The sequence below is a fragment of the Gorilla gorilla genome, chromosome 18 (assembly GCF_029281585.2).
Source record: "Gorilla gorilla gorilla isolate KB3781 chromosome 18, NHGRI_mGorGor1-v2.1_pri, whole genome shotgun sequence".
Lineage (NCBI taxonomy): Eukaryota > Metazoa > Chordata > Mammalia > Primates > Hominidae > Gorilla > Gorilla gorilla.
Genome location: NC_073242.2, coordinates 80,823,450 through 80,895,538, shown reverse-complemented (window position 1 = coordinate 80,895,538; position 72,089 = coordinate 80,823,450). Strand labels below are relative to the sequence as shown.

The following is a 72,089-nucleotide window of genomic DNA, read 5'->3' as shown; positions in this document are numbered from 1 at the left end:
GCTTCAAGTTTCAGCTAAAACTTGACTTCACCTTCGTTGACTCCCCTTTATAGGGCAGTGTTATTGAGGAATGGAGTTTCATGCTGTTTAGGATGTGAGCTCCCTGATGGCATCTGGACCATGTATTGTGTTCCCTCTAGAGCCAAGAACACTGCCTGGCGCAGAGGGGATGCTTGGTAAATATTCATTGTATCACTAAATGAACAATCTGTTGAAAAATCTGATTTGAAAGGACAGAGAAAAACTGGAAATGAATTCATTTCTGGTTCAGTTTGCATTCAATTACTGATTCAGTCAATCAATATTTACTGGGTATCTACTATAATCCAGGCACTGTTTAACTTCTTGGTTTGTATTAGAAATATAATTTCTAATCTACTAAGGTCTTAACCCTGCATATGCCTTAGAAAAGTAAAATGTTTGACTTTTCTAGAATTGGGCAGGTAAAAGCAATGGTTCAGTCTTACAGCATCTTGAAGAAGCCTTTTCAGCCAGGTTCGACCCAAGTTTGCTTACACATGTTACCCACTCAACCAAACGTGTAAAGCATGTTGTTCTCTGAGCTCTTCTATGTGATCCAACCCTATATATTATATTACACTTATAAAATACCACGAAGCCCTTATGAATTAAAAGATAATTAGTGGTTCAACACACACAAGACATTAGGCTCGAAGTGTCAAAAATGTCATGAAAGACCATAAATCATGGTCTGCTTGCATTGATCCCTTATAGAGTTAGTTTTTAAATCATCTCTTTAACACCTTGTAAATGTACAAACAACGATGGACCCAAGGGAAACTTTAATATGTTTTTCATACATATTTTAATTTCATCTCAAAGTGCTAGCTGCATAAAAATTAAGTCAGACTCACAAAAACTCATTGATTTCCTCAGGATAAAACCCATCTGTCCAAACTAATTTAGAGCCTTTTTGAAGCTGTAAAGTTAGTCCTGCAACACTGAGGTCATTATGGGCATCCTGAGCTGGAGGAACTCTTGTGTAATTTTAAGAAGGCAATTTTGTTATATTTACTGTATTTAAATACAGTGCTACTTTTCACGAACAAAAGCCTCACTGTGTAACTGTATTGAAAGTAAACCAGAAGCTGTGAAAAGCGAGATCTGTTCTTTTCCTTGTGATTAATGCACCTTTCTGCCAAAATTGAGACTTCTTAACTGAGCTCATTTAATACAAAGTAAACGAATTCTGCTCTTTGGATTTGATCCTCTGGTTAAACCCTATAGATAAGGCTTTAACAGTGAATAGCTTTTCATTCTAAACAAAGGATGTTTTGATAGAAAGGTCAATGCAAAGGTCTTTTATATTGTGATAACAGGAAAGGGAAATAACATATTAATGGAAACCCATGCCATGGTGGTCCAGGCTGGAAGGACACACAGAAGTAAAGACCATTCGGAAGCTAGAGAGGAGTTAGAGACCCATGGCCTCAAGAAGCCCTGGCCTTCTTCTTTTTTAAATCCACTTCCAAAGGGCATTGTCTTTTATTACACACCAAGCAAAGTAGACTGAAGAAGATCACAGTGCAATTTCAGGAAAACTGGAGAGTTACAGTTGCATTTTTCTCCACCCTGCCCTTAAGGACCAAGCCATGCAGAACATCACCCTTGAAACCATAGTGGTGCATAGCGGAATTTTAGGATGATGGAGATTTAGGCATTTGAATAGGACAAATTAGCTGAAATTTCTGCTGCATCAGGATGCACAAGATCAGGAGTTCCAAGCTGTGACAGCATCACCCTTACAAGCTAGGAGGCCTTTTCTTTGTCCAAGTGAGGCTTCTTAGTCAGCTCTGCCCAATTTCTTAACCTTGCCCAGCAGGCCAGGCATATTCCTTTCTTCTTACTTGCCACTTTAATTTTCTTTCTCCATTTCCCAAGGAAGGTTTCATCATTATATATATATATATATATATATATACATATATTTTTTTTTTTTTTTTTGAGACAGAGTCTTGCTCTGTCGCCCAGGCTGGAGTGCAATGGCACGATCTCGGCTCACTGCAACCTCTGCCTCCCGGGTTTAAGCAATTCTCCTACCTCAGCCTCCAGAGTAGCTAGGATTATAGGTGCACAATGCCACAATCACTGTTTGTTTGTTTGTTTGTTTTTTGTATTTTTAGTAGAGGCAGGGTTTCACCATATTGGCCAGGCTGGTCTCGAACTCCTGACCTCAAGTGATCCTCCTGCCTCAGCGTCCCAAATTGCTGAGATTACAGGCGTGAGCCACCGCACCAGGCCAGGTTTCATAATAATCTAACCTAGGAGCTGGAACCTTTTTGTGCTTACCTCAGAGGGAAACAGGTTGTATTTGTTTTTTGTTTTTAGTGAGAACATCCCTATTTCCTTAAGAAGTTTCTGCTGATTATGGGAAACAGCAGAATTGAAAGGAGTAAAGTGAATTAATGGACAAATTGGTGGTTAGCTTAACTCATTTCTCTCATTCATTTATTCAACAAATATTTATTGAGCAACAACTAGGTCCCAAGGATCCAGCTAGATGTTAGAGATACACATATGGATTAGTCAGTCCTTGCTCCCAGAGCCAGAGAAAGACAGACCTATAAAAGGAGAAATCAGGGCACAGTTGAATGGAAGGCAAAGCTTTAAACACCGCTGGCCTGGCTGATGGCTTCCAGCCACTGCACTGGCCTGCCAGGACACTAACCAACTGACCAGTACTGACAAGGGTAGGGTTGTTTTGAATTTTTCATCCCCAAATTCGTACAGAATGCTTTGAAAGTTTTCTTTATCGTGTCTTATAGAAGAAGGAGGAGAAGAGAAAGGAAAAAATACAGTAGTAGGTCAAGTATTTGCAATAAACAGAGTTCGATGTTTCCTAGAGAGACTGTCTGGTTCCACAGTGCCCCCTTCTGGTAGGTTGCCATGGAGCAACAACCAGTGAAAAGTCTATGGAAGCAGGAGCTTCTGTTTACCGGTACATCACATGCATCACTGAATCCTCTCATCAAGTCTTCGGGGAAAGATTGGTATCATCTTCATTTTACAGATGAGGTTCATTCAGGTGCAGTGACCTAAATAAGGCCATACATCTTACATGCACCTGGAGTCAGGAGACAGACCCAGCCTAACTGGGTCTAATGTGTGCTTAAACACTCCATCTTTCTCCTTTTATAATTTATTGGTCAATCAATCAGCAGGTGCCTACTCCCCATCAACACCATGCTAGGCACTGGGAATTAGGGCTTTCCCTTCTCCCGCTTCTTGGGTATTTTCAAAGACCATAGGATGCTGGCAGAAAAAGGAAAAATCACAAGCTAGAGGGATCTGGTTCAGCCAAAAATTCATGAAGGCAGAGCATGATACAAACTAATACAATCCTAATAGCTGGGTTTGGTACAGATGGATAATAAGAAATATTTTATTTTCCCCAAAATATTCTTCCTGACAGAGTCTCTCATGTTACTGCGCATCCTTCAACCTCACTTACGTGAAACAGCATTTATGTGCACTGACTTCCAAACATGGCGCTAATCATTTGCTGTTTTCCTATTGAAAAAATCAAGTATTATATAGAGTTAAAAAGCAGACTTACTTATTATTTCCTATTGTATAGGGCAAGATAATAACACATCTGTCTTTATCTGTATTGGCGTAATCTCATTAGACAAAGTTAATAAAAGACATCGAAGAAAAGAAAGAACTCAAAGCAGAATTACCATTCAGCCCAGCAATCCCACTACTGGGTATATACACAATAAAATATAAATCATGCTACCATAAAGATACATATATGTGTATGTTCATTGCCGCACTTTTCACAATAACAAAGACATGGAATCCACCTAAATACCCATCAATGGTATGCTGGATAAAGAAAATGTGGTACATATACACCATGGAATACTATGCAGCCATTAAAAAAGAATGAGATCATGTCCTCTGCAGGAACATGGATGAAGCTGGAGGTCATTCTCCTAAGTGAACAAACACAGGAAAAGAAAACCAAGTACTGTATGTTCTCATTTATAATTGGGAGCAAAACAGTGAGTCCATATGGACACAAAGAAGGGAACAACAGACTCTGGGGCCTACTCGAGGATGGAGGGAAGGAGGATGGCAAGGATCAAAAAACCACCCATTGGATACTATGCTTATTACCTGGGTAGTGAAATAATCTGTCCATATGTGGCCCTGAACCTAAAATAAAAGTTTTTTAAAAGGCAGTCTGCTTGAATGTTGAGCAAGATGTTTCCTAATTCTCTTCCAAGGAGAGAAGAGGCTGTGATAAGTACTCTTGTGGCTGCCATGCTCCTCCTTACTGATTAACTCTGCCCTAAGTCTGTCAGCTTCCAGGGCCAGCCAAGGCCTCTGTCCCTACATGACTAATCTTCACTGTTGTTATAAACAATGTCCTACATACCACACAAAAAGTCCTCAAGGACCATCTTTTCCTGCTGATTGTCCTCAGCAAGATTTCAGGGCTCAATGGGACCTTATCTCTTTTTAAAATGAGCCTTAGGATGAGGGTCTGCATAGTGTAGAAATTAAGTTCACAGACAGATCTGAGATTGAACCAGGTCAGGCTACATATGTATTGTGTGTTTGAAAAGTTATTCTTTCCCTTCTAATACTTTTAGTTTCCTCTTCTGTAAAATAGACGCAATAATACCTATCTCAGGAGGACTGAATGAGATAATGTGTGGAAAGTGCCTCTTAAATGACAGGCAGTATGTGATCTCAAAGTAACGATTTAATACTTATCTATCTCAGAGATTATGACATCTTCCTGGAAATACCCTGCAAAAGCTTCTAAAGGATAAACAATATAGGCACCTTACCCTAAGCATCATTTAAAATCAAGTTTGCATTAGAGAAATGCAAACCAAAACCACAATAAGACACCAGCTCACACCAGTCAGAATGCCTATTATTAAAAATGTCAAAAAAGAACAGGTGCTGGTGAGGTTGCTGAGAAAAAGGAATGCTTATACAGTATTGATGGGACTGTAAATTAGTTCAACCATTGTGGAAAACAGTGTTGTGATTCCTCAAAAACCTAAAAATAGAACTACCATTTGACCTAGCAATCCCATTACTGGATATATACCCAAAGGAATATAAAACCTTCTATCATAAAGACACATGCATGCGTTTGTTTACTGCAGCACTATTAACAATAGCAAAGACATTGGAACCAACCTAAATGCCCGCCAATGATAGACTGGATAAAGAATATGTTATCACATATTTAACACATACCATATAATATATATTATATATATAAAGTATAATGTTAACTTTATGAATATCACATGTGTTAATTTATTTTGTGGTCAAAAACAAATAATTCAGATATTTATGTTATTTTATTTTGCAGAGACATATGAATAGCCAGCAATTTTCATAATGCACATAATATCATACCACATATTATCATTATATTGCATATTATTCTTCAGTAATGTTAATTTTCTCTGAGAAGTGATATCTCTCTCTTTAGCTCCTCAAACTCTCAGATTTTAGTATTATCCCAGGATACAATTTTAAAAGATTTTCTATTTTTAGTAATATCTTCTCTTCTTTTTCAAAAAGAATTTTATGTTTTGAGAAGAAAGATAAGCCCTATAGAGTAAGATGAAATATAAACAGTCAGATCAGATAAGCTTCATGGACATCACAGGTCTTTATCTTGGTTTATGAGCACTTTCTGTAAAAGCCTCTGAAATATGACCTGGTTATGAATTGAGGTTAGAAGCAGGCAACTGCGAGACCTCTGTTTAGCTTTGGGTGATATCATGGCCACGGCCAGGATGCCGTAATGCCTAGTTAATATATTGCATCTAACAATTCTAATTTTTATGTATATATTTCATTTTGTAACTGCAGTAAAACACTCCAAGCATAGCATTTCTGGGTAATGACTGTATTTTTGAGCCCCTTGGGATCAGAGGGGTACTATGTGTAAATTAGAAAAGCCCTTGTAGTCATAAGATTTGCTCCTGCCAGTAAATCTCGGTTCAGATCTGTGATTAGGGTGAACAAGATTTAAATTGAATCTGAAATCATTCATGGTTCTCACAGAACCACACTAGAGGAAGGGAAAGGGGAGGATTTTGAGGATCCTTCAAAACTTCCTCCCAGCCTAAGCAGTTCGGAGAAAGAAGTGAATACAGAATTTAAAAGCATGGGCCAGGTGCAGTGGCTCACACCTGTAGTCCCAGCACTTTGGGAGGCCGAGGCAGGTGGATCACTTAAGGCCAGGAGTTCAAGACCAGCCTGGCCAACGTGGTGAAACCCCATCTCTAATAAAATACAAAAATTAGCAGGATATAGTGGCACATGCCTGTAATCCCAGCTACCTGGGAGACTGAGACAGGAGAACCGCCTCAACCCGGGAGGCAGAAGTTGCAATGAGCCGATATTGCACCACTGCACTCCAGCCTGGGTGACAGAGTGAAACCCTGTCCAAAAAAAAAAAAAGCATGAAGCTGCTTCAAGTGCCCATTTCATCCCTGTGTGGACAGATCTCAAACAATTGATTGTGAGCTTGAGATGAGGTGAATCGCATCTTCTGTGGACTGGAGAAGTTCGCTTTCTCCCAGCCAATTCAAAACGTCTGGATTCTGAGATAAAGTGAGTGGAAATTCCTTTGGCACTCTCTAAGCTGCCTCCAACTCAATCCAGTGAAAGTCAAACTCAGCATTACTATTTTTTTCCCCTCTGTGCTGTAAAGTCTGAATTCTCCAAGACAATTTCCTAAACTGTTTAGGTCTCAACCCTCACAATGGCTGCTCCCCATTTCTTCCAAAACTCTTACTCACTTGTTTGACGCATCTATGTGTTAAGTTGTTCAGGAAGAAGCATTTAACATCTAAAGCCCATTTCATTTCTTTCTTTTTCTTCAAAAAAATCTTGAAACATCATTTGTTTTTTCTTCATTAGAAAGAGGAAGTGGTGTTTTATCAAAGGTAAATAGTCTTGAACACTGATGGGTTGAAGTTCTGTTCACCACTCAAAGCCCATAAGTTTGATTAGGTACTAAACTTGGCACAGAGAGTCCTTCATTCACCCTGTCAGCCAAGTCACGCCACTGGTCTCAACTTTTGGAAAATTAATTACCTACATGTTGCTTGTGAAGCCTGTGGGTAGCTGACTTATTTGATCACAGCTTAAGCAAATAGGAATCTGCTCTTCATTCAAATTCAGCTAAAAGTAACTCAGATATAAAACCTACTGACTCTATTTTAAAACCAGATTTGAAAAAGATTTTGTTCAATATCTGTGGAGATGAAATCTTATGGCTAGAAAAGAATATAGGACATGTTTTATATTAGACATATGTATTTGTATCAATTAAATCATTGATCTTTGGTCGTTTTAGGAACTAAACTTGAGAGAAGAATTCAAATAAAATTCTGACCCACCCATCTGAAGCTTTACCAACTAATAATATTTCAATGTATAGGCCACCATAACAGAGATGCTATAGACAAGACATAGTCTCCAAGTTATGAGCACTTGATTTACAAAGGCACAAATGTGTTAATTTCTGGCCACACTCTACATCCATGGATCACTGGAAAATGGCTCGCGCTTTTCTTCATACCTCCCCACCCTCCCAAAAGCAGACTAGCAACTACGCTGTCCTGGGCCCATCCTGCCACCTGGTGACTGAGACAAAGCACTGCTTTGTGCATTGCTTTTCATTCTAGTTCCTTTTTATTTCCCTACCCCAGTCCCCAACACTTCCAACCAGGGATATCATGTTCATGTTCTCATGTTACTTTTCTTTTGCCTTCATTTCTCAGTTAATGCCAACCTCACAGTATATTTTTTTTATAACACATACACACTTTAGTTTTGTTTTACTCCATGTCTTCATTCCTGCTTCCTTTCAGTGTTTATCCATGATCAAATCACACTCTTCCTTTTTCTACCACTCTTCTCATTTTTGAGTCAAACAGTGATTCTCTTCAGGGCTTATAATGGCAAGAATGATTGCACAACTTATGTAACTGATGTTTAGAACAGCAAGGGAGAAGAGAGTCCTTTTTCTTCATGGAGCTTATGTTCTGGTGGGAGAAACAAACAACTTATATAAATATAATTAATATAATTTTAGTGAGTGACAAATGCTGTGAAAAAAATAAGACAGGCTCAGGGGATGTAAAGTGATGAGAAGCCCCAATGAGATACCATTCACCCTTCGGGTTGCAGAAAATGTCTGATAATGGTATGATATGTTACACTATGTGTTGACAAGAATATGGAGCAGAACTTCTTACCCACTGCCAACAGGAGTGTGAACTGGTACAAGCACTTCAGTAAACAGCTTGACATTATGGACCAAAATGGAACATGCACATGGCCTATGATGCTGCTATTCTAATCCTAGAGAAAAACTTGCCATGCCAATAACATGTCCAGAATACTCATAGGATCATTATTCATAACAAAGATCTGGAAAAATCCAAATGCTTACCTATAGCAGAATGGATAAAGTGTGATATTGTCCTATCACAGAACAATACATGCAGTGAAAATGAATAAACCGCAGCTCCACCCATCAATATGGATGGTTCTCAAACATGTTACATTAAATTAATAAGCAAATATAGTATGATTCCATTTATGTGAAGTTCAATATAAGCAGAACTAAACAATGAAATGTCGAAGGATGCATACACCTGTGGTGAAGAAGAGCAAGGTCACTACTAACATGAAACTCAGCAGTGTGGTTAATCTGAGAGGGAAAGAGGGAGAAGGTTGGTTACAGGCCCTTCGGAAATTCCAAGGTACAGCAATGTTCTGCCCATCAGCTGGATTTGGGATGCACTTAATTCATCCATTTTAATGTATTATTATTTAAAATGCATATATTAATTATGGATATATTCTTTTATATGAGTATGATGTACTTAGCAGAAAAAAGATTTTGTAGAAAGTTACCAGAGTACAGTTTAGCTAGGGATGTCAGAAAAGGTCTCCTGTGGAAGTTTCACTGAGCAGAGGCTTGAATGATACGGAGAGACATGTGTAAGGAAGGTCTGAGCAGAGGGTTTCCCAAGGAACGGGATATAGCAAATGTGAAGAACCTGAGGGGGCAAATGAGTTTGGTGGTTTCTAAAGCAGGGAGAAGGTCTGTAAGGCCTGAGAAAAAATTAGAGAGAGGGAGAAAAGAGTTAGGCAAAAGAAAAGGGACAAATTACATAGATTCTTCTAGGCCAGAGTTGAAGCGACTATCTGCCTAAAGAAGAGGAAAGTTATATGGCAAGAGATGTTAAGAATATGAAGAAAGCTCTGTATAATAGTCACAAAAGATTCTATGTGCTATACCTTAGCCTTCAAATAATATATATATATATGTACGTAATATGCATGTATGTATATATACACATGGAATAATGGTAGTGCCACCACCAACAGACAATAGAAAAAATCTTACAAGACACACAGAAAAAATCCAGTTCCGTGACGCTCCCTCATTTGTACTTCTCAAAGACAGCAATTTTAATATTTTTGTTTTTAGTTCACTTTTTACCCCTACAGCTCTGAAGACTGTGTTGTAATCAGTCTTTCTTGGTGAGTCAATGCTGGATATTATCCATTGGCTGATTTTTTTTTTTGGTACGGTCAATAAAAGTTCTATTCATTGACCACAGCAAAGTTGAAAGTTCTATTACTACTCTTAGTTCCCATGCAATATCAAACCGTATACTTAAATTTCTATTTCTTGTTCCAGCAGCTTTAGACAAAATCTTTCAAATATCTGAATGATAATATTATGTTATCATATATATATATGATATTTTGTTAATCATAGTTAAGTTTTCCAAGATTTGGCTATGATTTGATTTTAAAGCCAGAAACATGATATTCAGTGATATTAAAATAACTGTATTTGCTTCCTACAGAACAAGAATTATATATATTTTTGAGGGTTTAGTGTTATGACTCTTTTTGCCACTTAAAAGTGAATAGTCTTAGCCATCAAAGGCAAGTGGATTTTTGTTGTTGTTTTTGATTTTATTAATTGCACAATATCATTCCACATTTGAAGTTCCATATATCTGCTTTCTGGTATGGTTTTGTTGTTATTGTTTGTTTCTTTGTTACTTGAATTTTGAGTTACATTTATTTTAGGTGTTAGATTTTAAAGGCATTTTCCCCACAGTTAATCATTAGAAATTGTGTTTTTCATTTATTTATTTATTTTGAGGCAGGGTCGTGCTCTGTCACCCAGCCTGGAGTGGTGCAGTGGTACAATCATGACTCACTGCAGCCTTGAACTCCTGGACTCAAGCAGTCCTTCCACTGCAGCTTCCTGACTAGCTGAGACTACAGGCCCACACCACCACATTCAGCTAATTTTTATTTTTTTTTATTTTTTGTAGAGATAAGGTCTTGCTTTGTTGCCTAGGCTGGTCTCAAACTCCTGGACTCAAGCAGTCCTCCCACCTTGGCCTCCCAAAGTGCTGGGATTACAGGTGTGAGCCACAGCACCTGGCTGGGAATAGCGTTTTTTTCTTTTTTTTAGATAGAAAAACTGAGGCTTAGGTGAAAATGATGCTTTGAGGGTGACACATTATTTAATGTTTTGTTTGATTTCAAATATTTTTATTTTTAAAGTATCATTTTCCACTATGGCTCAGACAAATACCCTTTTCTCCTTGGGAAACAATTTGGTGCAAAAGATCTCTGAGGGCTAATATGTGAACTTACACACTATTTCTAACACTGACTTGTGGGCCAAATGCTTTCTCACATCATTCCTTAATTAATTTATGCATGAATCTTTGAAATATAACTTGTTTTTCTTTAAACTGAGATTATTTGTAGAGGAGAAGACAAGTTAAAAGCAGGTAATGTAATTTTAAAATAGTACATTTTTTTGAGATAGAAATATAAAATTCAGTTCTATTCAAAAGCACATTTTATATAATGTCAACTTTATGGTTTAAGGTTTTCGTCTTTTTGATACCGGAATGCATCCCTTATCTTCAATGTGTTCTTTGGTGGATTATGACAGCCTGCCTGCTGAAATGGGTTTTTCTTGGTATCCAGCTTCTTTTCTGTTTAACACATACAACACACACACACACACACACACACACACACACACACACACACACACAATTAAGGGAAGTATCCCAGAGTGCCAATCAATAAATGCAGATAAAATATCACTGAAAATGTCAGTAGATGGAGAAAACTGTGTTTATCCAGCTCTCATGGAGAAAATTGTAAACGGTCAAAAGAAGAGCATTGGAAAGCTCCTTGCAAGGAACAGAGTAGGATCTGGACCCCCCACAGGGTGGAGCAACTAGTGCCTTCCAAAGAGGCAAGATCTTGTTAAATTGAAGAGGTTTTGTGTTCTCGGGCAAGTATTCTGATGACCTCTTATTCACATCATTGGCAAAAGAGGGTTTGCTCACCCTAATGACATCCGGCACTGGACAGGTAAGCTTAAAAACATATTAGTAGTCATATATACTCACAGCTTGGGAAAGAGGTCACCACATGTGATGCAAAGCCATATGGCGGTTGCACCCTGGAAGAGTGAAGTGAAGCATCAGGAGCTGTGGGAGACAAGTTTTGTAGTAACAAAAGGGTGGAGTGCCTTGTGGTTCCTCCAGCAGAATGTGATTGACTTGTTTGAATAATTCTATAGGTTATCCGGGAAGCTAAACCCATTAGGGAGACCCAGTAGAGTAAAGCAAGTCCCACTGATGGAGAACTAGCTGGGTAGGGATGCTTTCTCATTGGATGGGAAGTATATCTAGCAAAAGTTGGGGGAAACTCATGATTATATCTTTGAGGCCTTATGTGTCTCAAAGACGTCAAGGCAGATGTTAAAATATTAGGTCTCACAATATAACAGGATATACAAGTTAATGCCAAAGCTTAGAACAACTGGAGGAACTGATCATAACAACAAAGTTCTTGTTGTCACAACCTCTTCAGTGAGTCCTGAGCTTCTCCTCAAAATAAATATTGAACATATTGTTATGGACTAAATTGTTTCCCTCCAAAATTCATTTGGTGAGGCCTTAACCCCTAATGTCATCGTATTCAGAGACAGAGCCTTGAAGTAGGTAATTAAACTTGAATGAGGTCATAAAGGTGGGCCCTAATTTGATAGGACTGGTATTCTTATAGGAAGAGGAAGAGACACCAGATATCTATCTATCTATCTATCTATCTATCTATCTATCTATCTATCTATCTATCTATCTATGCATCCATCCATCCATCCATCCATCTAGCTAGCTAGCTATCAATCATCTATTTATCTGTGTATATCTATTATCTATCTACGTAGCTATCTGTCTAGTTATCATCATCTATTATCTATCTATCATCTCTCTATATATCATCTATCATCTATTATCTATCATCTATCTGTCTATTTACATACCTACCTATCTCTCTATTCATCTATTGTTTATCTATCTAACTATCATCTCTCTACCTACATATCTATCTATCTATATAGATAGAGTATAGAAGTATCTCTATAGAAGTGCCTATCTATCTATCTATCTATCTATCTATCTATCTATCTATCTATCTACTATCTCTCCCTCCCTCCCTCTTCATGTGCACAGAGGAAAGCCCACGTGAGAATACAACAGGAAGATGTCATCTTTCTGAGAAGCAACAAAGAGAGGTCCCACCAGAAACAAACCTAGACAGTGCCTTGACCTTGGACTTGTAGATTACAGAACTGTGAGAAAAATTAATTTCTGTTGTTTAAGACACCCAGTCTGTGGTATTTTGCTGTGGCTGCCTGAAGGCACTAAAACGGATGTTGGTACTGATAAGTGGGGTGCTACTATAGCCAATACACAAAAATATGGAAATGGCTTTGGAATGGAGTCATGGGTAGAGGCTGCAAGAGTTTTGAGGTGCCTACTAGAAAAAAACTAGATTGTTCTGAGGAGACTTGATAGAAATATGAACAGTAAAGGTAGTTCTGGTGAAGTTGCAGATAGAAATGAGGAACATGGCTGGGTGTGGTGGCTCACGCCTGTAATCCCAGCACTTTGGGAGGCCAAGGTCAGCAGATCACGAGGTCAGGAGATTGAGACCATCCTGGCTAACACGGTGAAACCCCACCTCTACTAAAAATACAAAAAATTAGCCAGGAGTGGTGACGGGCACCTGTAGTCCCAGCTACTTGGGAGGCTGAGAATGGTGTGAACCCAGGAGGCGGAACTTGCAGTGAGCTGAGATCGCGCCACTGCACTCCAGCCTGGGTGACAGAGCGAGACTCCATCTCAAAAAAAAGAAAAAAGAAATGAGGAACATGTTATTGGAAACTGGAGAAAAGGCAATCATTATAAAGTGACAAATAACTTGACTGAGTTGTGTTCTAAAGTTTTGTGGAAAGCAGAACTTGTGAGCAATGAAATTGGATATTCAGCTGAGGAAATTTCTAAGCTAAGTGTTGAAGGTGCAACATGGCTTCACCTTACTATTTATAGCAAAATGTGAGAGGAGAGATATCAAGTTAAGGAATCATTAAGCAAAAGGAACCCAAACTTGAAGATGTGGAAATTTCTCAGACTATCCCTATTGCAAAAAAAAAAAAAAAAAAGAGAGAAAGCATTTTCTGGAGAACACCAAAGACGTAGCTGGACAACTACTCCATAAAGAGATTACTCATGTGTTTAATCAGCCATCTCAGCAGAAGCCAGAAATAGAAAAGGGATTATACCAGCAGAGACACTGCCAGTTTAAATGAATGAAGGCAGAGGAAGTGGGATGGAACAAAGTATGGCAGTGGACTGGGATTTTACAGGATGGGGCAATAGAGCTATCTGGCTTCAAACATGTGTTATCCTTCAAGAAAAAGAAAGAAAACCTCAAAGGTGATTCAGAGATCATCAAGGGTGCCACTCTCACAACAGTCCCAATGGGCAAGGCTGTTTTCTCTTCAGTTTCAGAGGAAGGGGCCACCTCCTCTGTTTCAGGGGGACAAACTGCCCCCACTGAGGGCTTCAGGAAAAAGACGGCAAAGCCAAGGGGGTGGAGTGGTGGCCTAGGGCCATAGAGGTGACGCTGCCTTCCAGTAAGAATGGAAGACAGAGTATTGAGCCAAAAAGGATTGTTCTTGAGGTTTAAGATCTGATGGCATTTGCCTTGCTGGAGACTCATCACCTCTTTTCTTTTCTCCGAATTCTCTCCTTTGGAATGGGAATGTCTATGCTATGCCTGTCTCATCATTGTATTTTGGAAGCATATAACTTCTCTGAGTTCACAGGTTCATAGCTGGAGATAAATTTTGCCTCAGGGTGAATCATACCTTGAGTTTCAGCCATACCTGATTTAGGTATTTAAATGAGACTTGGAACTTAGAGTTGATACTGGAATGGGTTAAAAATTGGAGGGGGCTGTTGGAAAGGAGTAGCAATATTTTGCATGCAAGAAGGGCATACATTTTGAGGAGCAAGTAGGTGAACTATATTGTGTCCCTCAAAATTCATATGTTGAAGCCCTAACTTCAATATTATATTTAGAAATACGGTCTTTTGAAAGTTAATTAAGGTTAAATGAGGTCATAAGGGTGGGACTCTTATCTGTTAGAATTAGTGCTGTTATAAAAAGAGGAAAAATGCAGCAGCTCTCTGTCTCCCTGTCCCTCTCTTCTTTCTCTCCCTCACACCCCCTGCCCTGCCCCACATCTTGTAAAATGGCACAGAGAAAAGGCCATATGAGGATATAGTGAGAAGATGGTCATTTATAAGCCAGGAAGAGAGGTCTCACCAGAAACCAATCCTGACAACACCTTGATCTTGGCTTCTAGCCCCTAGAAATGTGAAAAAAAATTAATTTTAGTTGTTCAAGCCACCCAGTCTGCTGTGGTATTTTGTTATGGCAGCCCCAGCAGACTAAGACCATATTAAATAAAAATCGGTTCACGTACAAAATTCTTAGCTGCTGACAGGGCAATCATGTCTCAGTCTGCCATATGTACATACTTTTAGAATTTAACCTTTGCACCACAATTCTCCCTCCCAATTTCAAGAGTGAAGAGCAGGTTAAAGTTAAACTTGAGAGCACTTTTTTAAAAACTACAAAATAACAATAATCAAATTGCACCCCTTTCCAGTGTACTAAAACAGAGACTCCCCCTTACTAATAGTGTAACTCTGGATGATTCAGAGTCCCTCACTCAGCCTCAGTTTCCCCAATTGTAAAGTAAGAGAGTAGGATTAATAGATATTCCATAAATTCTTTTTCAGCTATAACATTCCATGGGTTTAAGACAATAATTGTTTTGCTCCATAGATCTTACATAATTCCATCTGCTAATAGCCTAATTTATAATTTTGAATAATACAGCAATAGCAATTAGCACAAATTTAAGTTCACGGTGGCAGCTTCTCTATGAAATGCCCCTCTAGCTATAATTTCCATATGCACATTTGCCACAATTGCCTCTCTCTGTAATACTGATTTTAACAACCTTATTTAGCAGATCGTGCTTTTGAAATGCCAGGAGAGAACTAAATAAAGTCAAGGGTCAAAAGCATGACATGCTTCTGTATAAAATTAAAAGTTAATTACTAGCTGCATCCAGGGGCCAGGACTATTTTAATTTTGGAGTCATTTGCGTGACTATTTAGAATCTATGTTTTAACTATAGCATTAGGGAGTCCACTGACTTCCATTTGCTACAGAGAGAGCATCAGTCCTCCCTCTCCCAGCAGAAACTCTGTATGCCATGGCTTAGCTGACCTTTTTCCTTAACTGCTTGCTGCTCATATTAAAATCATGATCACTGACTTGTTTGTTAAAGTCGTCATAAAATTTAATGTGTTTTTTAAATGCCCTTTATCAAAACGCATTTAGGAGGAAGTATATAGAAACAAGGCTTCCTTAGTCACATTAAAGGGCCTGACATTGGTAACATGTATTTACTTTCGACAGTAATTTAGGATAACATTAGAAAACCCAGTTGTTCAGGTGGCACAAGGGGCAGCAGTGAGGAACCCCAGGAAACGCCTGGAAATAAGGAAATGGGGTTGCTCTCTAGGAGGCCAAGTTAAATAAAATAATAATAAACATTTGAATATGATGAGAAAGGATGAAAATCACCTTAAAGAGATGGCATGCCGCCTGGGGCAAGATTTGACTATAGTTCCTGATTAAATGTTTCCCGAAGTGATTTCTGTAGATCACTAATTCTGTGACAAGAGTCTTTGTTTAGCTAGGAAAAAAAAATTGCAACCAAATAGATTGGAGATAGCATATTAAAAACAATTTTAAGTAATTATAAGAAGGTTTCTTCCAAATAGGACTTCATAGAACTTATGATACATTAATTTAAGATTTCCAAAAGGGAGCAACAGTATGCCACATTTCCCACATTTAGTTTGTGTGTTGGTCATTTTTGTTGTGAATTTCATGTAGAAGTAATATTTTTAAAAGACAATCAACAACTGAACAAAGCAAAACTTTGGGCAACATGAACATAACTAAAGAAAGATTTTGTCAATTAAAACTAATAAAACAGCAAAAGAAATGTGAAAATCTTTTTATCAGCTATGCCCTTCCAACTATGGGGCATTGGACTGGTGGCCTGTCTCAAGTGCCTGAGTGACCAGCCACACAGCTGATCCCTCCTGCAGTGAGATGAAGATGATATATCCTGCCTTACCTGAGTGGGAAATGAATTACCATGACTCCAAGTCCCCATCTGCGCTGTTTATCAGAAAGTCCAATCTTATCTTGGTTTCCCCTCCGTAAATATTGCCAAGAATCACAGCAGAGTTCATTCTTCAGTTGCACCCCACCCTCACCGATTGTTTTCAGGAACCATGGGCAGTGCCTTGGCATTGGTTTGGAGGGGTATTCTGCTCGGTGGTCACACATGAGCTTGGTGGAATTCCATAAATCACGGAACCCCTTAAACAAACTTCTTTGCACAAGAGAATGTCATTGCACTTGTAATTGGGATAGAAGGATCTTCTTTGAAGCAGAATGTCACCTAAGGAAGCCCCAGTATACCTTAAATTGATTATTGTTTTAGGGGTAGGACTCATATTAACCAAACTCCCAGAGACTGATGAATAGATGCCTGACTGATGTTTATTAATTTGCAGTGAGAAAAGTAACTATTGAGCAAGCTAAACACCCATAAAGGTGCTTCTCAGCATGTCCCCTCTCTGCAGAAAAATATTCATTAAAAGCAAAATCAGGCTGGGCACAATGGTTTACGCCTGTAATCTCAACACTTTGAGAGGCCGAGGCCGGCGGATCACCTGAGGTCAGGAGTTTGAGACCAGCCTGGCCAATGTGGAGAAACCCCATCTCTAATAAAAATATAAAACTTAGCCAGGCATGGTGTCACATGCCTCTAATCCCAGCTACTCGGGAGACTCAGGCAGGAGAATCTCTTGAATCCAGGAGGTGGAGGTTGCAGTGAGCCAAGATTGTGCCATTGCACTCCAGCCTAGGTGACAAGAGATAAACTCCATCTCAAAAAAAAAAAAAGCAAAATTAGATGTGCCTTCATTGAATGTCCTTTAAGGCACAAGTCATACGAGTTAGATGAATCTGTTTGCAAAAAGTTTCGTGAATAAGATTGAATAACCCTAATGTGTTGCCCTGGGTTAAGCAGTGAGGAACTTCCAGGCATTGACAGGTAAGTATTTTTCTAGAAAGAGAAAAAAAGGCATTGTAAGAAAAGAGAACCACAGACGCAAAGTCAAGGAAGCATAAAAATAGTAAATGGGACAAGAGAGAAGTTCTCTGTTTCAGGGAGGTCTCCTACCTTTTTGTTTTGACATTTTCGGCTTTGGCCTCAGATACCCAGTGAGACCTTATTCAGAGGAATATATTCAGCCTTCTCTGGGTATTGCTATGTCATTCTTTGAAGATTGTAGAGTTTGCCAAGGTTTGATGACAGGTCTCAAAATCTCTTAGTCCCAGGCTATTTGCCAAAGAGAAACTTCTGGCTCTTAGACCTATACTTTGTCCACTATACCATTGATTCTAAGAAAACAAATAGAAATGCATCATGGAAAACAAATAGAAATGCATCACGGAAAATGTTGAAAATAACAAAGAGTCCTAAACAGACAGTTATGACGTGCTATGGAAGATCATACTACTGTAGCTCAGGAGATAGCCCAACTCCTGCTTAGATATGAGTTAATGAAGCATATATGGTGCTTTTTTCTACTGAAGGATAAAGTATTTCACTCACAGTGAAAATACTCATTGCTTTTATTCTGAAACTTTTCCCTAGCAGGTTTTATCACATCAATTAAGTTCTTACCTACAATTTTTTCACAACCAAATCTAGAGTTCCACAGTCATGGAGATGAGCTTCAAGAATTCATCTGAGTACCCCCTCTCACAGGAGAGTCAGACCGGGAGAAGCACTGATTCATGGACTACTATAAATACCACTGTTTGAATGAGTTAAGGAATGAATGCATGAACAGAGAGACATGAAAACATCTCCTCCAGACATGATTCTCGAAAGAACATGAGTGAAACAATTATGAAAATGTCAAAAATCTAACCAGTGTATTCTAAGCACGGGCTGCACATTCAGCCAATTTCAACCCAAACCTTAAGAAGTTAATTTTCCAGGCTGGACATGGTGGGTGGCTCATGCCTGTAATCCCGGCTGAGGCAGGTGGATCACAAGGTCAGGAGTTCAAGGCCAGCTTGGCCAAGATGGTGAAACCCCATCTCTACTAAAAATACAAAAAAATTCGCCATCTCTACTAAAAATGCAAAAAAATTAGTGGTGGCAGGTGCCTGTAATCCCAGTTACTTGGGAGGCTGAGGCAGAGAATTGCTTGAACCTGGGAGGTAGAGGTTGTGGTGAGCTGAGATCATGCCACTGCACTCCAGCCTGGGTGGCAGAGCGAGACTCTGTTTCAAAAAAAAAAAAAAGAAGAAGAAGTTAATTTTCCAAAAACATGCCCCAAATTGTATCATACTCATTGTGGACACAATTTTAAAGCCTAGCTAACTCTGCTCACTAACGAAGTGGGTGTTGTAATTGTCCCCTTGTTTAGGCTCCTAGATAAGGCAGCTCTCTTACAGCACCATGGAGTTAACTGGAGGTTATGAAATATTTCATCCTTTACCCCCAACAACTCCACTTTCCCAGCCCCAGCAATGGGAGTTCCCTATGGGTACTATGGTTTGAATATGGTCCCCAAAAGTTCATGTGTTGGAACTCAATCCCCAGTGCAACAGTGTTGGGAGGTGGGGCTTAACAAAAAGTGGTTAGGTCATGAGGACTCTTCTCTCATGAATGGATTAATGTCATTTTTATAGGAGGGGGTTAGTTATTACCAGACTGAGCTTGTCATCAAAGCCAGTTTGGGCCCCATTTGCTCTCTCACTCTCACCCTCTCTTGGCCTTCTGCCTTTCACCATGAGACAATGCAGCATGAAGGCCCCTGCCAGATGCTGGTGCCATGCTCTTGGACTTCTCAGGCTCCAGAACTATGAGCCAAATAAATTTCTGTTTATTTTTAATTACCCAATCTGTGGTATTCTGTTACAGCAGTATGAAATAGACTAAGGCATGGGATATGCTGAGGAGCTGTATAATCAAAAATCAATGATCCAAACTGAGGTCTGTTGTTCTACAGCTGAGCTGGTGTAATATTACAATGCCAATCCTAATGGAGTTACATAGAATCCATCAAAATATCAGGATGCAGGGGTCAATGAGAACTGCAATGCCTCACTTCCCAGCAATTACAACTTATTACTGAGGCAGTGCTTTTCCTTCTGCTATTCAGCTTACTTCAATAAATAATATTAGGCAACCCTGCAGGGCCAGTCAATAGAGCATTGTTTTATTGTTGCAGCTTAATAGTCAGATCAATACCTTGTTCTTCTGAGATGTAGGTGAGAACCCCTGAATATGGCACTAATGAAATGATGTATTTTGTGATTTTGAAATTATATATTTTATTCCCTTTTTATCTTTAGTGTCAGCAAGACTGCTAATGGGGCTTCTGTCCTCTAACCTTTTGTGACAGTTCCACTCACCAGGAGCATGAATCTGTTCCCCAAAAGGGAAAACAAAACGTTTCATGAAACTTAATTTCTCATGATTCTTTCTTAGTTGTTCCCATCTACTTTACTTATTTCCCTGGGTTGATGATACAGGTATTTCCCTCTTTGGTTTTAAAAGAAAATATAAGTAAATAACTGAGATTTCACAATTTTGTGAGCTGGCAGTAAAAGAATGTGAAGTGGAAGGGTACTCTGCTACTTCTAATCTGAATTTTATCATTATTTCTCTCCTTCAATGGGCCTTTACTTCTAACAATTACAGTGAAAATTGGATTCAAATAGCAGTTATAAACTGGTGGCTTATGAACCCCAAAACCCACAGGTATATTGTATGTGCCAGAGCTATTATTATTATTATCATTATTATTTTAGTAATTTTTGACAGAACATGCACTTTACATTTTACCAGTCACCAACAATCCCTGTTGCACCACATGGACTTGCTTTAATCACTATGTTTTATACCCAGCTCTTGTGGTTTATCTGTGTATTCAACCTCTAGAAAAGATGGTTATGCTAAATAATTTGTAATAATAATAATACCGTAGTTGCTATTTAATGAATTCTCACTCTGCATCAGGCATAATATTAACAATGTTGCACACATCACCTTCACCTTGCAGTTGAAGGTAATTTCTTACTTGCCACAACCTTAACGAGTGATATTACTATTTATCTTAATTTACCGAAGAGGAATCAAATACTCAGAGAGCCACTATGACTTGCTGAATGTTGACTCCTTGGTATAACTAGAAGATGAAGTCAGAGTTCAAACCTTCTGCTAAGCCCAGCAAACTCCAGGATCCAGGATCCCAGCAAACTCCAGGATCCATACTCCTGACCATGGGTCATGCTTCCGTTCAGTTTGAGTTTATTTGTTTCTAAGTTGGATCCCATAAGCTTAGGCCCAGTGGCCCAGTTATTATTTGATGCATTAAATGAAGAGATATTCACCTAACTGAGGAGCAAAAGTGCTGTAGTAGAAAGCTCAATTAATTTGGGGGCAGAAGTCTTGCATTCTGACTCCTCTCTGGCTCTGCCTGTGTGTGGGAGCAATTCTTGTAACCTACCCTTGTCCCCATTTCTTCATCTGCAAAATGAGAGCCCACCAGTGCTGTTGAATGGATTAAGTAGAAAAGCACATGTTCAGTCTACAATCAATGCTGTGGGTAAAGCTGCAGGTCTACTTCAAATTATACTGAATTTTGATCCTGTTCAACTATTGGTCATTACAGATTACTTGGATTTTTGATCTTGTTCAACTTTTACATATTGCTGGTGTTCTTGTTATATCATTTTTTTAGATTTGCCCTGGAATCATCCTCAGGATGATTCAGTCTTCATATCTGCATAACTGGCATCAGATAATAAATTTTACCAAAAATTCATCCTTAGATGGACACCCAGAGTAGAAACCCAAATACCTAAATTCCAATGATTTATTGGGAGACGCTTTGTGAGACTCAAGGAATGGGTGAAGGGTTAACTCCCTCTGCAGCCTCTGGCTGAGCTTCTTTTGGGCATGAGAAACAATTTATTGGGGTTGCATCATTTTCTTTCTTTTTTCTTTATTGAGGCACTTAATGCTTGTGACTGTAAAAACCCAGCGTATGTAGACACCTATTCATATACATAAATATGGAGCCTTCGTTGCACTCTTTTTTGTTCTAGACAAAGTTATTTTATTACTAGGAAGGCAATATATGACAGTCAGCAGCAAAATGGACTTTTCTGCCGATAAAACTGATTTGGAGCCAACACTTAGCAGCCGTATGATTTGGGGCTCTCACAGCAATCCCTGTGTCTCAGGTTCTTCATCTGTAAAATGGAGCAATAAATGTGACTGTGGTGAGGACTCAGTGTAAAGCACTCACCACAATTTCTGACTCAATACATATCGGTGCTTCCTATATATTAGCTGCTGTGTTATTAATATTATATTTATTGACGAGATGAACAACATGCACACACAAAAAATTTTTTTTAAACTTTTTTTTTTTTTTCGTTGGCCAAGTCCTGAGAAAATACTAATCTTCCTCTCCAATTCTACACTCAGGCCACTGCACTCTGTTGTCTGCTCCCTGTGCCCTCTGAAAATGGTCACTTAGAGCTCCCCAGAATTTTTCCAAACATGATACCAGGGGCCACCTCTCAGTCTCATCAGCCCTGATAAAATCACCCCAGCCTCCCTGTGATATTTCTTCTGCTCCTATGTCCTATAGCCTGTGTATTGCACTCCCTTCTGAAGTTATGATTGCCAGTACCTTTTGGCTTACACCAGCTCCACTAAAATCCAAGAATCTGAAAGATGAAAGCAGGCTGGGCAAAATGGCTCATGCCTATAATCCCAGCCCTTTGGGAGGCTGAGGTGTAAGGATTGCTTGAAGCCAGACATTTGACACCAGACTGGGCTACAAAGCAAAACCCCATCTTGACAAAAAATTAAAAACAAACAAACAAACAAACAAAAACTTAGATGAGTGTGGTGACGTGCCTAAAGTTCTGGCTACTTGGGATGCTGAGGCAGGAGGATTTCTTAAGCCCAGGAGGGTGAGGCTGCAGTGAGTTATAATCGTGTCACTACACTCTAGCCTGGGCCACAGAGCAAGACTGTATCTCAAAATAAAATAAAATAAATTATCGGATCATTATTTATTATTTTGCATCTTTTTCTAATGCTGTGTTTCTCAACCTCAGCACTATCTATATTTTAGATCAGCTCTTTCTCTGTGTGGCAGTGACTGTCCTGTGTATCACAAGATGTTTAATAACATCTCTGACCTCTAACCACGAGATGCTGGTAGCATCCCCCCTTTGTGACAATCAACTCCTGACATTTTCAAATGTCCTCCATATGCTGAAATCATCTGCTGTTGAGAGCCATTGCTCTAGCCAAACTCCTTCCTTCCAGCAAAGCTCTTTCCTCAGACAGAATAAAAACTTTTCAGTGAGCTAACGGCACTTTAGGGAATTTTCTTTCCAGTTTCTTTATGTAGAATTTGGTCTTCTGGTGTTTTCTAAAATTTTGTTTTATTTTGTAATAAACGAATTGGGTGTCAAGGGTTTGAGGCCTCATTTTAAATTTGGAATGCAGAGGATTTTGGTAATGAAATGGTAACTAGGCTCCATACCATGTATTGAAGGTGGTTCTGGAGGGAATCTTACACATGGCTGGAAACAATAGAAGTATGTGTGTCTTGTAAACCCCATGACTGTTAAAAAAAGGCTGTTTTGGGAGACTTGGTAGTGGGAGCCTTAGAGCTTATGTCCTTCCATTCCAATGTCTTCTCACCCTGAATGAGAATGCGCTGAGAAGAGAAAGGAGGGTGACACATGAAGAAGTAAGTGCAGGCTCCTCATCCTAATCCATGCACTTCCCACATCAGACAGGCTCTTCTCCAGCAAAATGAATTTTCTTCATAGGCAGAAGTGCCCAGAGAGAGGGTATATGTGAAATCATTCTGCTTTCTTCTGCGGTATGTCATCTCGTGACTGAGAGTGGTTTACAGATGTAAATACAAACCCGTTATCTAATTCTAGACTGAATAAGTGGCCAGATACAAAGATATAAATTACCCACTTTACCTTCCTGGTGGAGGGTGTTGAGAGGGAAACAGATTGCCCTTCTCTGTTCTCATTTTAAATGGGTCAGAGCATTGGTGGAACTAGATAATTCACTCCAATCCACTAGATGTAAGCACCTCATAAATTTCATAATCAGCACTAGCATTTTCCTTTTCATAAAGCAGTATGTCTTCAGCAGTGTTAATTACATGACTGGTAATGGTCTCCCATTTTGAATCCCCATTTTGGATGAAATATGGTTCGGCCTTAAGCAGGCCCCCATAGGCAGGGCCCTTGGCAGCCACACATCAAAGGGTTTCCTGAAGCCAAAATAAGGAGCAAATATAAGAAGAAACCCCAAATGGGGGAAGGGCTATGTATGCAACCCTATTTTGGCTTTTAAAATTAAGTCAGGAAAGAAAACGTACATATTGAGGGCCTTTAGAGCTGTTTTATTGGATTAGATTCAGCACAATCCCTTAGGTCTTATCTTAAATATCACTTCCCCTAGTCAGCTTTTCCTACCTATTCTCCCGTGCCCTTTCCCCCATATACACCTTCTTCACTCTTCTATATGCTCCTGAAGTATCTCATTGCTTTCCATTGTAAATGAGCATGCTGTGCCACTATTATTTAGGATTTGTCTTCCCCATATCTGCCTTGCTTTCATGTATGTGGTACATTTTGTTGACTGTTGACTGCGTGGCCAGCTAAGGCAAACTTGTAAGGTAAGTGGACTTTGACATGCTGACCCATCTATTTCCCCAGCAATGACGAAGTAGACACATTGGCTTTTGTTGTCCAAAAAGACCTACATACGAATCCTGACCCTGAGAACCTGGGCAATTCATTTTAGTTTCTCTGCTTCGATTTCCCCACTTGTAAAAGAGGGCAGATGTTACTGTTGTGTCTCAGAAACCCTGATACCCCAAAGTATGGCACTGAGGAAGCCCCAAGAGCTCAATGACCCCACACCCCTACTGTCCATCTATTACAAAAAAGACCAAGAGTATAATGGCAACTGAACAGAGCCTTTCACAAGATAATGTCTGTCCCTCAGGCTCATTAAAATTCCAAAGAGAACTTTCTACAGTTAATCTCTTCCTGATCCATTCATTCTCCCTAGTAATTATTTACTCTGCCCCTCAACAGAACTCCTCTTCTCCTTCTCACCCCCATAACCGGTTTGCCAGGATCCATGCCCCCATTCTTTCTGTAACCTCAAAATGGTGTGTAAGCTTCTGCACCCTGTTGGGAAGTGAGTAATCACCGTGTGGTTCTTCCTCCATGTACACGTTAATACATTTGTATGCCTTTTCTCCAATTAATCCGCCTGTTGTGAGTTGATTTTTTTAGTGAACCTTTAGAGGGTGAAGGAAAAGGTTTTCCCTCGGCCCCTGTGTTATCTAACCCATGACATTGTCATGAGGGGCATAAAAGGAATGGGAAGACCAAGACGACTGGGAAATCGAGGCCCAAAGACTCTTTAGAAGCACATCCTTGTACAGGGCTGGAAAGGATGGAGGAGAGGGGCTCTGGAACCAACTTTACCACCTCCTAGAGAAGTGACTTAGGAGGCTAGCTTGATCTCTCTGTGTCTATAAAATGGTGATGTGATTACCTCCTTCACAGGGTTAATACAAAATGTGGGTGTAAAAGTGTTACAGAAAAGGGGTTCTGATCGAGACCCCAAGAGAAGGTTCTTGGATCTCATGCAAGAGAGAACTTAGGGCGAGTCTACAGAGTAAAGTGAAAGCAAGTTTAATAGAGAAATAAGAAAGAAAGGATGGCTACTCCATAGACAGAGCAGCAACGTGGGCTGCTTGACTGAGTATACTTATGGTTGTGTCTTGATTATATGCTAAACAAGGAGTGGGTTACTCACGAGTTTTCTGGGTAAGGGGGCAGGAAGTTCCCAGAACTGAGGGTTTCTCTTCCTTTTAGACCATATAGGGTAACTTCCAGACATTGCCATGGCATTTGTAACTGTCATGGCATTGGTGGGAGTGTCTTTTAACATGCTATTGCATTATAATTAGCATATAATGAGCAGTGAGGATAACCAGAAGTCACTTTTGTTGCCATCTTGATTTAAGTGGCTTTGTGCAGCTTCTTTACTGCATCTTTTTTTTTTTATCAGCAGGGTCTTTGTGACCTGTATCTTGGGAAATCAGCCCTGCCAACCTCCTATCTCATCCTATAACCAAGAATGCCTAACCTCCTGGGAATGCAGCTCAGGAGGCCTCAACCTTATTTTACCCAGTCCCTATTCAAGATGGAGTTGCTCTGGTTCAAACACCTGACAAAAGGGTTTGGGGGGAATATACAAGTGGATATTTGTTTGTATAAAGTTCATTATAGTTGAGATAAAAGCTCTGAAAGACTAACTGATTTACTCATAATCAGTGTCTGAGCCAGGAAGAGTCTAGACAGAGACAGGAAGAAGATAGCTAGAAGTGGAACCTGAGCTATCTGCTGGGAGAGAGAAATCAACATTGACTTATTTTTCAGGGAGCATAACTGGAAAATGATCCAGGAATCTGGGGTGAGGGTGCAGAGGGAGGCATATGGAATGAGGCTTTTCTCATTTGATTAAACCCAAGGGACGTGGAAACCAGTTTTCCCTTCCTTTTTCCCACTGGCGAGCAGTGGGTTTGTTCTAACACCTTGCATGATAGCTGACACATGTTGATCAAACACAATTTTTTAAAAGTAAAAAATGGGATTTATTGGCTCCCAGAATGCCAAGACCAGGAGTTAAGGTCAGGTTCAGCACAACACAATCCTGATACTTAACAGGGTCCTTGGTGGTACATCTCTCAGCAATGTTCTCCTTCATTCTCAGGTGGTCTCCTGACACAAGCTACAGCTTCAGGCCTCCTTCCCAGAACTGTAACTACATCAGGTCAATCTGGTTCAATCTTACAGCTTCAGGCCTCCTTCCCAGAACTGTAACTACATCAGGTCAATCTGGTTCAATCTTTATGCCACAAAGTGGTGAGTTTTTCAGGTGCTGTGGACCTCCAGGTTGAAGATCACATAACCAGAGCACGCCCAGAGGAATCAAGCATGCAACCACAGGCAGAACCTAAGTGCATAGATTGAGGAGAGGGAACTAAATTTAGAAGTGGACTCCACATAGCAGGATCCAAGAACCAATCAGATTGAGCCTTGTCAACACCCCACAGCAGGGTCCAATCAGATCACACCTCTGACTGTAAAACCTGTTTCAACCCCCAACTCCAGGAGACAGATTTGAGTTCAATTCCTGTCTCCTTGTTTTGGTCACCTGACAATAGACCTTTCTCCCTGCAAAGACCTGGTTCTTTGGTGTCTGGCTTTCTGTTGCCTGCAGGCAAATGAACAAATTTTGGTTCAATTACAGAACCACAACCACAGTCTTTGAGTGCTTTTCCTGAACCAGCGTGGATTGCAAGTCTTTCCTGAACTGTTAGCCGGTGTGCTCAGGTCCCAGCACAGCCTCAGATCAGGGGTTAGGGGTGGCACTGGCCTGGCCTTAGCACATGGGCTTTGATAAGAGGTACAAGGTGAGGGGTGTTTCCTAAAGAAATTCTAGGCAAGAATCATACGTCTACCATTCAGAGACTTTGGAAGTTTATAACACAGATTATTTTGCATTCTTATGATAACTTAGGACTCTCATCGCTAGCTTAATGATACTTCCTAAATCTCCATTTTGCTAGGGAGGGCTTTTCTCATTGGTGGTTTTTCATGACAAGAAACCACACTCTCTGGACCATATTCTTCCCCAGTGCTCATCTTGGCAGCTCCTTTTGGGGCTTTGAGCTCTTCTAGGGACCAAGGGCACAAGAACTCCTATTGACAGAGCCCCAGAAGCCGCATGATAAAGTCTGATTCAGAGGCTCATAGCTTCTCTGGTTCTGGAATTAATTCACATGCTGCTTGTTTTATGCAGCCTTACCTATTGCGCCCAGTGTCACGAACTGTACTGAAAACTCTTAACACCTTTTAAAACTCGATTCACTTTTGATGCCATAAGAAAGATTGGGCCAATAAATAAGAACTAGAATCCAGTTGTGGTCCATTTTGCTAAAGTATATTAAATATCACCTGCAATTTGAACTTGCCTTATAAAATGTTTACATGCCATTAAATAGTCCTAACATCCTTTGTGTAAATGAAGCAGGCTGTGATGTTCCTTATTCCAAGGAGTAGCAGTACTTAAAGCTGTAAACTACTTTCATGCAATAAATCCAATACTTTGCTCCTAAAAGCAGGATTATAAATATAAAAGGCAACAATACTGACCTCAGTGTCTGCACTTGAATTGCTTTGGGAAAACTGGTATAGAAAGAAATATTCTAATTTGGACTCTCGGTCCATTTGTTGATTGTGTTTTGGGCATGTGGGTTCCTGGAAAATATTGTTGTCTACAGATCAGCTTTGTAAAACATACAACTATTCTTTATTAAAAGGACAGGTTCACAAAAATCTATTCAGTCTGCAACTAGCATCTTAAGCAGCAACTTTGAGTGCACCTAAGTAGGTCTCCTCGGTTGGAAGAATTCCATAAAGAGCTTCCTGGTTGGGAAGCACTCAGAAGTCCTGCCTGCACCCCGTGTGCCTTCCACACTGTTGCTTTTTATAAAGCCTCTTCCTTCTCCCTCAGCTGGGCCATCAATGGGCTGTTTTCTTGCAAGTGCTCGAAATTTAATGGAGCTTAAGTGAGACACAGACCATTAATGCAGTATCAATATTTATTTTTGGTTCCCATGGAAACAGATACCAGCCCATGGGTAACTTCTCTTCCAATCTGAACAACAGGATCTTTTGCATGAACTAATATTCTATTTAGTTTCTTGAGGGGAAGGCAGTGGCTTTGAGGTTAATAAACCATAATTTATTTAATAAACAAAACCACATAGAAGAGGAACTGCTTAACAGGGCCAGACCTAGTGTGTGTGTGTGTGTGTGTGTGTGTGTGTGTGCTAGGAAGGGCAGTTCAGTTTGTGCACCTTGCAAGCCTCGCTCTGCCCTCCCCATCCAGTCATCCTTTAACCTTGTTGCCAGGCACAAGCTTCCCAATATCATCTTGCTCCACAGGCCCTATTTTCTAACCTGTTAATCAGGTTTGAGGCTCCCTGGAAGATCATGCCCTGCATGCTAATTGCATTTGGCTTTGTGACAAAGTGAAGGACTTTGTAGATGGCTAGGGAGCAAAAGTCATCATATCTTGGCTTGGCTTAATCTCGCAAAGCTACGGTATCAACAGTCCAGTTGTTTTGTGCAGGCCTCTGCCCTCTTCCCAGTGACAATGTAAGCTATTCCTCTTCCTTAGGGAACTGGCCCTAGTGCCAAAGGAGTTTGGCAAAATAAAAGGAGCCATCAGGAGATGTGAACTGCGGTCTTGACTCAGAAATTAATTTGCCTATAACCATGATCAATCCACATATTCTTCCTTCATCTCTAAATATGTATCTTACAAAATAATTGAAGGATTAAATTATATTGTCTCAACAATGCCTTCAAATAATAAAATGTGCAAACATGCTTCTAAGTAATAATCTTGCCATGTAACCCCCTGTCACTTAGCAGCATGAACCTCTTCTGTGGCTTTCCATCATCCTCCATGGAATTGTCTATCCATCTTCCCTTTCATTTTTAATGTCTTCCGTGGTCTGTACTAATTATCTATTAGTCAGGTTTCTTCTTTCTTTCAATGAACTTTTTCTTCTTCACTGAGCTGAATCTTCCTCCAAAGCCTCTCTCCTCTCTCTCCTACATCAACTATTTTGTTCATTCCAAATGATTAGATCCCACGTAACTCCAGATACTCAAATTCCATATTCCAGCTGCCATATTCTCTTTCAAGTTATATTAGTTTCCTATTGCTGCATATAAATGGCTACAAATTTAACAGCTTGAAACAATACTCATTTATTAGTTCACAGTTCTGGAGGTCAGAAGTCTGGCATGGCATGGCTGAGTTCTCTGCTCAAAGTAAGGGAAGACTAAAATCAAGATATTGGCCAAGTTAAGTCCTCATCCACTGGCTCCAGAGAGAAATCCAGTTACAAACTTATTGACGTTGTTGCAAAAATTCATATCTTTTGGTTGTAGAACTGAGGTCCCACTTTTCTGGCTTCTAGAGTCTGCCTACAATCTTTCTCATGTGGTCCCTCCATCTTCAAAGTCAACATTGATACACTGAGTCTTTTTTAGGCTTCAGATCTTTCCCCTAGTCCTTCTTCCACCAACTGGAGAAAAATTTCTGCCTTTAAAGGGCTCACCTGACTGGACACAGCCCACCTGGATAACTTTCCCCACCTCAAGGTCAGCTGACTTGGAACTTTAATGACATGTGCAAGATTCCTTCACAGAAGTTTCTAGATTGGTGTCAGATTAAATAGTCATGAAATTGGGATTTGGGTGGAGGGAGTATCTTTAGAATTTTGCTCACCACACAAGTTATAGGTAAGACAGAAGCTGTGGCCAGGTGCGTTGGCTTACACCTGCAATCTCAGCACTTTGGAAGGCTGAGGTGGGAGAATTGCTTGAGAACAGTAGTTCAAGACCAACCTGGGCAACATAGCGAGAACCTGTCTCTGCAAAAAAAATTAAAAACTAGTCTTGTGTGGTGCCATGTGCCTGTGGTTCCAACTACTGGGGAGGGTAAGGCAAGAAGATTGCTTGACTCCAGGAGTTTGAGGCTGCGGTGAGCCATGATCATACCACTGCACTCCAGCCTAGGCAGCAGAGTGAGACCCCATCTCTAAAAAACAAAAATAAGAAGCTGAAAATGGAATAGTCCTGCATCACTCCGAGCGCCACTGGTTCTATGACTACAGAGGACTCTTCAAAACAGAAGCAGCCGGGCCCAGTGGCTCATGCCTGTAATCCCAGCATTTTGGGAGGCCGAGGTGGGCAGATCATTTGAGGTCAGGAGTTGGAGTCTGGTCTGGCCAACATGGCAAAATCCCGTCTCTAATAGAAACACAAAAAAATTAACTGGGGGTGATGGTGCACACCTGTAGTCCCAGCTACTCAGGAGGCTGAGGTGAGAGAATCGCTTGATCCCAGGAGGCAGAAGTTTTCAGTGACCTGAGATCACTGCACTCCAGCCTAGGTGACAGAGTGAGACCCCCATCTCAAAAACAAAAACAAACAAGCCAAAAAAAAAACAAAACAACAACAACAAAAAAAACACCACACACACAGAAAGACCAGAAAGGCCTAGAGGGCTGCAAATCTGTGCCTCCATCTCCAGGATAGGTTCATACCAGTGACAGTCTTTCTGTCAAGACTTCCAAAAGAGGAGGTTGATAAACATTCTCTTAAATGTTGCACAAACACACAGATGTCCATCGACATATTCGTGTATATTTTACTGCAGTGGTCCTCACACTCTAGCAGGCGTTGGAATCACCTTGGAAGGCTTGTTAGAACCCAGACTGCTGGTTCTCCCACCCGAGAGGGTCTGATTCAGTAGATCTGGGGTGGGCCCTAAGAATGTCCCAGGTGATGCTGATGCTGCTGGTCCAGAGACCGCACGTTGAGAACCACCCCCTTAATACACAAATTCTCCCCATCTGGATCATCACTCCATGAATGCTCTAGTCAGAGATTTGATGCACACACACTGTATTTGAATATTAAGGAATACTTTTTCACATTTTGCCATATTGTATGTAATTATAAGATAATTACAAGAAATACTTGCAGTGATTTTTCTTCCAGACAATGTGTATTCCACTATTGCTAAACTCCATTCTAATTTTGAATACTGTTTCTTTAGTAAAACCCAACTGTAGTTATCTGCCCACCTCTTACACATTTGTAAACTTCAGCATTTCTGCTCTCCCAAAGGTCCCGTAATGCCATAAGCATGGCTCTGTTCTTTCTCGTTTCACTTTCCTTTTAATGAGACCCTTAAACATTATTTGTAGTTACGGCCTGCCATCCCTTTCCTTCCCACCCTCCCTGACAACGGGCTTCAAAAAGACCTTGGAAATTCCATATTCAGAGACACTGGAATGGCCCAAATTGTGTTTTTAATGATTGCTGTGCTGATTGTCAATTTTCTAGCCTGAAAAAGGAGTTATTAGTCTCTCTCTGCTAGCTTCAATAGCCAGATCTTTTTGCCAGTAACAGAAACTCAACTCAACCTGGCTCTATCTGAAACCTCCAGACCGAGCCCTGCCTTAGGCAGATCCAAATAGGAGGGGTTAGAAACACAACCTGAGGACCCAGGCTTCTTGCTCTCCAGCTTTTGGCTCCGTCCTCAGGGTCAGTTTTATTATCAGACCACCTATCCCCAAGCCAAGGCCTGAGGAGCTTCAGGCTTCATCCTCTAAGCTTAGGGATCTCACTGGGAAAAGGTTTATTTTTCCTCATAGGCTCAATTAGAGACCCAGGATTGGGTTTTGCTGGACAGACTTGGATCATGTTTTTGTCCTTCAGCAGGAACTGAGGTCGGGGGATATCATCTACTGATGAGTCAGGGCCTCAGGAGTATACTCAAACTTGGATCCGGGATACGGTCAACACCCTTAAAAGATATAGACCACCGTTAAGAGAAAGGCAGTTTTTTACAGTAAATTGAGAGTAAGGGTGAGTAAACCTGAGCAGAGAAAGTGGATGTCATAGCAGTCCACTGTGCCTTCCGTGTGGGTTATCACAGTGATCAAATGTGTGTGTGTATGTGAAAGTGCTCTCAGACCTGCAAGTCCAATATCAATGAAAGGTTTGATGGCGATGATGATGATGAAGGTGATGAAGACCCATTCGTATACAATCAAGAAAATCATACCAGCTTTGCCTGGCTATATAGAATCCTTATCGCTTGACTCTTAAAATTAAAGGAAATTTTCAGTCATTCTTCCATGGTGCCTCCCAGCTCTTAGCTTCATTTCCTCCCCCAGAAATCTTCCCTTCACTATATCTCTCCCTACATCCACTTAGTAAGCTCAATTACCCTCTTCTAGACAATGATACTCATGAAGAAAAAAACTGAAGACCTCTTTCTTGCCTTTCAGATGGACCTTTTCAAATATAGATAAGATGGAGAAATAAGGCATGTATTTTCAAGAAAATGTGTAAGGTAAAGGAATGTAAATCCCCAATATAGCAGAGTCTCTATTGTTTTCTTAATAATAGGAGAGAGGTCAAGAAATGCCACTTCCCTGTTGATGTTCCCAAGGACAAGCCAGCCACCAGTGTTTCCTCTGTATAAGTCACCACCAACTTAGCCTCTTCATATAATTCTCTGTAGATGCTGCCTGGGTCTCATACAAGTTGTAAAATTATTAATTGCTTGTAATTTTAAACCCACTGAAAATACTAAGACACTAATTTTCTAAAGTCCACAACATCAAGACAGGAGATAATCTAAATAGAGCTTGATCCATTCCCATTTTTCTAATTCTAGCAACAGGAAATAACTAGAATGACACATGAATTTTTTAAGAAAAAAAACCCTCAAAGTAATTTAAATAAGAATGTGAGGGTTTGTTCTACTTAGTGAAGCTCAAGATATCAAATTAAGTGCTTTATGACTTACAGTTCATCTTTTATAAAATATTTAATAATTTTTAGGTGCTTTGGTATTCATTATCTTATACAGCACTTAGTAAATAGGACAGATTTCACTTTCTTTGTTTAACAGAAGAGGAAACTGGGGCTTGGAAAACTTATTTGTCTTCAGTTTAGAGCTTGGGTGTCCACATGGTAGCACCAAGACACGGGGGCCACTGAGCACTTGAAATATGGGTGGTGTAACTCCAAACTGAATTTGTAATTGTATTTAATTATAACTAACTTAAATTTAAATTTTAAAAGGACCCTGTGACTAGTGACTGCCATATTGGACAGCACTGGTCAATATGTACAAGGCAACAGTGATGGATTTGAACCAAGGTCTGTTGACTTCAAATTCAGTGCTTTGGGGGTATTCCTAGATTGCTCAAGATAAACTGAATCTAGGTGCTTCAAATTTTTTAATTGCCAATGTTTTCTCATAGATGAAGAACTCAGCTGTGCAGTTTTTTAGTAGTGCATGAATTACTCTTGATAAAAATCTAACGTCCATAACTCCATCAGTGAAGCAGAGCAAAAGCGCTAAAGCTGCAACCCAAACCATTCACCATAAAAGTCCTCATTGCCCGTGAATCCCCTCAGCCTCTCAAATTTCCTCTGCCAGAGTTGATTCTAATTCCTTTCTCAATAATCCGTGTCCTGACAATCATAACAGAGAACTCTCTGGGGCTTATTTCTTACTAACTTGGCACAGAAAAAGCTGTCCTGGGAGACATTCTTGATGAGAGAATGAAAATGCCATTGCCTTAACTTCCCTTAGTCCAAGATGTAAAGGCCTCTGCCTGGATACATTTATTATTGGCAATTATTTCAGGACCAGCCTCAAGTGATTGTTGCAAAGAAGAGAAATCACACATGAATCCTGATAACAGCTGACTTTCAACAGCCAAGAGGATGGTTGGAGAGGATGATCATGTTGTCAGGTGTAAGTAGGCATAAACAGACCAGATCCTCCGTTTCACCTGAAGAAACGTGAGTAAGGAAAGAGAGAGGAGACAAATCATCTCAGGGTAGTGACCTCTCTCAGCACCTTCCTGGTGAAGCATGGGGTCTCATTACACATAGTGTCTGAGAAAAAGCAGTGAAGCCAATTAACGACCATGGTTTACTGAGATCCATGTAGTGAGAGGGGTTTAGGATAATGCCAGCTTCTGGTTGACTGCAACCTGGTCTGAAATCTTTTCTTGACTTCCACCAACATGCTAAAAAAAAGGTCCCCCAAAATGAATTATGATGAGACAGTATGTTTGATGTGGACTAGAGTCTAAAGACGGCAGTTAGGTATGACCAAAATTACACTTGCAGATCTCCTAAATGACCCCTAGGGAACAGTTTTATAATGTTGAATTTGTAACCCTGTACAATATTGTATGTGTACAAATAATTACCATATATATTCATATAAAAAAGATTGCCCATGCAAAATCTATGTTTACAATATTTTAAATTACTGTGTTTCTGTGTTCTTCTCTTTCTGTTTTTGCATTTTTGGTCAAGGACCTCAAGTTGATTTCATAAAAGTTAAACATATTTGCAATGAAATGCTAATCTGTTTTCTGGACTCTGAGTGGTATTTGATTTTTATAACGGGATGTTAATGATTCTGGACAGTGACCACCAATGCTATCCTTCTGAAAATATGTCCTCTGCCAGGCACGGTGGCTCACGCCTGTAATCCCAGCACTTTGGGAGGCCGAGGCGGACAGATTACAAGGTCAGGAGATCGAGACCATCCTGGCTAACATGGTGAAACCCCGTCTCTACTAAAAATACAAAAAAAAGAAAAAAAAATTAGCTGGGTGTGGTGGCAGGCGCCTGTAGTCCCAGCTGCTCAGAAGGCTGAGGCAGGAGAATGGTGTGAACCCGGGAGGCAGAGATTGCGGTGAGCGGAGATTGCACCTGGGGGACAAAGCGAGACTCCGTCTCAAAAAAAAAAGAAAAGAAAATACGCCCTCAGCTTCCAGGACAGTAGACAAATGTTGTCCCCAAGAACCTCCTCTGGAAGCTGTGTGTCAACAAGTTTCTAGTGGACATGATAGCTATTAGACTAAATAACAAAAAGCTGGAGGGAAGGGTGTGCAGCTGACAGTATTGAGTGCTTGCTATGCATCAGGCACATTCTTTGTAGCTTATATACATTATCTCATTTAATGATGACCAGGGTAGTTGGCCAGTAGTTGGCCTTGTGGCTTGTGGTTGACATTCATTGGAATCAAGGCATAATGAGGCCAGATAAAGAAGAAAGTCAGCTAAGTAGGTGCATATTGGAATTGTGAGCAATGATGAGAGGATGGAGAGGCAGAAAAAACTTTGCAGCAGGTTCTAAAAACATCACTGTTGGTATGGGTTTTGGAGATTGTCACACAATCCATTTGGGGACTGTGGAAATTTGGGAATGGGGAAAGGTGGAGTGTGTAAAGTTAAAATGGGAAATATTATATGTAAGTGGCAAAGAGTGTTATATAAGTGGCCACACAGCACATGGGCAAGTGAAGGGAGACACAGACTCTTTTGGAGAAGGTATTAGAGAAAATGGCATTGTATGAGGAGTTTCAGACTTCAGTCAATGCAAAGAGGGATTTGGAAGGCGTTGATAATAAATTATAGTTACTGTAGACTCTTCTTATCTTGCTAATAGGCAATTATCTCTAATAAAGCTGGAGCCATACTTGATCCATATGAACATTTCCTGCCTTAGTAGGTGTAATAAGTATTTGGGGAGTAAATAGTAAGCCCATTAAATGAGTGTGAGTTACTCAAGAGATTTTAGATGGTTAGAGGAAGGATGGATATAAATGGAAGCCAAACCATGAGGCAATGTAGCATCACAGGCAGGGATTAGTGATGAGGATGGATAGATGTGTGGATGGGAGAAGTTATGTGGGAAGATCCTTAACCAACCTTCTTCCACATGAGAATCCTCTTTGCAAGTGGACTGTTGATGCAGCTAGTTGCAACACCTCAGATTTACTGGTGGGAAGGGACTTTAGAGATTATCTATTTAACTCTTGTAAAATAACAAGAGAAAAGCAAGTAGACCCATGGAGTCAAATGAGCATTATTACTCCTCCGCCTGCTACTAGCTACTTTATTGAACATTTACTATGACCCAAACATGGCGCAATCTTCATTTTATTCTCCGTGAAGTACAGAATTTTATTACCATCCTGTTTTACAAATTAGGAAAGTGAGGTTCCAAGTGTTAAGGCAACTACACCTCTAGGGAATGTGAGAATCATGATTATCTTAGACCTATCTTTCAGCATGGCTCCAAGTTGTACATCTAGAGCTGAAATTCTATCTGCCATCTTAGTCTTCTTTCCTTTCTACAGCCACGGCTTGCTAAAGTGCAAGGCTGACGCTGGAACTCTTCAGTTTGCCAGAGGATGACACATTCTACTATAAACTTTATATTTAGGGCTACAAAAGAGAATGGCCTAAGTCTTTAGAAGGAAACAAATAGAGGTAAACTCTGAGTGGGTGAGGGGAGTCCGTTCAATGCAGTTGTGGGAACATACATTTCTATAACTTATGCAAACACCTGACTGGACAAGAACTGTCTAAGAATTTCAAGACCTATCATAGAATAATGAGATTTCTTCTATGGGAGGTAGAAAACCTGTATGCATACACACCTGCCAAGGTGGTGAGATGCCTCTACCCCCATGACCATATCTTGGACTACTTGCAGGGTCACAGACCTAGGGAGAACCACTCTGCAAAAGCTATGGTAACCCCTCTTAACCACTGGGTTCATGCTAACTGATTTTCTTCTGCTGAATGATCTGGTAAATTGTATTAGGGTAGACTTCGCCCAAGGAAGCCATTACCATGAGGCACTGGCATAACCCCTAGAAGGCTGATCTGTGACACCATCTTTGAAATCATGAATGGCAAGTTTTTATTTAACAGAGGAAGGGGAAGAAGTGGAGAAGGGAAGTCATGGAAATGATGTTATCAAAGTCAGAGTGAAGCAGGATGGTTTGGCTGTGATATTAGTATTTTTCCTATAGCTCCAGAAAGTGGGAAGATCATGTTCTTATTATTTGATGGAGTTAGTGGGTGCCCCTTGAAGCGGCGGTGACATCCATTTTTTAATTCCATAACCTTATCTGTAACTGACATGTGATTATAACACCGCAATTCTCTTTAATGCAGTCTGTAAAAACACATTGATTTTATAGCTCCCCAAACCGATTACATTAATATCTGTTCATAATTAGTTTACACATTACTAAATTACTGACAGATTAAAAGTGAAATAGTGCAGTTCATACTCAGCCGCATAACTGCCAGAAAGGAAATTAATATGGATTCAAATGGTCCTTGGAGACCTACATTGAAATAGCAGAAATCTATAAAGACTGCTTGCATTAGGAAATTTCTATCAGCAACATGTTTGTGGTTGATGCTTTCCTAAGTCTGCTAATATGAGCTGAGTGGTGCAGGAAATGATATGTGAATGATGCTTTGGCTTTTACCAACTCATGACTGTGTTTATTAAAAAGCAAGTTTTTAATTGCGGCATTTGATGTTCAGGAAAGGCTAGCTTTTAAGTTGTAAATGAAAACTTTCTGCCTTTTCTTGCTTTTCCTAATGACCTAAGTTCCAGGATTGGAACTGAGTTCCCTGACAATGCCGTCTCAGAGCAATGGCACCTGTTTTGTGACCTTTTCTCCAGCCCCAATTAGACACACACATAGGATTTGTCTCCAGAGCAATGTTTTCATTCTCCATGTCCACAGTGGCCAGGAATGTGTGTGTATTTGTGAGGTGGGGAATTGGGAATAGGAAGGGTGAGGCAGTTTCGTATCGATCCATAGAGTAAACTTGTTTTCTGATGAACTGGTAGGTAGACTGAACCTTTTTTTCTGTTTTTTAATTCCTCATATGCATTAAAGAAGTTTGCTGCCCTTTGAACACTATAAATTATTTGTCCAACTAAGAGTTCAAAAACGAATAATTTTTTTCTATCTGATAAGACACCACATTTGAACTCTTTCTATAGGAAAGACACTTGCACTCTGTTGAATTCTGAAAAATGTTAACGCTGAGGACGGTGTTGGTTATAAATGAGGTTAAAAATGGTGGAATACTTAGTACACTTTTGGTGGGAGTGCAGATCAGTTCAGCCCCTATGGAAAGCAGTTTAGAGATTTCTCAAAGAACTAAAAATAGAATTATTTGACCCAGCAATCCAATTACTAGGTGTATACTCAAAGGAAAAGAAATCATTCTACCAAAGAAACACCTGTTCTCATGTGTTTATCACAGCGCTATTGACAGTATCATGGAATCAACCTAGGTGCCCATCAATAATGGATTTGATAAAGAAAATGTGGTACGTATACACCATGGAATACTATGCAGCCATAAAGAAGAATGAAATTATGTCCTTTGCAGCAACATGGATGCAGCTGGAGGCCATTATCCTAAATGAATTAAGTCAGAAACAGAAAATCAAGTACCACATGTTTTTACTTATAAGCAGGAGCTAAGCATCGGTAGACATGGACATGAAGAGGGAAACAACAGACACTGGGGATTCCAGAGTTGAAAAACTAGTAAACTATTGGGTACTATGTTCACTATTTGAGTGATGGGCTCAATAGAAGCCCATACTTCAGGATCATGCAATATACCCATGCAACACACCTGCACATGTACTCCCTGAATCTAAAGCTTTTTTTAAAAAAAGAAAAAATGTAAAGCAGTCACTAGTAGTTATTAGGGACAAGATCCAACATTAATTGAATACCAGCTGTGTTCCAGATACTCTGTGGGGTATTTTATTCATGTACAGGTTCTCACCACCATCACCCTCACAGTAGTCTCATCATCTCCATTTTATTAATGATGAAAGTTGCTCAGAGCGACTTGACCAGAATATAGTAACTTAACCAACTTCACATGGTTAGTAAAATAAGAGATTCAGGTTTTCAATTATTTTCTATTTGCCTCCAAAACTCAAGTAGGAAGTGGGGAGACAGGCAAAAAGGGAAGAGGAAGATTCTGGAGGTGCCAGTGATTTTCCATGAGCCCAAGGAAGTGGCTCCTCTATCTGAAGCTTGGGTTTAAAAAAAAAAATCTCTTCCTGAGTACTCAAAGCATGCTATCATATCTTGTCATCTTTATCATTTTATTAGTTATCAATTGCTAATTGCTGTGTAACAAATAGCTCCAAAATTTAGTAGCTTAAAACAATATTTACTATCTCAATTTCCATAGGTCAGGGGTCTAGATGCAGCTTAGCTGGGTCCTCTGGCTCAAGGATTCTCACAAGGCTGCAATCAAGGTGTCAGCCAGGGCTGCTGTTGTTTCCAGGCCAGACTGGAGAAGGACCACTACCAAATTCACTTTGTGATTGTTGACAAGATTCAGTTCCTTGGGGGCTGTTGGACTGAGGGTTGCCCTTCGTTCCTTATCAAATGAGCTTCTTTATAGGCAGCTCATAACATGACAGCTCACTTCATCAGAATAAGCAAGCAAGAAAGAGAGAGAGCAAGATGCAAGAGATTCAAGGGGAAAGTCACAGTCCTTCATAACCTAATCTCAGAAGTGACATCCCATCACTTTTGCTATATTCTATTCTTCAGAGAAAGTCATTAGGTTCAGCCCAACTCAAGAATATAAAAACTAAAAGGCAGAGATCACTGGCAGCCAGATTAGAAGCTGCCCATCACAACCATGAATTCATTTCTTCATTATCTAGGTTTATTTATTATATCAACAACTAATTATTGATTCCTTACTATGTGTCACATTTTATATTTGGAACTAGAGATATACTGGCAAGAAAACAATAATACTATTACAAAAACTTCCATTAATAATAGAAATAACAGACACATACAGTGCCTAGTATGTGCCAGGGAACATTATAAGTGGTTTGTATGTATCAGACCAATCCTCGTATGAGTCCTATTAAGTAAATACTATTATTATCCCAATTTACAGATGAAGATAACTAACGTGCAGAAATGTTAGGTAATTCTGCAAGGTCATGAAGCTGGCAAGTGGCAGAGCAGAAATGCAATCCCAGGTTGTACATATTCAGATCCTGTTCTTTTCTTAACCCATAAGCTATATTCCTTCCATCATTTTAATATTATTCATGAAGGATTTACAGGAAAGTAGATAGGAGCTGATTGGCTATTGCAGCAGAGAAATTAGCTACAGGTTATTGCAGAAGCTCAGGTAGAGAATATGGGAGACTGGAATGAGGTGGTGGCACAGGATAGGGAGAGATGTGACTTTGTTGAAATAAATGTGAAATGAGAAACAACAGGATTCTTTAAAGACTTGGAAGTTGGGTTGTGGGAGAAAATAGAATGAAGTATGGCACATGGGCATCTGGTGTGAATAAAAGCACACAGGAAGAGAACGGCCTTTGAGAGTAGGGTGGCCATTTCCACCGCAGCAACAGGAGAGCAGAAGGAGAAGGGATGCTATCTTCTGCTCCCACTGTTAAACAGATGGGGAAACTGATGCCCAGGTGTGCTAAGTCACTTTCTAAAAATCACAAAATCAATAGGATCAAAGAGATCGCTTTGACTTCTTGGTTCACATTTCCTAACCAGTGGAACACATCAGTGGAACAAAAGGCGTCACTCATGTCTACCCATGATTGGTAGTCATTAGGCTGTTCACCAAATATTTCTGTATTTCCTTCTTCTAAGCACTGGGCAAGACTGCACCTTCTTGCCTCCTTTGAAGTTAGGATAGCCATGAGATTTGCTCTGACCAATGAAATGCAAGTGAAAGTAGGAGGCATCACTTCTGGATGGAAGCTTTAGGAGCCACTGTGTGATTTACCATGACCCTCTCCCCCTGCTACTGTGATCATGGGAGAACAGGTTGAGGTGAAGCTTCCTTTAGCTCTGACCCCTGAGTGATTAATTGATTAATATGACTGGAATATAGATATAGATATAGATATAGATATAGATAGAGAGAAACAGATTTATTTTGAGGACTTGACCCATGCAAATATGGGAGTTGACAAGTCTGAAATTGTAGGACAGGCCAGCAGGCTAGAAATTCCAGCAGAAGTCAATGCTTCAGTCTTAAGTCTGAAGGCAATCTAGATGCAAAACTCTTTCCTTATCATGAGACGTCTGTCTTTTCTCTTAAGGCCTTCAATTGTTTGGCTGAAGCCCATCCACATATGGACCTTGAGTTTGACCAGAACCATAGTCTACCCATAAAATTAACCGTCAGAGGGACTGTTTGCTACCATGGCACTAGCCTGTCACTTTTGACTAATACTTGCTCCTTTGCCTCCTCCCCTCCAAAGGGAATGGAGTTTAGCCTCAGTCGAACTGTCATTATGAGGATTCTGCTTTTTAAAGTATTAATTTAGTTCTTCCTTAAAAGTATGAGTTTTCATTTGTCCTCACCCAAGGAACTCTGGAAGGATGCTGGAGAATCACAGGACACACTCTCAGCAGGAGACAGATATATAGATGTCAGTTGATTCTGGTCACAAAATCCAAGTGCCCTCTAAAAACAGTAAACCGACATCCCAAATGATAAATAATCAGCCCGAGAGCCTTCTGCAAAAGAACACTTGGTCCATAAATGGGTTAACGATGATTCAGGTTCTCAGGAGAGTGCTAATTAAATAGTCATGGAAAGGATGTTCAAAATGATCTCACTGGGCTGTGGTTGCCATGGAAACCCATTTCACTTATTTGTGTTTCTCTTACCCCTCCCCAAATTACTAATAGTAATAATTTGGTCAGTTATTTAAAAAGACAAGGTATGGGCCATGTGAACCCAGGCAAGAAATGAAAAGTGAAAGTGAGAGAAAGGAGTGTTAAATAGAAAAATGGATGCATCACTGAAACAGTTTCAATTAGGTAGTAGGTTAATTCCTTCTCTTGGATGGGAATGTTTGGTTGTTTGATGTTGCAGAGAAAGTGCAGGAAATGCTCACAATTCAAGAAGGGAGGTCTTATTTTTTTTAAGGCTAAGGTCTCAGCTGGGTGTGCTGGCTCATGCCTGTAATCCCAGCACCTTGGGAGGCTGAGGGCAGATTGCTTGAGCCCAGGAGTTCGAGAACAGCCTGGGCAACATGGCAAAACCCCATCTCTACAGAAATTAGCTGGACATGGTGGTGTGCACCTGCAGTCCCAGCTACTCGAGAAGTTGAGACAGGAGGTTCACTTGGGCCCAGGAGATCGAGGCTGGAGTGAGCCATGATTTCACCACAGCACTCCAGCCTGGGCAACAGAGCGAGACCTTGTCTCAAGAGGAAAAAAAAAAAAAGACGACTAACCCTTCAAAATAAACCTTCCTTATGAAAGATTCATACATCTATTTGAATGCATAAAACTCACTTATGCCCACAAATCATACACACAACCTTATCCATGACCATGCCCTCCTGAATTTCATATCAACACACCACTATCTAATTGTGTCTTTCTTGATGTCAGCATGTATGATTTGGATAGTAAGCTTCTAGCCTAATGGGTCTTAGATATTTGAGGCAAACAGACTCCCTTGAGAATTTCAGAAAATCAGCCATCTCCTCAAAAAATGCACATGGGCACATGCATATAGAAGTCTATCTCATGGGGTTCATGGGCCTCCTGAAATCGATTCAGTGACTCCAAGTTGAAAATCAGTGTCTTAAAGGAAGTAAATTGTGTAGATATACAGATGTTAGACTGATGTGGGATTGGAGATAATTGTATTTTCTGGTGAATGGCTTTCACCTTGTTCTGAAACAACTTTCCTACCTTAATAAACACATGAGTTATTTTTCTTGGGTGATGGTGGTGGTAATGAGTTCAGACTCTAAATGCACTTAGTAGGAACATTAGTGGGAGTATTTTTACTAAGGTTCCAAATGACAGTAGATGATGTAGGTGTATACGGTTGGGCTGTAGATGATCTCAGCCTGGTAGAGATGACCTCCAGGAGCTGTAACCAAAAAATTCCCTAATCTTTCTCTCCTCTACTCCCCACAATGTATCTTTTTCTCCTTAGGGTACATTACAGAGACAAACTTTGCTTAATTGAGTTGCGTATTTTCATAGATCTCTTACGACAATGTTAGAGTGACATAAACAATGTGTAATAACGTTTCCTCAGGGGAAGAGAAATGACTAGTATTTATTAAGCCTCCACTTTGCAGGAGGCACCTATCTCATCCTCAACCTCAGAATTACGTTGCATTTTTCCCATTTTATAGATTAAGAAACTGGACTTCTGAAAAGTGAAGTAACTCATTCTAACTCACTTGACTGATTAGAGCGAGGAGTGGTATTTGAACGGAGGTGTTCCTGGGTGCCATTCTGAGGTGCCATCACACCACACTCCCTTCGGAAAATGAGGTGTAATATCAGCATGGAAGGTGCTTTCATAGGGGAAGGCAGGCTTCTTTAGACCCCTTCTGGAAAAAGTTGCAGACATGAAGATAAAGAATGAGTGGAAAGGCATTGGGTAGAACATAAGATTTGTAGTCCAACAAAAAGAAGTTCTTACTACCATATACATTACTTACCATCTATAAGCCTCAGTTTCTGTAACTATAAAGTAGCAATTATAATAGTACCTAGGTATAGGATTTTTATAAGGTTTACGGAAAATAATGTATTACAGAAAATAAGGTGCCCAGCACCATGCTTGGCTCATGATAAGGATTCAAATATTGATTCATGTTTTTGTTTCATATAGAAGCTTCCTCTGCCAAAGCCATCTCATTAGGATACACTAAAGTCTTGAGGTGAGACAGATATAGAGAAGGGTGATCTTTGTCTTGCTGAGTTCTGCCATGGGCAGCAATTGAGGTCCCCTGGCCATGTGGATTAAACTCTAAAGTTCTCCCCAGATGGGGCGTGGTGGCTTACACCTGTAATCTCAGCACTTTAGGAGGCCAAGGCGGAGGATTACTTGAAGCCAGGAGTTCAAGACCAGCCTGGGCAACATAGCAAAACCCGTCTCTAAAAAAAAAAAAAAATTAGCCAGGCATGGTGGCATGTGCCTGTAGTCCTAGCTATTCCGGAGGTTGGGGTGGGAGGAACGCTTGAGCCCAGGAGTTTGAGCTATGATTGCGCCACTGCAAGTTAGCCTGGGCAACAGAGCAAGACCTTCTCTCAAAACAAAACAAAACATAAAAGGAATTTCCAGCTAATTGGTAGTAACATTATCCACAACCGCTCAGAATACGTTTGGAGATTTTCTATATTTTAAAGAGCTATAACTTAATTTATTTAACACATATTTTAAACATAATTTCCCCTTATCATAAAAGTTATATTTGTTCAATTTTTAAATTAGCTGTCAACATATAAAATTGAGTATTTTATAGAACATAGTCAAATTTCAGGTTTCTGTCTAAAACTTAGAATTCTAGAACTAACCCAGACTTCATTCCCTCAACAAATACATGACCCAGAGCTAGTGCCATCACTCCCTACTACCTCTTAGATGTAGTCCACATCTCTCATTCATATTGTCTGCTGGAAATTACAAGAATTTGAATCCTTACAGTTTGAGGGTCACAATTCTTGATTATCAGCCTGATCTTTTTAAAAAATAAATATTCAAGTTACTTGATCAGTAAAAAGAGACATTTGGAAATTTCAGCTATATGCAGGAAAAGAAAAAAACAGTTATTTTATACTTATCCATCCCTGATTTTCTCTCTTGTTTAGCCCAGAAGAAAGTAAAGAAGGCTGCTCCTAGTATTCATAAAGTTAAATGTCAGCAATTATATTTTGCCTTACAAAATATACCTAATACATTGTAATGGATTGAATCATTAAAATATGTATAAAGTCATAGAAAAAAGACCAGAAAATAGACACACATCCCACTTTTGCTTTAAGTTAGGTCATTCCTAAAAGATGCTGCAGGGCTGAGGACAAGTTTCTGCTTTAGGCAACTCTGTATCACCTGAGTTGGGAGGATCACTTGAAGCCAAGAGTTCAAGACCAGCCTAGGTAACATAGCAAGATCCTGTCTCCAAAAAAATTAAAATAAATCAACTTAAAAAATTAAAAATTAGCCATGCATGGTGTTTTTTGGGAGGCTGAGGTGGGAGGATCACTTGAGCCCAGGAGTTCATGGCTGCAGTGAGCCATGATCAAAGAACTTTAGCAATTTCTTAAAATATTAATGAAAAAAAGTTAAAAGAGGGCAAAAGAGAAGTATCTAGACACTGTGTCATCTCTGAAATCAACCAAGAACAACAACAAAGAAAAACAAAAGAAGAATCTGCTTCTGTGAAATTATAACTCAGATGACGGTCACCAGGTACTTGGAAGAGAAGGAGGAGGTGGGAGGAGGGATACCACTAGAAAAATCAATCCTCTACAAATCTTGAACGGAATAAAGAGAATCCAGGCCTTGCCAGGGTAGGGGACACACACACACACACACACACACACATGAATTTTTTTTAATATAGAAAATGTTGGATAGAGAGAAGCAAAAAGAATAGAATAAATTACAATTATTATCTTTAGTAAGATTTTTATTTTGCTTTCTTTTTTTTCATTTGGCAAAATATTATGACAATACTTATTAAATATTATTTACTACAGAAACATTTTAAATAATTGCTTAATCTTCTTGTATACATACAGGATTATTTTTTAATGTTTTGAATATTGCAAACAACAGTTTGCAGACATCTTTATAGCTAAATCTTATTTATATCCAGGGTTATTTCCTTAGCAAAAACTTCTAGAAGTGGCATTGCTGGACTAATAATCATGCCCGTATCTAAGCTATTATCTGTAAAAAGTTGTACCTATTTACATTGTAATCAGCAGTGTGTGAGAATTCCCATTCTTCCACATCCTAACTATTACTGAGTATTAAACATTTTTAAATGCTGTTTGGTTAGTATGATGGTTAATACTGAATGTCAACTTGATTGGATTGAAGGATACAAAGTATTGATCTTGGGTGTGTCTGTGAGGGTGTTGCAAAAGAGATTAACATTTGAGCCAGTGGGCTAGGGAAGGCAGATCCACCCTTAATCTGGTGGGCACAATTTAATCAGCTGCCAGCGAATATAAAGCAGGCAGAAAAGGAGAGACAGGCCTAGCTTCCCAGCCTACATTTTTCTCCCATGCTGGGTGCTTCCTGCCCTCAAACATCGGACTCCAAGTTCTTTAGTTTTGTAACTTGGATTGCCTCTCCTTGCTCCTCAGCTTGCAGACAGCCTATTTTGGGACCTTGTAATCACGTAAGTTAATACTTAATAAGCTCCCCTTTACATACATATCTCCTATTTTTTCCCTCGAAGAGAACCCTAATGCAGGTAGGTAAATTATTTGTCATTGCATTATTTTTCTTTTGTAAATTATCCGTGTTAATCTTTTTCTTACAAAGTTGTTAAAACTTTTTATATGTTGAGCATATTGTATATATGTGTGTATATATATATGTGTGTGTGTGTGTATATATATATATGTATGTATATGTATATTTAAATATGTTACCCAATTTGTCCTTTCTTCTTAGTCATAATTTTTGGTATGTTTTGATGGGCAGACAATTTTAGTATTTTCGTAGTAAACTTAATTCATTTATTTTATGATTATTGCCTCAGGACTGATGCTTTCCCAATTCAATATTGTATAAATATTCACCAGCATATTCTTAGAAAATAATCATTTCCTTTTTTATATGTATAAATATATTACATCTAAAATTTATTCTTGGTTTTTCATACTTATAAATATATTACACCTATATAATTGTTTCCTTTTAATACTTATTATTAAACCTCAAATTTATACTTTCACTTGTATGACTCAGAGACTACCTTTTGTCTCCTCCCCTAAACGAATAGGCAGTTGCCACAATACCAAAATATTGAATAATATATACTACATCTTCCTTTTATTTTAAATGCCACTTTTATCATACACAAACTTCTTATATTTACTTGGGAATATTTCTAGGACTTCTATTCCGTTTCATTAATCCTATGCCACCATTACCATAAGATAGTCTTGCTCTGTTGCCCAGGCTAGAGTGCAATGGTGCGATCTCACTACAACCTCTGCCTCCTAGGTTCAAACAATTCTCCTGCCTCAGCCTCCAGAGTAGCTGGGATTGCAGGCATGCACCACCATGTCTAGCTCATTTTTATATTTTTAGTACAGATGGGTTTTCGCCATGTTGAGCAGGCTGACCTTGAACTCCTGGCCTCAGGCGATCCGCCGGCCTCAGCCTCCAGAAGTGCTGGGATTACAGGCGTGAGCCACCATGCCTAGCCGACTTTGTAAGATATTCTAATGGCGGTAGTGAAACTGTAAAGTTTCCTTTGTCCCCCCTGCAGGGCATGCGCTGGGGGTGTGGCTAGCTTTTTCAGCCACCCGCTCCTCAAACCTCCTAGGGGAACATAGACATCAGACTGTGGGCCTCCGACCCAATGGCAGTGCCTAGGGATGAATGTTTACAGCCGAAACCCAAGTGGGCGTGTGTTACAGGGTGCTCTTTTGGTTTGCTGTCTATAGGCAGCTTGTGTTAACCAGTTCAATTAGACCCCCTTCTTTATCACAAGGACAGAGGGCTTTCTGTATCCCGGGAATGGATCACACATGGGCTTGGAGAATGAGTGCAAGGTTTTATTGAGTAGAAGTAGCTCTCAGCAGACGGGGGAGCAAGAAGGGAGATGGTTTTCCGCTGGAGTCGGGTCCTTTGGCGGCCTGCTCCAGCAAAACTCTGCGTCATTCCGCCGTGTGCTCTCCACTACCAGCTGCTTGTGTCTTCTGCCCATGTGTTCTTCATGACGTCCAGCCGCTTTTGTGTCTGCCTGCTAGGGTCTTGGGTTTTTATAGGCCCAGAATGGGGGTGTGGCAGACCAGGGTGGTCTTGGAAAATGCAACATTTGGGCTTGAAGGCAGAAGTGCCTGTCCTCACCTAGGTCCCTGGGGGTGGAGCCCTAGACAGAGACCCCGCCTTTCTCTACCCAGCACTTCCCTGCCCCACTTCCCTATCATTTAAAGGGACCACGCTCTTCCCTTCCCAGCACTGCCGGATCAGTAGGAGAAATTTCCCTTTTTCTTCCTCTTTTCCAAGCATTCTTGATTATTCTTAAGCATCTTTTCTTCCTCCTAAACTTTAAGATTATTTTGTAAAGTGAAAAAATCATGAGAAATCAAGATTCATTTGTAGTCTAATTTGGGGAGGGTGTAATGATTAGTGTAATTAAATTATCTTTCTATGGCTCTGGACAAAGGGGAGTGCTCTTCTTCAAAATCATCCATGTTGGACAGATGTTTCTTTAAATTTTTTAAAAAATATTCTTCTCCTGAGTACTTTTTAACGTCAGAGAAACTGTGAATATAGAATTGTTCCAGTTTTAGATTTCTTCCTTTTTACGAGCTTTCTTATAGCAAGGCATGAGGAAGCGGCAGACACCCACTGGAAAGATTAGCGAGGGAAAATTAAGTTTTATTTAGGAAAGAAAAACTTTAACAAAAAGACCTGGAAAGAGATCCCATTTGGGGTGACAGCTACCTGGACAATACTCTGTTCTTAGGATGTGGCCGTCTGGTCCTCTCCCTTTCTTCTTGCTATGCTCCAAAGAGCAAATGTTTGGCATTTAGGAGTCTTTTTTTTTCTTTTTCTTGAAAAGACGTACATCAATGATTTTACCATCGCTTTGAAAACTAATCTTCTAAGGCCAGAGAAGAAATACTTCTGAAAAAAAACAAACAAATTAAATTGTACTTTTTTTTAGATTTTATTATTTAGGCTGTTATTTAAGAATGGTGAGAAAGTTTTACAGCCTCGTGGAAAAGAGATGTAGCATTTCTTCCACAAACTATCAAAAGTAGTGAATCTATTTAAATCATAACATGATACTTTCATAATTGCGTGGATGTGTGTGGAAAGGAGAGTGGGTAAGGCCGTTTTGAATTTGTAAAAGGAGTGGAAACCTTCTAAGGCATAGATAAAGATGTATCACATGTGATAACGTTATATCCTGTGGTAAAAATCTATTATGAAAAAAATTACAAATAGTGCTTCTGGGAATAAAATGATTGAGAATACAACCTTTAGGTTTAAAATCAATTTTCCACTGTTATTTTAGAATAGATCCAATTAAAATGCAAAATTCTTCAGCCAAGAGAGATGGTTTAGCATTAAACCAAATGCTAAAAGCTCTTACAATGCATTTTATTTATCCAGTTTAAGAAAACTCAGAAATGTCCAGAAGGTTGCATTCTTGATCCTATCATCATAATGGAAGTCTGATGCATTCTTTTTCAAATCATTTTTTACATATCAACAGGAAGACAGATGCCTTCTTGGTCCTCCCCTGGAATTTCTAGCCCTACTATGGATGTTTCTGTTTGCTCTGTTTCTCTGAGTGAGGGTGAGTGTCTGATGGTGAAATGTACCTAAACAAAATGCCAGGCATGTCCATCAAGTGATCCTTTTTTCAGTCCAGTAATGATGTCTGATACAGTGTTCACAGGATCATCTTTTGTTTTCTTAAATTAAAATGGCCTATGTAAGAGCAAGAGAGAGATTGTGTTTAAAACATTTTGGCAACCATAGTGATGGGTTTGCAATACAAGTAACACTGTACCGATTAGGTTTCTCCACTAAGAGCTGGTTGTGTTAGCATATCGGATTTCCTGGAGTGGGACTGGCCACATTAGAAAGAAACAGTCTCTACAAGGTTTTGACATCAGATTTTCTTTGATAAATATATGGGAGAAAAGGACGCTTCTGTAATTTTTCTCTGATGTTTACAGGTATCGCTGGTTTTGAAAGTAGAATAGATATGCAAATAGGAAACACCATCACTGAATTTGTTTCAGATGTCACCTGTTTATGGAAATACAGCATTCATTTGTTGTACCTGGTGGCTATTAACTGCTCTAATTGTGCTGTAGGCTCATTAACAAGTTTGTTGAAGTTGCACATTATAATTTTAAAGGAGTTAATTGAATACTAATCCAATGCGCAGCACAAAAATTATTTGAACCATTCCAAGGAAAGCCGAAAATCCCACCAGCTGCCTTGGTCCTAGTAAATCCCTACCCCTGTGAAACTGAGAAAATGAATATTCAATATTTTTTCCATTTGAGTCTCTTGACATTCTATTGATTCACTTTATTTTCCCAACAATGTTCTGACAGGTTTCCCAATGTGCATTGTGCACATTCTTTGATATTCATCTTGTGATTGCCTTTGAAAATGAGCACCGTGGCCAACTTTGGTCTAGGGCTTAGAACACAGGAGCTCCAAGCCCCTTGCATCCCAGAAGCCAGCATATTCATAGAATTTTACTGTATTACCATGCAATCCTCACATCTGAGACACAGTCAAACATCAGAAGAGGAAGGAAGTTCGAGAGTGCATAAAACCTAAAATATGTTTGTGAACCAGGTTACTGCTCTGGGGGACTTAGAGGAGGGGACCAAGAGAAGTGGGAAATGTCTGAACCTAAAGATTGTGCTAGTGGACTGGGCAAGGTGGCTCAAACCTGTCATCCCAGCACTTTGGGAGGCCAAGGTAGGAGGATTGTTTGAACCCAGGAGTTCAAGACAAGCCTGGGCAACATAATGAGACCCCATTTCTACAAAAAATATACAAAAATTAGCCCGGCATGTTGGCAGGCACCTGTGATCCCAGCTACTTGGGAAGCTGAAGTGAGAGGATCACCTGAGCCTAGGAAGGTCAAGGCTTCAGTGAGCCATAATCACGCCACTGCACTCCAACCTAGGTGACAGAGCAAGACCTTCTCTCAAAAAAAAAGAGAGAAAAGAAAAGATTGTGCTAGGAAAGGAAAGTGAAAGAAAAGCAAATCACTTAGAGATGAAAAAGCAGGAAGTAAAAGTAAATAGATGTGGCAGGAAGGTAGCACCCATTTCAACAATTTTTGTGAAAGGAATAGTCCATTGGTTGTCAGAGAAGCGGCCTGACTCATATAGAAGAAAGAGAGCACAGGAACAGGTGAATCTCCTGTTGTTGCAGGATCTAAAAGCCAGTTGGTCGATATCATCAGTCTGGGGGTGCCATTACCACACAACTAGGTGATGCAGGCTCTTTCTTTGCATTAAAATGGTGTCCTTTGTTAGAAGAGGGACCTTGCTTCTGTAAAAACTAAATGTTGACCAAGGTTCTTCAGAGTAATGAATGGGGTGTGCGGATTTTTCCCAGAGCCTCCTGATCAGCAATATGGTCTTCTCCATATGCTCTGTCTAAGCATTTTGTAGCAGGAGCTTAAGTTCATTCATGTTTGTATTTCTTATCCCCTAGCTATAAGCAATGCATGTAGTATACTCTCAATAATATTTGTAAAATGAGTGAATGAATGAATGAAAAGTACATGGTCTATAATGTAGAAAATGTCAGTTTGGCTTATCTCTCAAACAGGATTCATTTCTTTTCAGATGACAAGTAGCTAAGTTAAGCAACTGCCTCTCTATCTGTGTATAATTGATCTTATTGACTTTAAAGATGAAGTTGCAGATAGATAGATAGATAAATAGATAGATAGATAGATAGTAGATAGATAGATGATAGATAGATAGATAGATAGATAGATAGATAGATAGATAGATAGAGTGCTAGATAGATACACATTCTTTGACATATCTGATAAACCCAAGATGTGTTTAAATGATATCTTTGGAATTGCATCTTAAAGGTAGGATATTCTATCCATTTATTTCCTAACCATTTTAGCAGCTAAGATCTCAGACTTCTCCACAATTTAGGTCCCTGGTTAAATTAAGGAGACTGTTCAATCAAAAAATATCAAGCTGACTGTTTTGACTGCTTGAGTATTGACTTCGGCAAACGGGCTGTGAGCTGAAACAAAACCTATCCTATGGCTTTCCTTTCTGCTGAATGTACTTAAAGCAATGCATGCCATGTTTAGAGTGTGATGCGATGATGTTCATGCACATTTCATTTTTATTATTTTTCTTGAAAAAAATCTGTAAAGGTAACGTAATTTTAATGCAGTGCAACTGAATTAAAATTAAGATTTTAATGAAAAATCTTCCTGATTTGTTTTCATGGGGTGGCAGTTGCATTTTATAAAATGAAAATTAAACATTTCGAAGGTATGTATTGCTTTAGTCTTTTTATAAGAGCTTTTAATCTGTGTGTCACCTTCTTTGATACAGTAGACTCTCATTTAATATTTGTGAATTAATACCTCCCCTCCCCTAATACTCACTATAAGTTACAGGAGGGCAGGCTGGGTGCGGTGGCTCACAGCTGTAATCCCAGCACTTTGGGAGGCTGAGGCGGGTGGATCACAAGGTCAGGAGATCAAGACCATCCTGGCTAACATGGTGAAACCCCGTCTCCACTAAAAATACGAAAAGTTAGCCGGGAGTGGCGGCAGACGCCTGTAGTACCAGCTACTTGGGAGGCTGAGGAAGGAGAATTGCGTGAACCTGGGAGGCAGAATTTTCAGTGAGTTGAGACCGCACCACTGCACTCCAGCCTGGGCAACAGAGCAAGACTCCATCTCAAAAAAAAAAAAAAAAGTTACAAAAGGGCTGAGATTACATCTTCTTAATTTACTCACAATTCTTTGTATACAATAGCTGGTCAGTCTGCTAATGTTACATGTTTTAACTGCTACTGACATTTATTCATTATTTAAATTAAGAAGGTTCTGCAAACTATGACCCAAGGGCCAAATCAGGCCCTCTACCTGTTCTTGTAAATAAAGTTTTATTGGAACACAGCCACATTTGTTCCTTTACATGTGGTCTACGGCTGCTTCTAGCATGCAGTGGCAGAGTTAACTCTAACTAGTTGTGACACAGACCATATGGTCCACAAAGCCTAAATTATTTTCTATCTAGCATTTTCCAAAAATGTTCGCAGACCCCTAATTTGCAATGTGCTAGGCATTGTTCAGGCTTGTCATGGATCATCCCTTTCAACTTTCACAACAGTATGTACTACTACATGGTATGTACTGTTGTTATCCCCATTTTATGGATGAGGAAACTGGGCCACAAGGAGGATTTGCAAGGGATTAGGAGAGCAGGAAGCAGAACCCAGTTAGGCATGACTCCAGAGTCCAGGAATTCTTGAGTCTGACTGGAGATGGGTGGTGGGGTGCACCTCTGCTTCTCAAACTCATCACAAGCAGCATCTCCAGTCCTCTGGCCGGGGAGGGGTAGCTGGGAATGAGGGCCAGAAGGTACTATCTCTGGAAGGACAGGGAGAGGCAAGGGGCCTGTCTGCCTCCCAGGGCTGCATGCTGACACCTGCCATGCCAAGACAGAAAGCAGAGCTGCAGGCTACAGCTATCAACCTCCCTCCCACACGCGCGCGCGTCCACGGAGCTTAGTTTGGCACCAAGGTGTGAGCTCTTAGGCAACGTGGGAGCCCAGCAAGTCACACTCATGGTCATCCTGGCTCTATAAACACAAGAAAAGGATGCTTGCTTGGTGGCCTCTTGTGCTAGGACCCTCTGCGTTGGGCTTGGGCGGCAGTCTCCCTTAGAGAAACCATTTGCTCCTCCAAATCTGGGATGGAAAACTTTTACCTCCTACCAAGATTGGTGCCCCTTAGTCTGCAGAGGCTCTGATGGAATGGGGGAGAATTTTCAACTTAAGTCCTTAAAAAAAGGGAACAAAGAGGCTAGCAAACAAATAGCTGTAATATGAGCAGACTTCTTTCATTTGAATTTTTTAAAAAATATCCCTCTGCTAACGACTTGGTGATTTTCACAGTACTAAATGTGCTGACTTAAAAAATCTGTGGGAGGTCAATAATTTTCCCTTTGCCTGTCACTGTGCTGATTGTGGTCCCGATGCACCTTAATTACAACACCTACAGGTGGAGTATTATACAGTGTTTACATTAATCAGAATAGATTTACTAACGGAAATAAACCTGCTGGCTTCCTTAGAGTTGCACTCTCATCAGGCAGCTACTGGGCTGGCCAGCCTGTGGGTTAGTGCCTGGGCTAGGAGCCCAGACCCCAGCCTCACAGCAATAGATAGTCTCAGAGCATCTCTATCCTAAACTGGTGTGCTGGTGCTTAGCTAATGAATCAACAGAAAGTTCTATTAATAGAAACTTCATTTCAGAATTTTGAGATCTAAGGAGGAAAGTGTGTGTGTGTGTGTGTATGTATGTGTGTGTATGTGTGTAGAGAGAGACAGAGGACAGAGGGAGAGAAGATAAGAGATAGAGAGATTGTGCATTTGTTAGAGAACTGACTTCATTCTCTGTGGCCACGAAGAACAAGAGAATCACACATACCTTAGAGGCATACATTGCCTCCCACCCCAAGTCTTACATTTATATGAAGAAGAAGAGTAGAAGAGAAACTCTGTTGGGAAATTAAAGAAAGACTAAAGAAGATACACACAGCTGTCCAGTTGGGATGTGGGCAGAGGAGGGGTAGGTTTTGCTGTGTGTTTGTTGTTTTTCGAATTCATTTTTCTTTTGCATTTTGAATGAGGCTTTATTGTTCTTTGGATTTGAAGAGAGGCCAACAGCCTCCACTGACCCAGATGGCCAATATGGGTGAGTAGCTAAAGTCACCAGCTCTTTCCTTAATCTCTGTCCTTCACTTTCCTCATACATAAAATGGGCTTAATAGTAGTACTTGTCTCACAAGGTTGTCATGAAGTTTTATTGCAATAAAATGCATAAAGTGCTCACAATTGTGCCTGGCTCATAGTAGGTAGTCAATTACAGTTACCTATGATTATTATTACTATTACTTTTTAGAGATGAGGTCTTGTTTCATCACCAGGCTGCAGTGCAGGGATGCAATCATAGCTCACCACAGCCTTGAAAATTTACCTATTACTGTCAAAAGTCATTGAGAAGATGGACTGTTGGAGTCAATGAGACTTAGTTTCTAGTTCTGCCTCTACTAGTTAATAGCAATGTGATGTTACTCAAGTTTCTAAACCTTTCTAAGCCTCAGTTTACTCATCCATAAAATGGCAATAAGAGTACCTATAAATGAGAATTGGATGCAAATTACTTTGCACATTGTAAGCCTTCATAAGTACTAGTTATTATTAGCGGCAAATGTGGGAACTTTCTAATCTGTAAGAAAGGGACAAAGCCCTAAGCATTTGCCTGATCAGGATGTGAGGTCACTACCTTCTTCTCAGGATAGTACTTAATTCTTCAGTCACTGAATAGTCAACACCCTCCCCAGCACGCTGTCCCTGGGTTTTTGATCATGTCTAGATTTGGCCAATAGAGTCCTCAGAGCACATCTCCATTCTAGAAAAGGAGCTTGCAAAACTGTAGCATGTACTTGAGAGGGAAAGCCCCTGGGATGCTCCAAAGATGAAGTGGAGCAGCAAGAAAATATTTCAATGAAAACAATTTGAATAGCATTTTTCAGAGCAAGGTCCTTGAATTGGTTCCATTCATGAAACAGACAGAGTACATGAGGATTTTATATTTTCAAAAAAATTCATCCATTTGTCTTTGGGAGGCATAGTCCTGTCATTACTGTGAACAGGAGCCTGGTCTCCTTGGTAGGCACCACACCCAGCAGACACAAAAGCTTCTCCTGGCCTGAAGCCACCAGCAAAGGCAGCCTCGGCTTCTCCAGCACCTTGGCTCTGGGTTGAGTCTCACCCGTGTTGAATGGTTTCTCTGCAGGAGCAATTTTAAGGCTAAAAATAAAGTCAAAAGAGAAAGGAAAAAAAGAAGAAAGGAAAATAGGGAAACATCACTCTTCTATCTCCACCTGGCCTCATTTACTGCTCTTTTACATTCATTAGAAAAACACAAAGTCCAAGTGGGAAAGAGGGAGTTCCCAGGCAAAACAAGATTTTGCTATCATTTGCAAGAACAGTCCTTCTTTCTGTTGCCCCTGACTGCAACCTTCCCTCGCCAGTAATAATGAGCCTGTGAAATGCTCATGGAGATCTGTTGTTAGGCTGGGGCACTTGGATCTAATTCTAGAAGGTTCAGATCTTCAGCCTGTTGCTTCTTATTTCACTGGTCCAGAAAGAGCCGCTCAGATGATAAGACTGGCAGAAAAGCAGGGCATGGTGTAAACACAGTCCCTGTCTCACCTGGAGCCCTTTTTGCCACTTGCAATTATATGGTTTCATTGCAGTGCTTGCAGCTGAAGCTGACCTTTCTTTGCATTACAGCTAGTTTCATTAACACCTTTTTCTTTTCTTTCTCGGTGTGAGGTTTTATAATTTGGTTTTGATGGCCAGATTGCTTTGGGGAGCACAGGCAGCTTGTGGCTCCATCCTGGGCACAGTGGATACTTACAAAAGACTTAGATACAATTTTTGCTGCTGAATTCCAGTTGGAACTTTAAAAATAGATGAGGTTAACAGAGTGCATGTCTGATTTTTAGAAACCTAGTGTTTTAGAACCAAAATGGATTCGAGGACTTAATAAGGAACTAACCCCTCCTTTTACAAATAATGTAAGTGAGGCTCAGATGTCATAAGAGACATGAACAAGGACACTTGGTCACAGCATAGCCAAAATATAAGGTGACATTTTTGCCCTGAGGTTGGCCACAATATGGAATAACGGTTTTGCCACCAATCTTGAAGTCTCAAGATAGGTAACTAATGTAAGTCTTTGAAATAATACATATTAGAGTATTTTAAGATTAATCTTTTTATCCAGATAAGATGAAATGGCTTTAGAACTTTTGCTTTAATAGGAAGAGGAGGCTAATTGGCACACTCTTTGCTTGTATCTAACTGTGTGCTTAAGAGTGTGAAATCACTTGGTAGAACAAAGTCCTTAAAACAATCATGAACAATGGTGATAGAAAAAGAAGCTGTGGGACTCTTCAGCCAGAAAAGGGTCTCTAGGTAAAGATTCACTTTGCCAGGAAACCTCACAAATTATAAACTAGTGGCATTTCCAGATGAATGGTATTTTACTTTATGGTTCTTTGAAGCATGCGTGAATCATTCTGAAATGATTATATGAAGAACTGGTTTTATGACGTGAGCTTATGTGGTACGTTAGCTCCCAGTTGGCTATCCTGGGGGAAGTAAAGACAGTGTGGTTAATCAAGAGAACCAAAACTAAATTTCTAGACCTGATTTCTGACCCTAGTTGTGCCTTGAACCAGCTGTGTAACTGGGCAAATTACTTTGCCTCTGCCAATTTTGGTTTCCTGGCTAAAGATTTTTACTAGAGGGTCTCTAATAGGTTGCCAGGTTGAGAAGGAAAAAAAAAAGTAAGGAAGAAAGGAAAGAAGGAAGGGAGAAGGAAGGGAGGAAACAAAAAATAAAACAAAAACAACACACAGGCATCCAGTTAAACCTGAATGTCAGATAAACAAAGAATATCTTTTAGTGTAAGTATGCCCCACGTAATATCTGGGACATACTTACACTAAAATCAAACCACTATTCATTCTTTTTCTGAAATTCAAATGTAACTGGGTATTCTGTAATTTATCTGGCAACCCTAGGCCTCCAATTCTATAATTAATGATTCTGACTGTATTTGTTTCTAAAAGTGTATGAAAGAGAGAGAGAGAGAAGCAATCCCCTGAAAGCACTCACCAGCCGGTTGCTAGTCTGCAAAAGGACAGCTCATGGCATTAGAGTAAAAGTCTCTTTAGGCTGAGAGGCAGCCCTGGAGAAAACAACGCCCTTTCCTGATGACATAGGCCCCTCCCATGGCTGTCCTGAGAGCCAGACCTCTTTGTGGGCCTACAGAGCTCTGTGCTCTGAACCGTCTCAGTGGCAGGCAGTGCTGTGCTGAGCGCCCTAAGAAAAAGCCTAGTCCCTTCCATACACAAAGACAATTGCAATTAATCCCTGTTGTGAGCCATCAGGCACCAAGGATCAGAGAATCCTCACAACAGGGGCCTGAACAACTCATCCTTAGGTGGAAACCAGGAATGGATCCAGCCTCCCCTTTCTCCCTAAGTAATGTGGACATAGAGGGCATCCACCCCAACCTGTTTGTTATGGGACTGGGTAGGAGTGGGAAGATAGAGCAAGATAGAGAGAGGAGAGGATGTGAGATGCTGGAAGTCAGTGTTGCAGTCAGTTAGCAAAAGGCCGGGTAGTTAGAATTGGGATACCGAGATTTCCCCCACAACCTTAAAAAATAATTGCAGGTAACACTTTATTCTGTGTTACAGTGAGGTCCCTCCCTTAAGCATAATGACTGCTTCTTTGGTCCATTTAGTTTGGGTCTTTTGCAATTTATCAGAGACGAGTTCCCTGGAGTCTGGGATCCCATTCAAAGCAGTGTGGGCGCACGCATAAGTGTGTTGATTGCATTTCCACAATCCTCAGATTCTGCCCTTGAGAGGGGCTGTCCCTCCACTGATTCCTGGAATGGATGGGCAAACAGAGGCCCAGTGTCTCCAAAAGCACTTCTGAATCCCCCTCACCACCACCGCCACGCCGCCAGGAAATGAATTAACCTGGACACCCAGACAGCTGCCATTAACTCGACCTCCCCTCCATAAAGAAGCACGCAGAGCCGGAGTGTAAAGAGGATATGGTTAGGATACGATGTTTAACAGAGAGAAAGAAAGGAGGAGAAACAACTGTTTGCTTTAGATGCAAATAAACTCAACTTCACCTTTAAAGCTGAAAACCTGTGCCCTTGGCAAGACGTTTGGGGACTGTTCCAGAGATATTAATCTTCCTCCGTTTACATGTTAAATAGATCTTTGGAAACGGTTTCTCCAGCACTGTTTTTTCTCTCCGGCACAATCTCCTTCTCTCTTTCTTTTTTTAGTGCAGTCAGGACTCCCCAGCAGCGAGAAGCCCCGGGGGACGAAGGTGGAGCACCAACCCGTGTGGATTTCAGAGCCATCCGCGGCTGCCGGCTGTTGGGGCGGCCAGGAGCGGTCTGCCAGCAGATGGCGCTGTGCCGCACGTTATGGACCCTCGTGTGCCCGACCGGCTCAGGGAAGGAGACAGACGGCTCAAAGTTTCTAGTGCCATTCCTGGACTGAAACAAATGTTTGTGGAATTAAGTAGTGATTTCCTTTAGTCTGCGCCACTCTTACTGGCTGTGTTTTCAGGCCTAGATGTTAACATATGCCACATATTACTTTTTTTTTTTTTTTCCTGGTGAAATCAGGGGTTTCCAAGCACTCAGCCTCATCCTAAGTGTTCATGTCAACTAGCAAAGGTCTGCATTTTCTGATAAAATAACTTATAAAACTTCCATATTAAGAGCTAAAATGGTTTGGAAGACAAAGAAGTGCTGAGAAATGTAAGTAAACAGAGCACCTAACATTTTGTCTTTCTAAATAAACAAAAGGGGAGGGAGGTGTTCCTTTATTAGGCTCAAAAATTACGCATGAGAGCGGCCAGGAGGAGATTCAAGGCATTCGGGAAAAAGTGTCTCTGGCTACTGGGGGGAAGGGTGTTGCATTATGTGATTGCTGGAAACACTGAGGTGCAATGATCATAAACGTAGAATCGTGGAGAAAATTTAGGATATGCGCGGAACACCCAAGGCACAGCCAGAAGTCCCTGGGTTTTCAGAACGCAGTTAAACAACAATGGGTTAAGGGTGATAGGAATTGCCAGTGCAATTGCTTCACCATGCCAAGTGGCTCCATTAGTTAGGGTTCAGTATGTATTTAATGTTGCCATAAAATCTGTCTTCTCAAAGTAAACAAGGCAAGTCTGTGTGCATCTCCGACAAGATGTATGAAGCTTTGTTTGGGATAATGGATTTGACATGAGTAAAAACACTGGGGATTAAATGGACCCAGCACGGATAAATATGACTAATTGTCATCTCCTCGTATCAGCGTAAACATCTCTAGCACCGCAGACTAGGGAGAGATGGTGGAGCAAGGGGGTTTGGGGGCGATTAGTCACTGCAGAATTGATTCGCAACTGATTGATAAAGCAGGGATGGAGGGGAACATTGAGGCCTTTCCTTCCACATGGAGGTGAATGTCGCGTTTTAGAATTTCCAAGCATTTCTTGCTCAGATTGAACTGTGAGTCACAGCCCTAAAGAGTGAGTACACAGCTGTTCTGTTGTGTGTGTACACGGTAACTTTGGGCTTCTTTTTCTTAAATGTTCATTAATCTTTTAAAACTGGCAGAATGGCCCGAGCATCTCTTACACAAAAGAGCAAGATCTGAAGTCTTGTCTTGGACTTTTTAGAAGTTTTCAGCAAGCGACTCAATTCCTGTTTCTCTTAATGTACATAGAGACAATATTTAACTTTCCTCACCTATGTTACCGCTTTATTTTGTAAATATCGCTATGTGGATTTCTTTTTCTTAGATGATGAATACATATATCTAATACTAAAATACATTTTTTCAAAGTAAGCAATATTCTCAGGCTTTGAAACTTTCTCATTTGGAGCAGTAATTATATTTAAGGTCATTAAATACTCTGAAAGAGAATATTCATTTACTAACATATGGTTTTTAACATTTGATTCTGTTTTTTCTTTTTACCTGTTTTCATTTTTTAAGCTAAAGTTCAAAGACATTTTCTAACCAAATGTCATTTATCATATCAACATATGCTGTTTATACCGTGAATATAGTTAACGTAGTGAAATGAAACTTTAGTTCTGTGAAAAATAGCAACTTTTAAGGCTCACCAAATATTACAAACACTGCAAATTCTTTCTGTAATATCCAGAAGTTGATTTTGGATCAAAATTTAGAGCTGTCTTTCAAACAGAGCCACATTAAATTTAAAATTAGTCAAGGATTACAGTTTGCTATGAGAAATGTCTCCACCTCCAATATGAGCAAATGTCATCAAAGTGAAAGGGGAAAAAAAGAAAAGAAAAGAAAAGATGCGATTGTTTTGACACAAGTGAGAGAAGCTTAGTGTCGCTTCATTTTTAACCTCATTTCAAATTATCTTTTAACCACCCTGATATTTCTGCATGGAGATAATCACATCTCATCAGCCTTCTCAAAACCCGGCAGCTACATACCCGGAGCTAATGCTTCTTGTTAAATCATATTGCTAAACAAATTGTTACAGCTCCCGCAGCTGACTGATGGAAATCAGCTTTGCTGGACAGCCTCTTTTTCTTTTCTTTCCATCATTCAATTTTATTTTCTTTCCGTGGGTAATTTTAATCTTCCAGAAGATGTTTGATTGTTTCTCCTAGAGAGGTAGGACATGAGTTTTAAAAATGTAAAAGCAAATCTGCCCTATAGGTGATGAAGATGGAGACCTGTTGCAATGCTCCTGGGAAAATAAACACATGGATTCACATCTATGTTTAATAGAAGAAAATCTTTCTCAGGAAAAGCAATAAAATGTGGGGACTTCAGGAGAAGAAAAGTTACCCTGGTTATAAACATCCACAATCAATTATTCCGAACATCATTTAAGAATTCACATATTGTTGAGGTTTAACAAACACAGCAAGGAAACTGGGCTTATTTATTTTAGCAGTTTTGCATCTGCAGATGTAAAATCAAAAGCTCCCTGCTTAACATTTGAAAAACTCCTGTGTAAATGACTGACCGCCTTATCTTGACACAATTTGCCTCAACTTCACTTCCTCTCACTTCGTCATTTAATTTGTATGGTTTCCAAATCAGAGCCGACTATCATCTATTAGTCCCCCTGGTGACAGAGGGCAGGGTGCTGTTGTATTGGAGTTAATAAAGCAGAAACACAAGCCTAATTACTGGGGAGATAAGCCATGCTGGCAGGGATTCTGTCCTCCAGGTCTGGACCTATCTGCACCCAGACATTTTGGAGTGGGTCTGTGAGCACAAGGGCAGACACAGACAGCAGCAGATTGGGCTGCATTTGTTTTCATGTTAGAGGTGCTGATACATTTCAGGAATCACTTTCCCTGGAAGATGGGGTGGTAAACTGCATCTACAGGAGGAAACAAGTGTATATTCATGAGTCAAATGAGATAATGGGGGCAAAGGTGTGTCATAACTGCAAGGGGCCAAATAGAAAGTGGCATTTTTGTTACAAGAGCATGGATGTGTATTTAAATATAGTCTACAGACACAAGCATTAAATAGCTCCATGTTGAATGTGTGTGAGTGTGTGTGTGTGTGTGTGTGTGAGAGAGAGAGAGAGAGGAAGAGAGAGATTGCCTTTCTGATGCCAGCAGTCACATATAACATGGAATGTATCACCGGAAAAATTAAAATATACATAAATATGTACTTACAGAAATACACACATAGGTATATATACATCGTATAACGTATAGTATCATACTATACATAGCCTAATGACTCAAAAACCTGATTGAAAATTTGATTTATTGATTATTCACAAGTCCATGTTGTGTTTTTATAGGTTTATATTATGTGCATATGACTGTATAGGACATATGCAAATTGCATACACATATTGAGAAGTTTCACTATCATATATATGTTTTCATATGTATTTATGCAAGACTCAAAGCCTGTCATTAGAGCTGCTGCTCTCCCCAGTTTCCCTCCTTCCCAAGTAAACAAACAAAAAAACCTACCTGTGTGCTTAAAATCACTAACATTTAAGAGATATTCATAAAAAGGGGAAAAAATGATACAGTTTCTGCCTCCTGATTTGGAGGGTTACAATTATTGATGGATACTGTAACAAAAACAGAAAACTGTGTTTGGAGAGGTGAATCTATTAACACAGCTTTGTCCAACAAATATTAAAATTGCAAAGTAATTTGCCCATTTGACAATAGCTAATGAACTTAAGTATGCAGAATGAACTTTAATAATTAAGGAAATTGTGCAATTAAACTGAAAGCAGCTGAAAATTACAAATAAAATTAACTCTCTGGCTTGGCAAGAATATTACTGCTTCCAATATCCAACCAGGTTGAATGTCTGGAAAGTTTCAAGTGACTGTCCGTTTTATTGTGATGACTTACCATAAAGATATTGACCTCATTTTTTTTTCTAACAAAAAAGACCACTAATAATGCTTTCCATGATATGTTTCTGAATTACCATGTGGTTGGAATGATAGGAAAAGTCTCATTGGCAGGGTGCATTTTAATTTTGATTTGAGGTTTATGATCCTATCTGTGTCTATTTTAAATTTAAGTGGATTACATTCAGCAAAGATCCTTTTACTATCCTGGCTTGGCTGTCTCATACTATTAGGCTCTATATGTTCAGCTTCTACAAATCTGTTAATACATAAAACCATAAGAAGCCTCTTATGTTCAAACCAGGTTAGACCGAAGACATCAGATTAATATTTGTTAATGTAGAAGGGCTCTTAATCAGATTTGCTTATTTCATGACAGAATGTTTCTGCAATTATCATAATTGTTGTGCTAAATATGTTTGTCTTTGTATCTGGCTTTAGGCATAATCTTCTCTCTTGAAAGCCACTCAATGTGGGACTTGAGATTCCTGCACAAAACCCAATTAATATTAAGATGACAAGCCCCGATGAGCTCCCAAAGAGGCAACAGCTGAACAGACTCTAACATTCTTAAGTACAGATACTTGAGTGATCAAGTACATCTGAGGCAGACACACAATTCAATAATCCCTTTCTCAAGAAAGTCAAGAGCCCTGTGAGATGCGCGGGAAATCAAAGGAACACATCAGAAAGAAAATGACGGGTCTGGTCCTGTAGCGTCTCTATTAAAATGCAAAAGTTATGGATTTTTTTCGGGGTGATGGGAACCTTTTCTGTTTTCATTGATTTCTTTTTATAGCTTGATGATTTCTCTAAGATTATCTTAAAAGCTTAAAGAAAAAAGGGGCCTCATCAAAAGGTATCTTACATGACAGGAGCATAGATAGTTTTGGTTAACATGATGTGGCCAAAGCGCGGCGTAGTCCGGGGAGAAAGAGATCTCACTCAGGCCTCAACCTGGGGAAAGTCTGCTGCCTCTACGGCAAAATGAAATTTTGCGGCCACATTGGAGGCACTTGGAAAACCCATCCTGCTGGGCCCTGGGCCTGTTAGGAGGGACTGAGTGGCAGGCTGGAGCTACCTGGGCCTTCCCCAGAGACCGAGTTCTGAAGAGCTGTATTCGCAAATGTATTTCCATTTTCATTGTATAAAGCAATTGCCTTTCTGTGTTGACCCCCAATTTCCTAGGCTCATGAGTGACTCCTTGGATTTACAGCTAAATTCACTGTCCGGAGGTGACACCCTAACCCATTGATTTGTAATCAGAAATTAGTTTCCTGTCACTTTAAAAGTGAGGCACTAAGGGGCAGTAAAAACAAGGCTGTCGGAGCTAAATGGAGCTAGAGTCCAGGCTCTGGGCCATGACACACTACCTTTCGAATATATTTATTACATTAAAAACCTCAGTAGCGCACTTTAAATGGCTGGTGACACCCTCTTAGGTGACTTATTGCTCTGTGAAATCAGTTTTGCAGAAACTCTTTCACATATGCGAAAAATAAAAACCACACACACAAAAAATACACACACACACACAAAACAGCAGGCCTGTGTGTGTGTATTACAATGTACCGGTACCAGTCCATGGAGTATCTGCTCACTTCTGTGCCCAGCATATCAGCTGCAGGAAGCCCCCACATGGGGCAAGGAGCCTGCCTAGAGCTGACGTGACTTAAAGTGAAACCAACCAACGTGGCCCTTGCTAGTGGCCTGATAACTCTGGAGGAAGCATCAAGGCCACCTGCCCAATTTTGAGGTCTGTCCCTGGCGAAGAAGGACTAGTATATATGATCACGTGTCCCCCATAGGCAAACACACATCCACACTCCACATACCTCCCACGTGTACCACCTGGACAAGTCTTTTTAGATCTCCCCTTTATAGCAAACAACAGAGAATAGGGATAACGATCTTTGAAACTACCTAGTCTGGGGTAGATTTAGATTTCCCCAAACTAGCCTGACATTTTCTAAGATGTAAGTGCTAGAGAATTACTGAGAAACTGTTTTTATAGATTCCTCTTGGAAACAAGAAACACATCCTATACAAATCCAGCTCCTGGCTGGCCCCAGAGTCCCCATTTCTTTACCCTGCTTGTCACAAGGCAGGATTCCACCCTCACCCTGGGAGTGATCTAGGAGCAGTGCACCGTTGCTTCAAAATAGACTCTTTGCCACACAGGCCTGGACAATCCCACTTACAGAGTGAATTGCCCCAAATTGTGAGATATTTGAAACAAAATGTGTCCCTGTTGCCTTCTGGGGTTCCTGCTAATTAATATTCAAAAGACTCAAAGAGGAAAAATGGATACCTAAATCATACATATGTATATGCCTTTTAAGCTTTATTATAAAGGCAAAATAACCCCTTACTTGGTTAAAATCCAACTTGAGTCAACATACAAAGGTGACTGCACTGTAATCCTAGACATATCTGCATTATGTAGGCATGTTACTGCGCCACCAGAATCTCTCAATAGTAATTATTATGCCAAGCACCCTGTTGGCACAATTACACTAAAGCTCTAATTAGTAGCGGTAAGATTAGAACCCCTACATGTTAAATCTGTAGAAGCAACGCTGAGTGAAGGATTTAAAACAGTTTCAAAACATTGTATTGTCTTTATTACAGTCTTTATACTTCAGTAAAGAAGGGTTTTCTATAAAATGCACTTAAAATAATCTGGTCCTGTCACTAAAAATAGGAAAGATAAGGTAATTGCAGTCAAACCTAGTGAGTCGGCTTGCTACCTAGGTGCATTAAACCGAAAACGACAAATCCAGTGAACTCCAGTGGGAGATACATGCTTCCTCCCTGCTGGACGCATTGGTATTTTTCCTACCGTCAGCCCGAGGAATGCGCAGGGACCATACTTGTCACCAGCCTGCCTTCCCAGCTTGGCTTTTTCATTACCTTGGAGAAAGAAGCCGGGAGGCAGGCCAGTTGCCTCAGGAGCTGGTCTTCCTCACCAATCTGATTTCAGCACTGGGAGATTTACCTGTCTCCTTAGTGACTGCGACACCCACATCAAACACAACACAGAACACTTCCCTCCTGAGATACGAGGCGCAGCAGGCAGCCTAGCTACCTGCTGGGTATGAAGCTGAAAGTCTGGATCCTGGAGCCGAGGCCCCCAGGAGAAGGGGACCCCTGGGGCTGAGGAGCTCACCTCTCACTGCAGAGGTCTCAGACAAGCTAAGAGTAGGCTCGGGGAGCGGGGCTGCAGCATCCACCTGAGCATTTGTGAAAAGCAAAACGGCCATAGGGAGTTACGGTCACTCTCAAGGAGAGGAGAAAAGCAGACGTGGCTCACCAAATGCCAGGTGTATATGTTTAGATTGGGGAATCTTTTGATTGGATTTTCCCTTGAAACTGAATAGTCACAACTTCATAAAATGTTTTAAGGGAGAAAACCTAGAAGCTCAAGTGGGGAGAAAGAAACAAAGTCATTTCATCTGCCTGGTAGTTTCCCACTCACCCCTTCTAATCCCCCAGCACCTTCCAGAAACAAATGTGTCTTGATCCTCAGCAAAGATTGGCAGTTGAGGAGTTCCAGACCAGGGCAGGAAGCGTCTTCTCTGTGTCCTGCTTCCTGTCCACTCGTTCGTGTGCCCACCCTACCCCAGTTACCTACAATATACCTGCCCTGGTCAAGTCATCACGTTTCTAAGTGAAAAAACAGAAAATCCTGGGCACTTGAAAGTATCACGATGGCTATCAGGATCTGGTGGCAAATGAAGTCTGAGTTGAAATGTACACTTCAGCTACCCTGTGGGCAGAACTTGGCCTTCCTAGTTTGAGTATTGCTAGTTTGAGTATGTGGCATTAAAAACTGGAGTAATATGTCCATAAACATCTAGAGAATAGATAAGCGTTTGGAAAATTTGCCTGGGTTTTTTTCCATTGAAGCAAATGCATTATTTATTTTGCTTTTGAAATGCTAAACCAAACAACTTTGGCCATCTTTAAGATGAAAATAGGAGACAAAACTCCCAAAATGTTAACTGTAGTTCTATATTAGCATCACTAAACAGTATTTCTTCCCCATCCACCAGCAGATTTCCCATAATTACAGTGCTACTCAGTGAGGCTATATTTGTATACCATACATATACAGACTTTAGAAATGGGTAGCCTAAAAGCTATAAAACTGTCTCCAAGAATGTACAGTGATAAGAGGGCAGAAGTCACAGGACAGACTCTGAATCTTAATAATTGTGTGTATTCAGCCATTTATTATATCTAGAGTGCTATTTACTGTAAAAATGAAGAACGGGAGAGTATGATACTTGCTGGCTTCTATATTTTCTGTTGGCTTCTCTTTCATAGCCCCACACTGGAGGAAGGAAGTGAAAACATCCCTCTGCCTCATAGGTTATCTAATTGCTGTCATAATTCCTTTATTTATACGCATGTATGTTTTATCTACAAAAGATATCCACATGAGAGCTGATCTTTCTGCAACTGTTACAGAACTATTAAATGTATATTAGTATGGTCATTTTTATTTAATGGAAACAAATAACAGTTAATCTTATTGGAAGGGTTAAGTGGGTTTATTTGGTAAAGGGCAAATCCCTTTGGATGCTTTCTTTTTTAAAGAATGGCTGCAGTTGCTGACAGATGGTCTTTGTCTGAATGTAGCTGAGGACAGATACAGTTTCTTTTTACACATTTATGAAAGTTGTAGATATAGATGCTTGGTAATACGCTGTGGCCTAGGACAAAGAGCAAAGCTTGGTGGACAGAGAGGATTAGATTTCAGATCAGTGACAGATGGCTGGCTTAGCAGAGTCAGATAAAATTAAAAGAGGGGGGTAGTGGGTGAAAAGAAACCACTTTCCATGTAAAAGTTGCATCTTCTAAGACAACAGCAGCATGCAACATCTAGCTTTCTTCCCGACCTGGTACTCAGTCCCTGGATTTAAATTTCTCCTTCAAATACGCATTTTAGTTTTGCCTTTGCAGAAGAAATGGATTCTTTGTTGATCGAGCTTATCTAAGGGAAACTAAGAAACAACACAATTAACAATTTGTTTTTCAACTTGGCCAGCAAAGAATACTTCCATTTGCAAAACTACACAGGTTAGTTGCATGTGGGTCCTTACCTACATTACTCCTCCCCAGCTTGAGCAGATTTTTATAAGCCCAGTGGTAAAATCTATATTTTTGCTTACTCCATATGCACCATTTAAACTTATCACATCACTGTAACCTTCGTCAAATAACCATACAACATATTTAATGTTAATTTGTCACACTGAAATTATTCATAGGTGCCTTGAGTAAGTCCAATAATATTTACGGGTTATGCCATTCCATGTTTTCTGGCAATGCAGTTTGCTAGATTTCATAGATTTACTGTGTCTGCTTTTTTATGACTGACATAGCAATAACCAGATTGCAAAGATATTTATGTTGTTTGTGGCTTAGCAAGATAATTAAAGGATATAAATTAATCAAGTGCAATTAATTAGAAACTTTATGTTCGCAGCAGTCCTTCTTTGCATGTATAATTTATATTTATTGATTTCCTGGCTTTCATTAGCCTATGAGATAACAGCAAAAAATGCATTAGAGAAGAAAATGTACAATTAGCGTGAGAGTGAACCTTGGCATAATGGATAGATCAGCACATGTTTGGGGCAAATATAAAGCTTTGTTAACTGTCATAAGCAGTTACAATTGATGAGTGGTATTTCACTACATATCTTTCAGCTGATTAACGGCATTTTTAAAGAGTCCCCTTAATGGGAAGCTGATAGGTTGGCTAAATTTACATTTTAATCAGAGTATTTGTGATGGAGGCAGCCCTAGAAATTCATTGGCAGAGGGCAGGAGATGTTCCCTGAGGGACTAGGGTAGGAAGGAGGCTGTGGAGGGTGTCAGCTCACCTATTCCTTCTCTCGTTATTTGTCCAAAAGTGTCGGGGTGGGGAGGGGCAAGAACCCTAATGGCCTCCTCATAACTGGCCCCATTCTGATTAATCTTCAGGAGAAAGGGCCAGATGTGTGAGATGCCAGAAGAAGGGAGCCCTGATCACACTCCGTGTACAGCGGATCTCAAGCATTTCCACCAAGGACTCCGCCTAGGAGGGAGAGATATTTTGTCTTGAGGAAGGACAATGCCCTATGTGAATCTACTTCTGTTTCCTAACTGGATTGGGAGCCAAACCAACAAGCTCCAAAAAGATCACACAAGAGGCCCCAGTGCCGGGGCCAGAGGGCCACCTATTCATGCCTATGGATCCAGAGCTGCCATTTTAAACCTAGAGGCAGGGCCCCCTCCTGAACTGTAAGCCATTAAAATAGTCAGATTCATTCAAGCAAGAACAGAAGTTAGGTTGTGGAACAGAGAAAACTTTTCAAAAGAAGTGAAAAGTAGATCCTCATGTAATCATCCCTTCTTTCTTCAAAATAGGCTGAGGCAGTTCTCTGGAATTCCCAGAGAAGACTGAAATGGAATCTTCTATTACCCTTCTGAGCAATTACATGTCCAGGAGTCTTTGAGAAGGAACACAAGCTATTTCCTAAATATATATCTATTTCTATATCATGAGGCCTGCTGGGGCAGATTGGGTGTCTTTGTTGGTTAAAAGAGACTACCTAAGATGTTATCATGGCAGCACATAACAAAAACGCATCAAGTTTGGACAATTAGTGAGGCTGTAGAGTGGGATTCATGTCTGGCTGGTGAAGTGGCCCTTACTGGGCCTCTCTGTAGGAGAGGACCTATTTCTTCTTGTCCTCACATGGAGATGAGACAATAGGGCTAGGCAGCCATGTTCTATGCTTAGTGGCAATTCTCAACATGGTCCTTATACTAAAGAATGCCAGGAGGCCCTCTTTCTGGAAAGAAAAACAAAAGAAGTTGCTCATTCCTGATTCAGAGACAAACCAGGGAGAACTTCAGTTAGTTCAGAAAATGCCTGGAACAGAGTGAGACTAGGGGCTTGGCCTTTTCTCCAGCAAGGACAAAAACCATTGTCTTCAGTCTCACCAAACACCTTTCCCTCTCCCTTTCATTTTGGTTCCCGTGTAGTCTGAGCATTCAAAACCTCCTCTCCTATTTCCTGGTGGAATCCCATAAGTGTGGATTGAATATTGACAGAATCTTCCATGTTTCTTCCTGCCTTAGGGCAATTAGAGTTGAATTATGTACACCAAAGTCAGGCTATAAATAAGAAACTATTTTTCATTTATCTCAATGAGAAGAAATCCTTATTAGACCCTAAACAGAAGAAATAAGCAAATATGAGATTAATATAAGTGAAGGAGGCTATAGTTTCTGCTTCGTGTGGTGATAAACCCTTTTTTTCCTTTTCATACTAATTATTGTTATCATTATTAGTATTATTTTACCCCTCAATTGCCTTCGGATGTTATCCAAGAGGAAGAGCTTTATCGGCTGGTGAAAGCTCCACAGTATTATTTATTTCATGTAATAAAATGTATGTAATGATCATGATTAATGTTTGTTTGTTGTTGTATCATTATGTTTCCCTTCCAGTCTCAGTGTGATACTGGTTTAATTAAACTTGGGAGAGGGTGGGTGTGGGGTTGGGTGACGAGCTTCACAACTTTATACAATAATGGAGTGTGCATTTTGTTGTATTCACATGTCGACTGAGATGAAGATGTCCCCATAAATGACTGATTCTGTTTGTTCTTTTAAAGGAAAGTCCATTTCCCATCCTTTATTGTGTAATTTACAGATAAATTTGTTGTGCTTCAGACCAAATGCTTTTATGTACAGAAATTGCAATGACAGTAGAAATTATGGTAATTGAAGAGTGCTCTATTTTAGGTTTTTCTCTGATCGCATGAAGTGATCATCAGCGTCTTTCGTGGCCATAATCATGCCCCAGATTCCAAATTATTTTTTATTAGTTTGTTATTCCGATTAAGCATTTGTTCAGGGGAGGGAAGGACTGAGAGAGAAAAGCAAAATGTTGTCTTTGCTGATTGATCCTCTCCTCTGAGGAAAAATTAGATAGGTCTAGTTGGAGCTATTTTTTTGCATTTCAATGCACCCAAAAGCAGTTTGCAAAGACTCCTATTACATAATTTCTTCATCTTCTTGGGAAAATCAAATATGGATCCTAAATGAAAGCCATAGAGCTTTTAAATAAATGAATATATTTTTAAAGTTTTTAAAGTGTAGTTTAGATTTGCCTTATCTTAATAACATTTATAGCACTTCACAGTTTACAAAGCACATAACTACCTACTATCTCATTTTAACATTACAATCTTTGAAGGAGCCAGGGCATGACAGTTTTTTACATAGCATACATATCATACCATGATATACATTTGATGCTATGTCTATTTTCTGTAACTTGCTTTTTTCCCTTCAATAACATGTTGTGGATATCCTTTGTGTCAGTATGTGAAAGTTTGGTCTAACTAGAGACATTTAGGGTGCCTTCAGATTTTTCTTATTATAATAATGCTGAATTAATATTCTTGTGAATGTATGTGTATACATGCAAACATTTATACCTACATATACACATATACATAACATATGTGTGCATATGTGTGCCTGTGTGTGGATGAGAAAGAGTCATGGTTAGAGAGAAAGAGAAAGTTTATATATGCATTTAGGCAAGATAGAGTGTTTTGGATCAGAATATATATAATTCAAGTTTTTGGCAGAGTCTGCTAAATCCTACAAGGAGATTGTACCAATTTACAACCTGCAACAATATATACAGGGCTCATTTTCCCCTTCTTCTAGCTCTGGATAATATCAATCTTTAATTTTTGCCAACTTTAAGGAAAAAATGGTATTATTTCATTTGTGTTTTTTCAATTAGTAATGAATAATAGATCACCTTTGTATAAGTTTATTAGCCACTCATATTTCACTTTCATAGCATTTCCTATTCACATTATTTGCAAATGTCGATTTTCGAATCATTTCTCATTTTCTTTTTAATTTGTAGAACTTTCATTAATACTAACTCCTTAGTGGTTAAATACATTACATCTTGGTCTTTCATTTGAGTTTTAATTTTGTTTACAAGGTCCTACACAAGTTTTTTTTTTATCTTTTAAATTTTAATGTTGTCAAATCAGAATATGGATTTTATGATGAAGA

At 40.0% G+C, this 72,089-nt stretch overlaps 1 long non-coding RNA gene across 1 annotated transcript; it reads right to left on the bottom strand.

Annotated features, from left to right (window-relative positions):
- Nucleotides 1-48,591: 48,591 nt before the first annotated feature.
- On the bottom strand, nt 48,592-58,925 carry LOC134757463 (uncharacterized). The gene is made up of 3 exons (XR_010131454.1): nt 58,717-58,925; nt 49,566-49,674; nt 48,592-48,861 (listed from the first exon to the last, which is right to left on the bottom strand). It is a non-coding gene; the product is annotated as an uncharacterized lncRNA (long non-coding RNA).
- Between the last annotated feature and the right edge of the window lie 13,164 nt (nt 58,926-72,089).